At 37.6% G+C, this 72,089-nt stretch overlaps 1 protein-coding gene and 1 long non-coding RNA gene across 2 annotated transcripts; both read right to left on the bottom strand.

The window, feature by feature from the left end:
• Positions 1–5,059: 5,059 nt before the first annotated feature.
• LOC110680826 lies at positions 5,060–8,105 on the bottom strand. Its single transcript, XR_002503002.1, has 3 exons — positions 7,933–8,105; positions 7,560–7,768; positions 5,060–5,730 (listed from the first exon to the last, which is right to left on the bottom strand). It is a non-coding gene; the product is annotated as an uncharacterized LOC110680826 (long non-coding RNA).
• A 21,774-nt stretch (positions 8,106–29,879) lies between these two features.
• On the bottom strand, positions 29,880–45,139 carry LOC5574244 (V-type proton ATPase subunit d 1). The gene is made up of 3 exons (XM_001661249.2): positions 44,842–45,139; positions 31,055–31,563; positions 29,880–30,778 (listed from the first exon to the last, which is right to left on the bottom strand). Exons 1-3 carry the CDS (start codon positions 44,960–44,962, stop codon positions 30,362–30,364), a joined length of 1,047 nt encoding a protein of 348 aa, XP_001661299.1. The 5' UTR covers positions 44,963–45,139; the 3' UTR covers positions 29,880–30,361.
• Positions 45,140–72,089: the final 26,950 nt, after the last annotated feature.

Raw genomic sequence — 72,089 nt, forward strand, 5'->3', positions numbered from 1 at the left:
CATAACTGGTACACTTTCCCTAGTTTCTTCAGTTATTTTCATGAAATCCTTGACGATTTCCTGAGGTTACTCATATAGTCCCAATCACACCTAACCCTATTTATTTTTCTTATCCCAATAGGCATGATAGCTGCTGCAAAGCAGACGTTCTTTGTTTTTTTTAGCGGATTAGGGTGCAAGTGAAAACTATTTATTCAATCTACTTTCCCACCCATTTTGCATCATACCTAGCGCAGCGTGCAAAAGTTTATCCCATTTCAATGAATGAAGCACGCTCCATGTCAAGTGTTTTGATTGGCCTTTAAAAACTACTTCCGTACAAGCACATACGCAACCGTGGAGGTCGAGAACCTGGGATGTAGTGAAAACAAAATCCCATCGAAAGCCTTCTCGAAATGAGGTTTGGACAATGTTTTCCGCGTCAAAACTACACAGTAGTGTCAAAGGACAAAGCCATGAAAACCTGCTGACAAGAGTCAATTATGCTAACAAAAAACGAAGCCTTTGTTGGATTCTTTTTTTTTACGTAGGTAATGTGAAAAAAAAATCAGAACTCCCCTCTGTTTTATACGTTTATACTTTACACGCGTGTAGTCTTCTTCCCACTGCGTGAGAGCAATAGATCCCTCCAGGCGTGGAAACGGTAGCACGTGTCTGACCCACAATTGAACGACGCGGGATTGTATTTAATGAACCTGAACCAAATCGAAAACGGAAGCACTTTTTGGCTTCGGATCTGGCATGAGAGTTTTGTACAGGTAGACTATTGGATTGATTCCAGTGGAGATGGGACACGTGACTCGACCAGTGCTGCCCGAGAGGGTGCAGAATTAATTGGAGCATTTTGTGCAACAATCAATTCATGTTTAAAAATGCAATTCAACATAATTTAACATCTCCAACTGTAAAATACAGTGGAGCTATGTCGCACCTTATTAACACAGCAAACATAGTTCTGGCTTCTCGGTCTGCCTTTTTTAATTTTAATGTTTATCGCTTGTCGTAATACAGCGACAGAGTTAGCGCATGATACAAACCGACCATCGTTTTCATCTGATTCCATTTGAAGCTTTAACAATTGTTGGCGGTAATTTTGAATTTGTCACAAAAACCCGTTTTTTCACCATTAGCGCACTGCTCGTAGCTGAGAAAAAATTAAGTAAGATAGGCTACAAATAGGAGCAGTTCTCGAGGCATCAAAAACTTATTTGTGTTAAAATAATTACGACTTTTTTTCGTTTGCAATTGAAACGCCTAAATAGGAACACAGTAATGCAAACTTCAAATTTTATAAAGTGTATAACTTATTTAGAATTTTTGATGAAAAAAAGCCTGTAAAATAGATGCCCGGTAGAGCAGGTCATTTAAAAACATGTCTGAGATCGTATCAAACTTAAAGATTTTAAAGGTGATGCTTCCGGAGGTTTTTCCAGAATCTTAGAATTGCAGAACTGCAACCATAAAACTAAGCGTAATTTTAGCCAGAAGATAATCAAAAGCAAACCAAAAACGTTAGCCCAAAGTTAAGCTTAGTCAGGCGACAAACAAAAACTTTGAAAAATCCATGAGCTATGCAAAAGACTGCAGCCAAAAGATTGACAATGACGTAATTTAGATGGACATCGACGAATATAAGTATCATGAGTTATGGAAGTAGTCAACATCATTGTCTATAATATGGAAGAGCCTGTAGATATCAACTCCACATATGAAGGACCTTTATTATGAAAAAAAATGTACGAAAAAGCTTTCTAGTCACAGTACAAAATGAATGGATAAAGTTTATTTTAGGAGCTCTTCGAATTACATTATAGTCATTTATGCAACGAGTTGCAAAAAGATGATGTTTTCAGCACGAGTCGTACATTTAGCCGAGGAGGCTTGCCAAGTTTTGCAACGAGTTGCATACAACATTTCTTGCTATTACAGTCGCCTCTCCACATCTCGATATCGAAGGGACCATCGAGATAGGAAGAGATCGAGACAAAGAACATTAATTTAATGAACACTAGATTGAAAATCACTGCGTTACTAGGAAAATAATGAACAAACAAACTTCGTTTCGAGTTTCCAAATTGTTCTAAATCACTTCAATCTGGTCTAGTAACCTTTGATAATGTTCATATTGACAAATGGAGAGAAAATTGAGAACAAAAAAATCAACAGGAACACATCGAGATATGGAAATATCGAGATAATGAGGATATTGAGATATGGAGAGAGAAATCGTATTCAAAATGAAGGAACCGAAGCAATCATCGACATAGGGAGAGATATCGAGATGTAGAACATCGAGATGTGGAGAGGCGACTGTACGAAAACTGCCGCTTAAGTTGGTTTAAAGAGAATCCACATGGACATCCATGCCAAGAAGCGACTCGATATTTTCAATCAGGTAGGCTGTGCTGCAATAGTATCTATGACCATAAACATGAATGTCACAAATGTTCACTCACACTTCACTCAAACTCAAATGGTTCTATATTAGTGAACGGACCAGTTAAGAAATTTGTGATGTAGGTACAGTTATTTCTTATATGTTAAACTTTCTACGCAAACTATGTAGAGCACGAAGTTACGGACATGTTGAGACTGACTCAAGAACCGCCTCTACGCTCACTGCACGAACCGATCCCAAATCAGAATGGCTCACCTACGGGTCCGGATCACCCAATGGACTTTTTAATCGAAAGATTGTATACAAATTTATTGAGAAACACAGAGTAGTTCCATTAATTACGTATGAAGAGACACCGATAATTAATTGACTGCTCCCAAAACAGTACTGTACTGTACTTTTCAGCACTATCTGTTTTGATGATAAAAGTAGGCTGTTATGCTATTCATACCATTCATGAACAGTAGGCTGATACACAACGGAATTGCAAAACGAGTCGTACATTTATCCAACGAGGCTTGCCGAGTAGGATAATTACGACGAGTGCTGTAAAAATCGAGTTCTGCTACGAGTTACGTACAACATTTTTTGCAATTTCGTAGAAGACCACTTGAGGGTATCAGAAATTATCTCGGAATACATTCACCGTTATTTTACAATTTCTGAAAAAATGTTGTGTAATGATTCATTACGCAACTCAAAACAGTTGCGTAATGAATCATTACAACACGGGTTTCAGTTGCGTAATGAGTATTACCATACTGCATAATTCAGTACAGGAAAGTAGACCGTTTAATGACTGATTGGCGTGAGGGAAAACAACCTATTACGATGAGAAATTGCAAAAAAACATTTTATTGTAGAAGAAAAAACGAATTTAGTACTATACCATTTAATTCCACTAGAGTTTGTATCCTTTGACAGATACGCGTATTTCAACCTCAACTGTAAGGTCGTCTTCAGTGTCGAGTCTAGTACACGACACTGAAGACGACCTTACAGTTGAGGTCGAAATACGCGTATCTGTCAAAGGATACAAACTCTAGTGGAATTAAATGGTATAGTACTAAATTCGGTTTTTCATCTACTTATAGGTATTCTACTAAACAGCTCGAAGATTTATTATTTTATTGCATTTTCGTAGAAGACTACTTAAGGGTATCAGAAATTATATCGGAATGCATTCAACGTTATTTCGAAATTTCCGAAAATTGTTGTATCATGATTTATTACGGAACTCAAAACAGTTGCGTAATTGAAAAGTATTGCGTAGAAGTCATTACGCAATTGATATTAGTTGCATAATGGCTATTACGACCCTGCTTAGTTCAGTGCAGGAAAGTAGCCCGTGTCAGGACAGATTACGATGAGAAATTGCAAAAAGTTTTTATTGCAATTCCGTTCTATATAAGCCTACTTTTCATTGAAAGAATGAACAGCATAACGGACCACTTTTCCCAACAAAACAAATAGTGCTGAAAAGTAACACTTTTCAGTTCTGTTTTGAGAGTAGTACATTAAGTATCGGAGACTCTTCATACGTAATCTATCGAATGACTGTGTTTCTCAATCCCTTAGAGCCGATTTCTTTATCTTCGCTTAAGCCGTAAACCAAGCTTACCAATATAGTTAAACTAGGATTAAGGGCTAAGCGGCGCTGAAGTAACCGTTTATTAGTCAACTGGTTTCTGAGTGTATATCCATTGGGCGATCCGTATATGACTAAAGAGAGCGGATTAACAATCGGATCGTTCGGTGAACGTAGAGGCGGTAGTTGAATCGGTGCCAAAATTACCGGAACTTCGTGTTCCTACACGGTTTGTGTAGAAAGATTGGTACATGAGAAATTACTGGAAGATACTGAAGAAGATTGCTTGCGGCGTCTTACCTGGTACGTTTACGAAATTAGAATATAGATAAGTTTAATTGCGGGTGACGGAAGAACATTTACGACAGTTATATCACAGACAAAGTTATATCTTTGGTAACATAACTGCATCACAGCCTACCTGATTGAAAATTATCGAATCGCTTCAACGCATGGACATCAACGTGGATTCTTTTGAAATATGATTGTGCTCCTAGAAATAATTTAAGGCGACACGGGAGACCGTGTTATTTTCTCTATCTTTCGTCTCACTCTAGCAATAATCATCAAATCTTTGTGAAAGCAAATCTCAAGTTTTAGTGAACCGATGAAGCTGAAAATGTACTGGGATGTGCACTACATATATAGAATCATAGTGATACATTTTCGCATCGATATATGGAGTGGTTCTTGGGATTTGCTTCTTGGAATGGATAGGGTGATTATGATGACGTCCCGTGCGACCTTAACTAAAACGACTTCAATGATGAGTGCTCTTCAAAGAATATAAGATTACGATTCTAATGACACCTTGATACAACATTTTGGTCGATCCAATGCTGTGTGAATTACAAATATTTTTACAGTGTGTTTTTTGAAAAATGTCACAACTTTGAGTTAAAATTTAGTATAAAAAATCCAAATAATGTTTTTGGAAAAATACATACGAAGTAAGAATAACTCTGCCTTTCGAATCGTAATTCTCGGCAAGCCTCGTCGGATAAATGTACGACTTGTGCTGAAAAATCATCATTTTCCAACTTGTTGCATAAATAACTATTTTTTCTACACTTCCCTTGCAATATTTTTTGTGGACTTTCCAGAGTTTGAGCTACAAACTTACAGGTATATCGAAATGTTTGTTCAAGTTTAAGATTTATTTGTTAATAATTAAATCCGTTTATGATAGGAAACAAGATTGAATAGTCTCAAAAAATAACTTAAAAAGCCACGTATTTTTTGCCGGGAAGGTACCATGCTCAAAAATGTTAGAACCCCACCAAGTTGAACCGATCATAACCGAGTGAAATCGATTTGGATATTGATGTCATTTTAAAATTCGCACATAAAATTTCAAGAAAGATCTTACAAATGATTCCTGATGTTATTTTTCAATGCTTGATGGATTTTCATAATAATATCCAAGGTAAGGTTGAACTTTATCGGAGATTTATATAACCATTTCTGAAGAAGTCCCTGCAGATTAGAGGAACGAAATTTCTAACATAGGATATCTTGCAGGATTCGCTCAAGTATCCACGGGAAAGTTGAAGTGATTCTTGGAGTTCTTATTCCTGAAAATAAAAACAAAAATTTCAGGCGAAATTTGTTGATCATTTTTATAATGAAAAAAATAAACTATTGAGTTCTAAGAGCATGTTCCAAAAAAACATTGAATTATGGGTTTGGGAACAAATTATTCAAAGCCCATTTCCTGCAGTCACACGAGCTCTACCTCTTCTACCTTAGCTTAGCTTAGCTTAGCTTAGACTGACTACACATATCAATGGTTGCTATTCCGTGATTGACCGAAGTCAGTGAAAATGCACAAAGAATCAACAAGAAGTTCGGCTGGGATAGGCCATAATCTTCTTCAGTGTGCATAATTCAGTGCCTCTATTTATACAGGGTCAATAACGGCGCCGGCCACGTCCTTGCAGTCAGGTGGGATTGGAGGAAGGAATGTTAGTGTGTAACCTTTGCTATATGGAGACCGTGTTTACCTCTGCATCTCCACAAAGGTTACTGGGAGGGATGTTTGTTAATGGGGAGGATCGTTGGGTCACAGGATTCACTTTGATAAGCGATTAGACCATGATAAATTATTTGACGCGAGCTAAGGATCGAACACTACCAACCTGCTTCGCGAACCGCGCCACTAATAGATCATGCCACGCGAGCGACGCGCGACACGATTGATCCTGCTCACATCACCCGCCCCCGCAGGAGCAAGTGACGCGAGCAAAGGATCAAACACTACTAACCTGCTTCGCGAACCGCGCCACTAATAAATCATGCCACGCGAGCGACGCGCGACACGATTGATCCTGCTCACATCACCCGCCCCCGCAGGAGCAAGTGACGCGAGCAAAGGATCAAACACTACTAACCTGCTTCGCGATCCGCGCCACTAATAGATCATGCCACGCGAGCGACGCGCGACACGATTGATCCTGCTCACATCACCCGCTCCCGCAGGAGCAAGTGACGCGAGCAAAGGATCAAACACTACTAACCTGCTTCGCGATCCGCGCCACTAATAGATCATGCCACGCGAGCGACGCGCGACACGATTGATCCTGCTCACATCACCCGCCCCCGCAGGAGCAAGTGACGCGAGCAAAGGATCAAACACTACTAACCTGCTTCGCGATCCGCGACACTAATAAATCATGCCACGCGAGCGACGCGTGACACGATTGATCCTGCTCACATCACCCGCCCCCGCAGGAGCAAGTGACGCGAGCAAAGGATCAAACACTACTAACCTGCTTCGCGATCCGCGCCACTAATAGATCATGCCACGCGAGCGACGCGCGACACGATTGATCCTGCTCACATCACCCGCCCCCGCAGGAGCAAGTGACGCGAGCAAAGGATCAAACACTACTAACCTGCTTCGCGATCCGCGCCACTAATAGATCATGCCACGCGAGCGACGCGCGACACGATTGATCCTGCTCACATCACCCGCCCCCGCAGGAGCAAGTGACGCGAGCAAAGGATCAAACACTACTAACCTGCTTCGCGAACCGCGCCACTAATAAATCATGCCACGCGAGCGACGCGCGACACGATTGATCCTGCTCACATCACCCGCCCCCGCAGGAGCAAGTGACGCGAGCAAAGGATCAAACACTACTAACCTGCTTCGCGATCCGCGCCACTAATAGATCATGCCACGCGAGCGACGCGCGACACGATTGATCCTGCTCACATCACCCGCCCCCGCAGGAGCAAGTGACGCGAGCAAAGGATCAAACACTACTAACCTGCTTCGCGATCCGCGCCACTAATAGATCATGCCACGCGAGCGACGCGCGACACGATTGATCCTGCTCACATCACCCGCTCCCGCAGGAGCAAGTGACGCGAGCAAAGGATCAAACACTACTAACCTGCTTCGCGAACCGCGCCACTAATAAATCATGCCACGCGAGCGACGCGCGACACGATTGATCCTGCTCACATCACCCGCCCCCGCGAGAGCAAGCGACGCGAGCAAAGGATCAAACACAACTAACCTGCTTCGCGATCCGCGACACTAATCCACACGAGCTCTACCTCTTCTACCATCTATTTACAAGCGCCAAGCCAAATTTACCTATTTCTAAACCCTTAAATAAATCCCCAATTTGCATAATAATACCTCTGTGCAAACACATTTCTTCCTTCAATTTATGCACTTAATTCCATCCGCATCATACTTTGGCTTTCGCTAACGATGTTTGTCCAGTGCTCCTCCATTGCCACGGCGAAAAAAGGTAACATCCTTTCAAGTCCTAAAAGAAAAGAACGTTGTTACCCCGAGAAGAAAAAACGAATCAACAAACCATTGACATTGAATCTTCTCTTCTTTTCTTAATCGATTCAATATGTCACCCGTAAACCGTCGTTTTCCTTGCTTTCAACGTTTATCCCAAAACCGACCGAGGACCTGGCTCACCTGGCGATTTATGAAAGCAGAGCCCGTGTGTGTCACCGAACCGTTTCGGATTAGGATGCATTCCGAAAAGAGAGAGAGCGGAGTCCAATGTCCGGATTCACCCTCTTTTCGGAAAAAGAAACAACCATCGGTCGCCATTTTTATTCCGAAATCCGGTTGATACAGTAGCAGATGTTCTCTGGCACGGTGAGAGAGCGAGAGCGCTCGGTTGCGATTGGTGGAAACGATTATAACAAACGCTGAGAAGGGGCGTGGTCACAAATGGCTTTATGCGCTCTCTTTTGTACTCTTTGATGCGTGTTCGATGGGTGGCAGTTTTATAGCAAACTTGACGATTTTCATCTTTAATTTGTATGCTTTGCCAGCTGGAAGAGATAATTTTCACACATTGATCGTAAAATCAATAAATAAGGTATTGGAGCTATTTTGGCCCGCTGCTTTAATTAGCATATTTCTCACATGAAATTCGTCAAAATCACTGCAGTGCTACAGCAGCATTGATTATTCAAAAAAAATACTACTTTCAAGAATCGTAAAACGGGGTAGCTTTGAAAGTTTTCTAGAAAAACAGTTCCTGCATTCAGTTAAGAATTTTTCCAATTTTTTCAAACAAGTACTTGTATGTTAATTATCAATTGCAGTGAAATAATTTTAACATCGGTTAACTTATGGGGTTGTATGGTGATTAAACAAATACAGTTTTTTGAAGATAGAGCGAAAGAGCACATTTTTCTAAGTATAACACACTTGTATTGCTTTACATTATCTTAATTTTGATAATCATAAATCATTAGAGAAGATTTCAATCATTTCGGAGGGTTAGATCTGAAATATTTATGTACTGATTTGAATACAATTTTTAAAGCACTTCAGACATAACTTGAGTTTCAACATATAGATATGATTAAAGTTTAACATTTTGTAATTGAAATAAAAAAAATCGCAAATGCATTGCCCAATAATGTATCTATTGACGTCTATTTTAGGTTTACTCAATCGTTTTTTAAAACATGAAGAGTTGTAAAAGTGTATAAATGTTATAAATAAATAATAGCACTTAATCATTAAAATGCATTCAAATCGTTAAAATGCTGTTCGTTGAGAAATAAAATGCTGATTTTATGTTCTACTATAACTATTTCATTTTTCATTCTATTTTTTTCGAAAGTGTAGCATGATCACACAATGATAATTGTGTCCTATTTTTTTTTTTAAATATTCTTAATATGCATAATTTTCCGGTATTTAACATTGTATATTGAACAATTTAAACCCTAAACTACACAACCAGGAATATTCTGAAACGCACCTTCAGTACAACCTTTTTCGCTTTAGATGCACTGTGCTTGTTATATAAAAATTGCCTCTCGGAACACTTTACATTGTACTGAACTTTTGATGCACTGTAGAAGTGACTGGGGAGCGACAACGACACCGAAGCTCGTAAAAGAGAACGGAACGTGCACTCCCATAAGCATAATTTTATGTTTGTGTGCAGAAAGGGCATGATGCTTCTGCTCTTGCTATCATATGATAATTTTACTCGCATAGTGGAAATTCATACGTTCAAGAAACGTAAGAGTTTGCATCGCGTGCTGTATGGCAGATGCATGTGTCCCACTGCTATCTCTCTTTGGCAGCGTCCTTTTATTACGTAACGCTAAAATTTGAAATTTTTGACCCCCTCCCCCCTCCGTAACGCTTTTTTGTATAAAAAATTTAAAATTTTTGTATGAGCCGTAACGCTTGAGCCTACTCCCCCCCTCCCCCTAGAGCGTTACGTAATTTGTGGATGCCGCCTTTCCGCGTTTGGGTGAATGGTTTCTGGATGTTACAGAATGCAAAACCGAAACTCGATCACCCGGAACGTTTTGCCGTACGCTACAGTGCCAAACGGTTACAACAGTTCCTGGTACGGTCTTGCTATTTTGTTCGCTTTTGTCGTTGGTGTTTACTGCACAATGGTATCTTGCGGTTCGTTGTATGGTAAAACTTGATTTCAATGAGAAAATTAGTTCAATGAAAATATGAAAAGAAAAAAAAAATTCATGCGCTGCAGATGATCCCTATGACTAATATTCATTGAATATATTGCCTACGGTCATAAAAAAGTTCTAGTGGCGCTTGAGGTTTTATTAAAGCCATGATGGCCGTGATTTTGTTTCAATGCTGACATCTACCCGTTTTAAAACAGAGCTAGCAAATGTGGAAGAGACGCATGACCTTGCAGACATCTATGGCAAATCTAACGGAGTAGTGGAACCAGCGTTGTACAAATGTGTTTTTTTTCTAACATTTTGTCTAAACTGGGACAGTATCTGCGTCTTATCAACATTGCAATGCCATATTATTATTTTTTTTTTGCATTTGCATAGCAATTACGAAGACGTTTCAAAACACTGGAAAGAAAATTTACAACCTTAAACGAGATTCTTATCCCCTAGGGGGTCAGGTAGAATGTCTTGTGATAATTCCCGAGGAATTCTTCAACGAAGTCTGAAGAATTCTTTTGACAAAGTGTTGGATCTGTTTTTAATGGAATCTTCCTAAGGACTGTTCATTTTATAAAGTGGACATCTTGTACATGCATTATCTTTTTTAATTTATTAATGAAATCGCAATCGTACATCGTTTTCTGTACATCGTTCGAGTTATGTTGTACACTATTGTAACCTATGCCATCATAGAGTTGTTTATTTAGTCCCCACCTCACATTTAAAGTACAATAGAAGAAAAAATGTTTTATCTTCAGAAGACCTCTCAAGCACAATGACAATAATCGAAATTGGTAACACTGCTGTAATGAAATCAAATTTAATTTCCACGTATTTTTTTCATAATATGGTAATCTGAGATTTCCGATCAAAATATTTGGAGAAAACGCCTAAAATTTGCTGTAGATCGATAAATATTCGAAAATGATTTTGAAAGTATGAGATTCTTTAATAAAACGACCATTAAGAGTATAATTTATACTTAAGAATGCGGTTGAAACTCACGAACTAGCTCTCATTTATACAAATATAGTTACTTTAGTAATTATTTTAGTAATCTAAGCCAATTTTTAACACGCTTTTTATTATACTTTTTTTTTCTGGGAATAATAGGATGGTGTATCAGCAAATTTGGCCATAAAGGATAAATCCCTAGAGCGATCTAGTGTCAGAGAACGGTGTAATATTATTGATTTTGTTTCATTTATACCTATATTACAATAGTTGAAGATACCAACACACAATTTTTCCATAAAAATAAGAATTTTTGTTATGCGAAAAATAATGCTTAACTTTGATGAACAGTTTTTCTTAGAAGGTTTCGGAAAAACTTTTCAGTTCTTCAATCGAAAGCATTCTGTAAGATTTTATATTTTCATAGCATTGTAGAATAATAGTTGAACGATGCACAGAAAACCGATTATGATTTTATCAATAAATAAAAAAGATAACAAGGTGTCCACTTTATAAAATGAACAGTTCTTAAATACCTAACCTGATGGAGTTTTTGTTGGTTAAAAAAACTTTGCGGAAGAGTGGGACTTATGTAAGGATATGGCTCTATAAATTCTTAATGGACATCTCAAGAAGATCATAGCAGTATGTTTGTATTAGCTATACTACACCACTATGATTTTCAGTGGTGCTTACCATGTTTCCGTTGAAATATTTTGCCAGATCTTTGAAGTTTTTTTTATAAAGTTCATTCCAAGAACATTTTTTTTCAGGAATGCTCGGTATTGTTTAAAACTTAAAAGGAGGTCGCAACTTCAAACAGGTTGGAAACCAGTGCTCTAAGGATTCGATTTAGTATTTTCTCAAAATCCAAGTACAGGTATGTTCCGTTTTTGTCACGTTCCGATTTTGTCATGCTCCTATTTTTGTCCCCGAGTAACACACATGTTATAATTGTGTACTATCAACTGATATATGACTAGTTTTGGTCATATATCAGTTGATAATACACAATTATAACATGTGTGTTGCTGGGGTCAAGTTCCGATTTCTTCAACAAATAATACCGTTGTTATCAACACAAAAATATAAAAAAAAAATTATTTTGAATGTTTAAAATAAAGTCTATAAACTTATTTTGAAGCAAACCAAATGTTTTTCAAATGTCCCAGGATTGAATTTCCAAAATTATGTTAGAGTTGAGCACATGTATCGTAGGTGTCAAGTCCTATACTGTTCAATGAGGTTTGCCTCCTTCTCGGAAACTTTTCAACAGAGTGTTCAAGCTTGACTAGGGCTGATAGACAACATTGAAACATCCTTCAACAGACAAGAGTTGTCCCGGCCACGTCCTGGCGACAGCTGGAGATTGTAATTCGGGGTCGTCCATAAACCACGTGGTCATTTTTTTGGATTTCAACAGCCGGTTTTTGGTCCAAACAGAAAATTTAAAATTTGTATGGACTTTGGTCATTGGCCAGACACCCCTCCCCCTATCTCAATAAATGAACACGTTGTTTATGGTCGACCCCTTAGTTGAATTAGGTACGTATTCAAAATTATTTTAAGTACCTATTAAGCTGCAGATATCTTTCTTTTCTTATAAAACATGGCATCATAGAATTTTCGATGTAAATGTTATAGACATATTCGATCAGACAATGTTCAATTCTTTGTTATAAGAGATGGACCAAGGAATAAACTTAAAATATTCTTTCGTAGAAGTAGAAGCGATAACCTTAAGACCAGAGACGAAATAAAAACGTTGTAATAAAGCTCCTACTAGGTACCTGTTCTAGTACTAAATTCGTTACCCAAGTTTGACATATTACAGTACACTTTTCTAAGCACTTTGCTCAAGTGCCCTAAATGTTTGGGCAATGGCACACGATACAAGCTCCAGTTTATTTTGTATTTGAAAAGACTAGTTATCAACCCGTTAGATTTTGAACAAAGAAACTATCATTATTTCTTATCTCTTTTGACTCAAACATGATAGAATTTCCCAGATTATAGCAAGAGTCCAGATTCAAGGGGACGAGTGATGTTAAGTATGTACACTTCTATGTTTTAGATCCGTGGTGGCCAAAGTGCGGCCCGGAGGCGCACGTGACATCTGGATCTCATGAATGTGTCAAACTTCGTACAATTTTTCGTCGGGAGGCTGTACTACTCCTAAAGGTATCATTAATAGCACAATAATCTATTCGGATAACTATCTTCGATCAGAAATACAGGCGATTGAAAAATGAGCCTTAGCATCACTAGATGAACCTATTCAACATTAGTTCTAATGAATGAATAACAAGAATTTCAGTTGAGTTTTTAATTTAAAAAAATACATGTTACATTGCGGAACAAAAAAAACATTTCGTGTGCCTTGAAGATCAAATTATGTATTTCCATTAAATTTTACAATGTTGAATCATATGCCGCTCAAAGAAATTTACAAGCACATCATCAATTAAAGGTCGTTAAAGTTATAGAAAATCTTTGTTTTATTGATATTTCAATCAATTTTTTTTTAATAATGTGTCGATAAAATCCATCGAGTTTGAAAAACTGGATCTAATCTTTAATATTGAACATAATTTGATCGAAATTGCCGGATTTAATATCAATTTAATTGAATTTTCGATCATGCTTGCAGCTTCCACACAAAATAAGTTGTTTCTTTTACATGCGGTCAGTTACAAAGTTTTCTAAATAATCCATCTTTTGTAGTAACAAAAGTAGTTCAAACTTCATTGATTCGCAAACATTAGCATCTTAAACTCATATATGTCGTCAATTTATCACATTAATCTACATACAAGCCAGTAAACTTGCATGCAAGTTGGATGAAATCGATAATAAATGCATTTTCAACAGTTATTGTATCCAGGTTTTGACGAGCTCTAATGGCTGCCGCAAACAGGCTCGTTTTCTGGTAGGGATCAGTAGATATGACGTTTGTCTTGGGTCAGTTCAATATAAAACGACCCAAGCCAAACGTCAAATCATCTGATCCCTACCAGAAAGTGAGTGCATTTGCGTCAGCCATTAAAGCTTTTAAAAAGCAGGATTAAAAACTAGGCGTGCTAAGAAGTTTTTGAAAGCCCAAGAAACATTTTTTTCTTTAAGAAAAGTTGATCAGAGCTGTTTTATTACACTATTATTTGCTTAATAAATGAATTAGTTAAAATAAAACTATTATTAAAGCCTTATTTGCCCAGAAATGGAGAATCTATTCAACAACAACCATTTTAATAACGTTATATAATACATGTTTATTCAATGATTTCACCTTGGCTGTTCAACAATAGTGACATTATAAGTGGCAACTACAACGTTTATTAAACATTTTAACCACCAGGTTTCCATAGAACATACAGAAATGCTTGTTCAGCGTTTATTAAACAAGATTGAATGACATGTTATTTGTAAGCTGTTGAAGAAAAGTCATTGATGCCATTATTACTTATGATTACGAGTATAGAAAATAGTAGGCTTTGTTCAGCATTGGCTCAACGGAAAAACATGCTGAATACAGTCTGTTTTGGTGTTTTGTTCGACTAACATGGATATCATATTTATTTATAGAATTGATTGTTTAATCTCACCAAAAGAGGTTTCTTTAATGTTTCTTCAACATTTTTTTATGTTTGAAATAGCAAAAATATTCATATTTATTTGTACACTTTATTACACACTCAAACTTTATTACTAGGTACACAGCTAGATTTTGACACATTGGTATTTATTTTCAATTAATTAAACATTATTGTGATGCCGGGCCTCGAACCCAGGACCGTCCGATTTACAGGTGCATGCATCTCCACTGTTCCAACCAAGGTTAAATACATCAGCAGGTTTAAAGCAGTACTTAAAGATACAAGAAGATTATCGAACATTTCATTGAAAAAAATGTGTTGTTTAAACATCGTCTAAGTATTTTGCTTGCCTTCGGTGAATACACACAGCATTGTTGAACATTGTTTGTGGAAAGGTCTCAAACGCAACTTATCAAAGCTATTAGCTTCATTAAAGTTTCATAATAGACGAATAATCGCTCTATAAAACATGCGGTTGAATTAAAACTTTACAAAGGCTATTATTCTGGATGACGGTGATCATAGGTTATAATGACTTCTACAACTTTTCTTCAACAATTTATTAATTATTCGTTATACAACCCTGTTAGACAAACGCTGAATAAGCATTTCTGGATGTTTGATGGATAATTGGTGGTTTTAATGTTGAATACGCATTGTAGATTCTGCTGTAATGTTACTACTATGAATAGCCGAGTTAAGTTCATTGAATAAACATGTATAACATTACGTTAATAAAACTGTTATTGAATAGATTCTCCATTTCTGGGCGAATAACGCCTGAATAAAAGTTTCATATTCATTTTACCTAAGACAATTAATAAACAACTGAGAGCTAAATAAAACAGCTATGAGAAACTGTTCTTAAACACCAGTTTTTTGTAAGTTAGTTAATACTTTTATGTTGAAGAGCTTTCTGTGTGGTTGATACATTGAGTCGAATGCATTTAAAAGCAAATATATATTTATCTTCACTGCAGTTCTGAGCCATGTAAGTATTGCAGGAAAAGTGACAAAACAAATGTTGGTAAATATTGGAAAAGCTTGTCAATCAGCTGTTTATCCCATGGAACAACAGTATCTGAATAGATAGAAACAGCTCATCTTCAAGTATTATAGAGCAGCTATTAAACAACCAAACTAAACTATCAATCAACGTTATTTCAACCTTGGTTCAACTAGCTTTTGAAATAACATGAAAGTGATGAACTAAAGTGCTTCTTAGAATGTATGCAACATTTGATCATCACTTTATACAGCATATACTTTTGTTCAACAGTCACAGCTGTTATAAAGCACTAGTTAAGCAGACATGTTTATTAATCGCCCAAAATTGTTTCTTGGGTATACCGGAAGTGGCCATTCGAACGTAATGTCCGGAAGAACCGGCTGTGGATTCGTTGGATACTAAACCGTTTCAATTCTCGAAAAGTAGACATCAAACATAATTGTGCACTAAAATGCGTTCTCATAAGCTTGGCACAGATGTTCAGATACAAATTAGTCACTTTATCGTAAGTTTGAGGCGTCCCGGGACCCAAAAATGGTCATTTGTAGTATTAATCAAATGCAATACTCAAAGTTATCTAACTCAATCGTTTCTCAAAAGGTTTGCACTGATGCAATTTTCTTTAAATTCCGCCATGTAGTGACCACATAATAGCCGATTCCGGAAATAATCTGTGACTTGAAATTTGCCTACCTTCAGGGACACAAACGCGCAGTACCCTTCTCACCCGACCTGACCCAGTGATCCACCGGAATAACTCCGGCCACATGAATATTTCCGCGTTCCTCTGTTCACTTCTAGAAACTAGATATGTGTGCCAGTATAATGACAAAAAATCATTTGAATCCATTAAGAATTCGCTGAGCGGTGAGGGTTTTAGAATTTTTGCTTTCACTCAGGCCTATACGGGTTTAAAGAACACTTAGTTGTGAAACAAGCCTTCCCAGTTGGGATGTAATACTATAAAGAAGAAAAGGAAGGATCAGAAGAAAAAAGAGAAACAAAGAAATTATTGAATTTTTCTTTACAACAAATAATGATCAGCTTTCGCGTTCGTCATTTATACAAATATGACTAATCTGATAGTACATAGGTACGACTATAATTATTAAGGGTTTATCGCAAAGTCATACTTATTGATTGGAGACTGCAACCAAATTCCATTACGGACCTATACGAATGAACAATTGAAATGTTCCTCACGGTCCCTTAACACCAATACTATGCCTGCACAGCTAAAAATATGTTGTAAATTTAAGTTTATTTTCATGCACATATTTAGAGCATCGAAATAAACCTAAATTTCAACGACCAAACCATTATTTTTCAATCGAATTCAATATAAATTTACACGATCATGTAATATTCAACCATTTTTAGTTGAGAATTGAATGTATATTAATTTAAATTTACATGATGCTGTAACAACACACGAATTTGATTTATTTTTACAGTAGACTACAGTTTACATCACATTGAAAATTAAATATTTTTTTTCTGAGTGTATTTGACGAAAATTTATACAAGTGTAATTTTATATACCGATTTGTAAAATATTTTTTATAACAAAATTGTTTCTTTTTTGTCACGATTCCGTTTTTGACAACTGAAAATCGCCGATCGTGTTGATAAAAACGGATCATACCTGTACTGCTACGCCCGCCCTACTCGATGTAGTCCCCGACGGTGCATCTAGCCTACTCCGAACGCGGCCCGGAGCTCTCTGGTTTTCACGCCATCTCCTTTGCAGCGACGACATAATCTGCGTTATCCCTCTGTTCACCGCATTCCAAGTGCTTTCATGAGAAAGTCAAACCCCAGAACTACATTCCTCAGAATCGAATGACGTTCCCCAGAATTCCATTTCCCAGGATAGGACATTACCCAAGAATCATTACCCAGAATCATTTTTATTTGTTTTCATGGTGCGACAAAATTAAATAAATTTGGTTTTATTAAGTTTTTTTGTTGTTGTCGCTAAAAAAAAATGTAGCTTGTAGTTCATCAAAGCATTATTATGATTGCCAAGCGAAAAATAGAGGAAATTGAGACCAAAAATACCTTTTGAAAGGTGAGTGTTTGCTTCCCTTATCTAGTGTTTGGCCTAATTTTATGCGATTCCTTGAAAGCTGTATGGCAATCCTACTTCTGCTGTGCATTGGATCGTACGTTTCAGCTTTTATTTTGTTCAATAACACAGCGTAACAAAAATGACATTTTTGCGTGTCTCAAGAATCAAATTATGTGTCTCTAATAGATTTGGGGTTGCTGAATCTGATGCCGTTCTCAGAAATATTCCAGCACGTCACAATTTTTAGCTACAGGTCGCCAAAGTTGTATAAAACACTGGTTTCATTGATGTTTACATAAAATTTAAAGTATGATTTATCAAAAAATATCATGATCTAATCTACCAAGCATGCAAAATAGGACTACAACTTTCATTTCAGGTATAATTTGATCGAAATTGCACGATTAAATTGAAGTTAAATCGAAAGCCAAAAAATTGTTTTTAGCTCAGTTCCGACATTTTACATACATAATATGGATTGAAAGCTTGCATTAATAGGGCTTCCCATATAATTTTTAATGGCATTTTATTTTAGGCTGGCCAAAACCGGTGCTTTTATCCTATCTATGTTTTATTACCAGGGGGTTATGATCTCGCCCTAAAAGCCATTGGTAACCATGTGTGTAGCTCGTTGGTTCTGAGTATTTGAATGGATTTACACATTTTTTATCAACTCTATGGTGTAGAAAGGATCATTATCTACCTGCCAGTGGTGTTGGTTGGGATGCTAATTCATTCATTTGCTTGGAAACAACGAGCTACATACGTGGTTACCAATGCACATTGGTCCACGGAACGAAATTAAGTGGAATAAATTAATAACTTGAAAAATATAAGAGATAGGGTTTTGGTGTCTTCTGAAGATTTGTTTGTCTGGTCAAGGCGCGTTATATGCAAACGTGTCCTAAGCGCCAAATTTCATAGCTTTCGAAATTCGCTCTCAAACTTTTTTATTTCAAAAGATAGCGCAACAAAATGTTCTACAATACTGAAGATTATAGAAAATATGAAACTTTGTAGAACATCATTTTTTTCTATATCTAATAGTTTTAGAGATATAGGTCACTTTAGAACTTTATGGTCAAAAATCGGTTTTTCCTCAATACTAACGAAAATATCAATTTTTCAGGTCTACTATGTTCTGAAGAGTTTTAGATATGAGCAAAATACACGTTTTCTTTGAAGACGTCGTACCTCTAAAATTTTCATCCGAAAAGATATAAGCGTTTTTGTAGTTTTTTTACCCACTTTTCCAAGCGTAACATTTCAAAATGGCGCAAGTGAAATCAAAAACTTTTCCCGTTACTTGAATAAGCATATCTTAAAGTGCATTTTAAGACAATTTGGTGATAGTGATTTTTGATTTTCTCTAATAAATGTGTTCTGAATTATCCCTTAATTTTACTTAGAAAACAGATTTTCTTTACTTCTTGAGATTCTTATTCAATTACAGTCGAAAATTTTGTAATACATTCAAAAATACTGAATCATTCTTAGCATGAACAAGAAGTTTGTAGATGTTTATCATGCCTATTTTTATTCATATCGTTAATAATTACAGAGATTTTCGTTCTTTGCCATACAATACCGTCAATGGAAGGAAAACTCGACGAATTTAAATAAAGTCCTGCCAATATAAGCTGAAGCTTTCACTAGATTGGACAATGCCAATGCAGTTGCATTCCCTTTTTTTTAGGTTTGTTACCAATGGCTTTTAGGGCGAGATCATAACCCCCTGGTAATAAAACATAGATAGGATAAAAGCACCGGTTTTGGCCAGCCTAAAATAAAATGCCATTAAAAATTATATGGGAAGCCCTATTTATTTTGTTATTATTGATTTCAAAGTACTGAGATGGTCATTAAAAATTACTTTCTGAGCAACCCTGCTTTTTTGCAGTAGAGCATACACACTCAATCACGTTTTGCTTGTTCAGTACTTTTTTTATACTGGATATGAATTGTAAATCAAAAAAATAGTGAACATTCAGTTTTTGACTAAAAACTTCTGAAGTTTAGTAACAATTTTTACTGTTTATCGAGCTACGGTAGCTGTCAGACTCATTTCGACCCTGATATTGCAACATTACCGAACAGATCGAAAACTCAGTAAAAATAATTACGACTATTCTAGTTGAAGTATTTTACTGACTTGTCGTCGAAATCAAATGAAAACAAACTGAGGCGCATGCGGGAATGTGTTAAACGAGAATCTCCTGTTGTAGAATAATCCGGCATCAGGAGACACGTCTGTGGCGGCCAAACTTTTCCTGCACCTTAACCAGTTAACCATTTCAAACAATCGGATCAACATAATTTTAACCATTTACTGGTAAATTTTGTTGGTTTCCAAACAAGAGGTAAACTCGTTACCACCATGGAGTTTGCCTCTTGTATGGAAGCCAACAAAATAATAATGATTATGTTACACATTTTTCGAGAACTAACATGGAGATAATGAGATAAGAGCTTAGGGTAGATGTTTATTTTCAGACAATTGCTAGATAAGGGACATGTCCATGTCGATTGAATTTTTATTAGTATTATTTTTGAAATAATTAGAATCCGGAAGAGCAAAGGGTGAATCATGGGAAACTGGAAAAGCCCGGAGAACGCTCTTCAACTTAACTGACTAAGTCAGTTATTTCCTTAAATCAAAACATAATTTGGTTTACTGTTTTTTCGGTAATCGTTCAATAACCCAGTAAAATTTTACTGGGGTCGTTAAGGCAGCGTCCATTTATTACGTAACGCTAAAATTAGAAATTTTTGACCCCCTCCCCCTTCGTAACGTATTTTGTATGAAAAATTTAAAAAAAAGAGTAGATCACCATCAGCAACAATCGGCGCCCATTCTGCAGCCCCACAATCCGTTGCTGGTGAAAGAAATGAGCAACTACCTTCAGCTGCATCAATTCGATCAGGACGATAACAGCCTGCATCAGATGGTGGTGCAGACGAACAACGTACTCCATCCGAGTGGTCAAGAGTTCGAGCATCAGTACAACAGTCAGGGTAGCTTCATGATGGATTCCAATCAATCGATGTCTCAGGGAACGCCCAGCGAGTACCTGGACTCGTACTACGACCCGGCATTCTACCAGTCGTTTGACCCTCAAGCCGATGGCTCAAATGTGCTTCGACCGTTCTCTGCCAGTTCGAATAGTTGCAGCAGTTCCGATGGGGAGGCCCATCTTAATGCGACTTACATCCCCAACACGGCACTGATTCAACACCAGCAGCCGGGGTACGATGAGATAAATCAACACTTCGGTCTGAACTGTTTCAACAATAATAATACCAGCAACGGCAATAGCGCCATTCCTGCCAACGGTCATCTAAATGGTGGTCTCAACAGTCACACTCTACATCACCAGCACAGTGCCAACAGCAATAACGGAAGCAACAGTAGCAGCGCCAGTGCTGCCAACAGTAATAACAACAATCACGACAATGGCTTCATGGATGAGTTCAAAGTAAGCCAACAGCATCACCAGCATCCCCAGCAGCAGCAGCAGCATGTCGTCCCTCAGCAGCACCATCATCCGCACCACCAACAACATCACCACCACAGTCACAACGGGGCAGGGGGAGGACCTCAGTACACCAGCGTGATTGTGGAACCGCAAAACTATCATCTGCCGGTCACGCAAAACGAATTTGTGCATTAGGCGGCGCCATTTTCCCCCTCCTTTCCCTCCGGGAAGGAGTTTGTGCATCGTCAGTGGGCAAAAACTGACTGAAAGCAGCAACGAATTCAGCAGTTTGTGCTGCCGTTGGTTGTGAATAACGAGTTAGACTATTTTTAAAAACGGAAAACCTCTAAAGGGAATCGATTGATACTAGTTTCAACCATTGCGAGTTGATCTGAAGGGCTCATTTAGCCCCAAATTCCCTTGCAATTTAGTAGTTTTTCTAGAACTTATTATAGTTTTGCGTCTGGTTTCATGTGATTATTGTTTCGAAATGTTTTTATATTGTACAGAGATACAGTACTGGACATTATTATGTAATGTCGTTTTTCACACAAAATTTTCAAGCTAGGAGATCTGATGCTCGGTTTTTAGTGATCCGATTCACCGTGCCTCAAAAATAACATGAACTTTACTCACAATATTTGAAAAACAAACTGTTGGGTCATTGACCATCTCCCATTTTGCAAATATGGCATAAATTTATTTTCGAATTATTTTGAATCCATTAAACTGGGTATGATTATTCTGTAATTTTGTGAGTCACATTACGCAGCGTCCATCAATGACAGCATTTTTTGGCTAATTTTTGACACCCTTCTTGCCCATCGTTGCCTACTTTTTCATATCTAATACATGATTCGTCACAAACTCGTAGACTCCCCCGTCCCCTAGAATGCTACGTCATTTATGGACGGTGCCTTAAACTGAAAAAAAATTGCATGAGGTCATATTACTCTAAGTTTTTTATAAACGAATTATTTCTAATTCAAAGTTTGATCATTTTTGTAAAAAAATGAAGATTTTTTACAACTCAAAAGCTGAAAAACTTTGCGAATTTGAAGTTATTTCCAAGCTGCGGTGAAAATTAAAAAATCAGATCAATCGAAGCACTAGAAACCGAGATCCAAGCCTCGAAACTTGACCATTTTGTATGGAAAAACGGCCAATGCGTACTTTATTCTGTATCTCAAGTAACATTTTCAGAGCTGCTTGAATTTATTTACGTTTTATAAGAGTTTTATCAATGCCAATCGTTAAGTTTCATTTAATGTATAATAAGCGTTCTCCGTGATAGAACCATGACAAAACTAATTGCTACTACATTTGATTAATTAAAGTTATATTACGATTCTTTTGAAAATTTTCCGTACTGCGGTAGCCGCCATGTTCTACCGCAGCTGTCAAAGTTCTACCGCATGCCTGGGAATCATTGTATCATTGAACGAAAACATCTGATCGAAGTATGCTAGTTGAGTCCAAAGCTTTGAAAAACAGCCGAAAACAACAGTTATCATCGTGGTTTCCAAAGTATCATCACAGCCGATCGATGATGCTTTGTGAAATTCAGTAATGTGACTCCTGCGGTGTTCAATCGTAGAACGGAAAGTTATCTCTGAAATTGCAATATTCTGGCTTTCAGAAGGGGAGATTTATTTCTCAATTGAAAAAAAAAAGTGTTCTAGTCCGTTGTCTAGTATGGTGCTTCCTTCAAAGGGCTAATATTGCAATTTTAGAGATAACTTTCCGTTCTACGGTTGAACAGAAAGCTACCGCAGCTGTCACATTACTGATTTTCACAAGGCATCATCGATCCGCTGCGATGATACCTTGGAAACCATGCTGATGACTGTTGTTTTCGGCTGTTTGCAAAGCTTTGGACTCTACTAGCATACTTTGATTATATGATTTCGTTCAATGATACAATGATTCCCAGGCCTGCGGTAGAACTTTGACAGCTGCGGTAGAACATGCATGATTCTCAAGCCTGCGGTAGAACTATGACAGCTGCGGTAGAACTTGGCAGCTACCGCAGAACGGAAAATTTTAAAAAAAAAATCGCAATAGCCCACTGGAAGCATTAACGTGTAGAGTCTTTTTCAAAAAGTTTAGTGGCGGTTCGAATGCTTTTCATGTAAGGAACTCTTAAAAATCCTAGAAATCGATTAAGATTTGAAAGAGTTATGGCTCTTTGTTGTTTTTTTGACGTGAAACTTGTAATTTTTTTTTATCAAACTTCCACTGCATGAATCAAAACAAAAATTATTGCTCTTTAAAATGTCCAGTGAAATATGCAAGAAAAAAATCATCAAACTTCCAACTATATTAAAATTGCCCCATTTTGGGGCAAATTTCTGAATAAAATTCAGTTAGTATTTCTATGCAAACATCAGTTCATGACTAAAAGTATTTTTGTCGTGAAAATATAACACTCGATTACTTTTTCAATTCGACGTAAGTAATTTCCATACGTCCTTGAGAAAATTAATTAAGAAGAATCATAGCCTATCTTATAAAACTGTTTTAAAATTAATCCTCTTTTTAACATTTTTTCGCCATGTACATCGCTTAAATTTTGAGTGCAATCAGCTCGCATTAAAATACTAGGTAGTTTCTATTGTTTCAGTAGAAGCATTAACCTAAGAATGCTAATGTCGCTGCTGTTCGTGTTACCAACATCTAGTTTGCCACGAATTGACAGCGTGAGTACCGGGCCTCAAAGTGTCAGATTAATTTTAAAAACCAAAACAACGACTTAGTGTTGAACAAACTATGAAAAACCACAATTTAAGGTAATAATAAATAAAATCAGTTTTGTTTTGGTATCTTTGAGAAGGTAATTCTGAGATTTTCGGAATTTACATCAGAATCTCGGTACTAGAATCCTGAGACGAGACTCGCGAAGACGGTCTTCTTTTTCTGTGATTGCTGAGTTTTTTCTTATTCCACTTTGTGTTTATACCAATTATGCGCATGCTGTTCAAACTCGCACATGAACCTCTCAGCAAAACATGATTGAATTTGCATCACATCGAATCATAAATAGTCGTTTGAGTGAAATTTCATGCCAGCAAACGTAGCAGACATTAAAAATAATTAATCTTCTGCTTAGATCTATCAGCAACTTTGGAAAACACTGCTCCGCCGACTGAGGTTTTTAATAACAGTTTACTTTGAACACAATACTTTTCACTTTTTCAGCCATAAAAACGGTGGGCTGCATTTGACGTTTCATGAGAGGGGAATCTGGGCTGCATATGACGTTGATATTTTTCCTCTTCGCGAGTCTCTCTCAGCTAGAATCCACAAAAGTCTAGTAATTTCATTATTTTATGTTGCTGTTATCTCAAGATCTCTTCAAAGGATACAGATTTTTAGCTAAAATTCCAAAATTCTCAGAAAAATCTTTGTTGTCAAATCATCATAAAAGTCACATGCACATAAAGGGAATGCCAGATTTATCGCAAATTTATACTTCATATCGTGCAAAATTAAACTTTACATGTATTTGCGTCCATGCTAGATGTACAGTTGTGTTCAGAATAATAGTAGTGGAAACCGTTTTTCATACAAAATGCTCAACTTTGGCATGCTTTAACTTTGTTTCCCTATGAGCAATTGGCATGAAATGTTGGCAGAAAATTACAAATGTAATCGATTTCATTAACACAAAATATGAAATTTTTCACATTGCCAGTTAAAAAGTTGAGCACCAGGTGAAATTACTCAAAATAATAGTAGTTTTTCTTTTGTAAATTTTTGTTCGGCAACAATTTTGCAAAAAATTGGGTTGTTCATACATTTATAGCTTGAGTGGAAATTGTTGGAACGATGAGTAAAGAAAATTTCAGAAACTCAAAATACAGCAGATATTTAAATTATAAAACTACATTTATTTTGAGCAATTTCACCTGCTGCTTAAATTTTTAACCGGTAGTGTGAAAAATGTCATATTTTGTGATAATGAAATCGACTATATTTGTAGTTCTCTGCCAATATTTCATGCCGACTGCTCATAGAGAAACAAAGTTAAAGCATGCCAAAGTTGAGCATTTTGTATGAAAATCGGCTTCCACTACTATTATTCTGAACACAACTGTATAGCGGGAATGCGAGTATTGCCTATCTATCCTTAATGGTATTATTTTCATAGAAACGACTAGTTTTGTCAACGATACAAAAGATTCACGATATAATTTATTTATAATTTTGGAAAATGTTTTTTTTAAGAAACATGCGCTTAAATGCTTAAATCTTTGTTAGCAATCTTAATTGTACTCATAATGTCTATTCAACTTAATTTCCCTAATTTTCATACAAAATTAATAGTTTTCTCTCTTATTATCATGCTTCACAAGCTGAATTGACTTTTTAATATTTTGAAAATGTGAACGATTGATTGAAAAGTGAACAAATGAATCTTAAGAGAAATTAATCTATGGCAAAAAAACAGAAGGTCGAAGGACCAACGGTCGAAAGAGCAAAGGTCGATTGGCAAATGGTCAAAGAACAAACACGAAGGGACGAGAAAGGACATCTTTTTCAAAGTGGGAAAACTTCTCACCAAATAAATATCGTTTTGGGCCATTACACAGGTCTTTTCGACCTGTTGTCCATAAATATTGTAAGTGCGTTTTTGAAATAAATAAGTAATCGATGGAAGCGCGGTGGGAAAGAAAGGCTTAAGACTTGGCTTATTCACTTTACTTTCAAAATTACTGAACGAATTCCTCACTGAAATTCTAATTCAACTTAAGCGTAAATCTTGGAGGAATTTCAGACGAAAAGAAATAACGTTTGGTTGGAACTTCAAAGTCTCCAGTTTATGTTTCGTAAAAATCTTGTTCAGATTCCTTCAGAAGGTAGGTGAAGGATTCCTCAAAGCTCATCTTACAGCCTAAGATTATTGGAATCAGCAAACTCCATCAGCAGTTTATTTAGGAGTCAGTTTTTTTTTCAATTTTATTTATTTCCTCAACCAGAATATTTAGCCAAACCTCAATTCCAAAATTGTGTTCCGATTTACGTCTAAAAATTCCAAAACACCCGGCATATTTTTTTTTAATTTTCCGTCAGCAACACCTGCAAAATGTATAAACATATTTTGAATGCATTTTTGAGATTTTTCAATGATTTTTTAATTCTTCTATCAGGAATGCCTTTTTCGTGATAAATTATTTAACTGTTTCAGGATCATTCTTAAATAGATTGAATGCAACTGGGCAACCTAAGATAAATCAGTGAGAGTCATGTTACCCAAAATCGCATATTTTTTCTGATAAAATTGATAGTTTTCTTATTTGTGTCAAGTTGCTGTATCGGCGGTAGCCCTGTTGCTTTGATTGCTTTTAATTTGAACACTATTTTTAATTTGACCCCCGCTAATTTGCACATCGTTCAATTTGACCCCCGCTAATTTGCACATCGTTCAATTTAAAAATCGTTCAAACGGATTGTATTCACGACTACGAAGCTGCTGATGTTTTTTTCGGTTTTCTGTGAGAAAAACAAGGAGAGAGATATTTTTTGCTTTTTTTTCACGCACACGATGACAGTTCCTTACGAGATTTTCCGTTGGTGCGAGTGCTTTGTGGATTCTCTTTAAAAAAAAGACACGGACACCGTCTTCAGCCATTTAGCTGCACAGACTGTAACTTAACACTAGACAACGGACAAGCATGCTCCAATGGCTGCAGCGGGAATCGAACCCACACCCCATGACACGATGCGCTTAAATGCCTGACGACACTAACCGCACGGCCATGAGGCCCACCTACGTAATCGCGAATAAAATACTGCGGTAATCCACTTCGCGATGTACCATTTCGCGGTTAGTACCATTTGGCCAAAGACAAATTAAAGACCTCCATGTCCCTTGCAGTTGCCCAAAATTTTATGGCTCATAAGGTAATCTAGATGCCATTCAAAGTGTACTACGATCTGTCAAACTTGGGTACCTTTTGCACTACCGAGGGACCAAATGCAGTACTAGAAGTGGTACTCAATCTGAGCCCGAGTGGGACGGACCTGATTTGGCGGCATACCATTTCGCGGTGTACCGTTTTGCGGTGTACCATTTTGCGGCTTGTACCGAGATGTTTCATATATCTTAACAGTACAATTCAGTATATACAGTATATTCAAAAGAAGGGTAAATCACCGATGAAAATGTTATTGGCGATAATGCCAACTATTTTCAGTGCAACTCGTAGGAAAAACCACACCGCGAAATGTCGGACAACCGTCCAAACGTTATTTAGCTCATAGAACGCAATGAAATGAAAAGGAACGTTGTGAAACAGGACGCAAAATCAAAACAAAACAGCCAATGAGGTGACCAGAAACACATTTTTTCGTTGTTCATAGGGTAACTAGAAGTTCAAACTAAAAATGAATACCGATGGTTTGCATGAGGCACCGTTCAAATTAGCGGGGGTGCACGGTATCTGGATTGCACTACAAATATCATAAAAAATGTGTGCTCTTTCAGTGTGCCCAAATCTGTTTTAGTTTTTTTTTTTCATTCATCGTTATAGGTTCACTCACGGCAACTTACGCGTACTCAGATCTTTTGAAATATTTTATAATCACTCAAAATTAACCCGTGAGTCTTCGAGTAATTATTGAGGATTTTGCCCTCTAATAGACTCACACCTAAATAATTTTGTCACACCAAAATATACTCCCACCATGTTTGCCATATATTGGATGGTGTCGTAGCTAACAAAACCAACAAGTAACGCACATGTAACGCATTATGTTGGATTGTACATTGAATGCAAGGTGCGTGCTTCTATGAAAGTGCCATATAAACTAACGTGTGAGTATTTATTTTTCCACGTTGAAAATGTGCACGAGAATCTTCCTTAACTAAACGAACAATAATGGTGACAAAAATATTAACTTACATGAAAATCAGAGAATTGCGGAAAAATGGACAACACAAAAACGGCTTTTGGCGAGGGCTCACATATATATATGTCTGTACAATTATAAAACATTTCGAAACAATAATCACTCAAAACTAGACGCAAAAATATGATAAATTCTGAGAAAATTATTAAAATGTAAAACATTTTGAGCTAAAGGAGCCCCCTGAAACCACACGCAAACAAATGTTGTTGTATAATCTACCGAATCCATGGTAGAATTAAGAACTGCACCAACGATTTTCAACCGACTACAAAAATCTATTAAGTTTACTATAATCTGGTGAAAATCATTGAGCAGTGCAGTAAATTTGACTATGTCCATAGTAGCATCCACTACAAAGCATTGTATTTCAATCCGTGACACCCAAAGTGTGGTCAAAAGTATGATGCTAAACTTCTCAATTCAAGAATGTTTCTAGTCAAAAATACTACAACTCTGGTTAAATCAACAGAAGAAATTTTCTTGTGTAGTGATGTTGACTATGTTTTGGTAGTGTTAACAGATTAATGTAGTCGGTTGAAAATCGTTGGTGCAGTTCCTAATTTTACCATGGATTCAGTAGTTTCTACAATAAAATTCATTTCAGTGCAGTATCATTCGATTCCCCTGAATAGTTATTCACACTCAACAACTAAAAAACCCTTGTCGCTTTTGATCAGTTTTTTGGCGAAGTTTTCGTTTGATATTGTGGGAAATTTAAACAGGAAGAAGCATAAGACTGCAGGCAGTTGATATTGTCTCCCGCTCGGTTTTTATGTTGTCTCTATATCTAGGTATAAGATAATGTAAGTTTAGTAAAAAAAAAACTTTTGTTTGTTAGGGCGATTGCATCTTGAAAAATGATATTAGTGTAGAAGGGTTAAGATTTTATCTGTTATCGCATGATCTATTGTTAGGTAAGGCCGTAATTGCGTAAGTGTATAGTATTTATTTAGTGTAATCCCTGGTGTACATATTTGCTACGGACGTTTGAAGATTGTATAAAACTGAAAAAACAGAGTGGAATATTATTGAATGAAATATACTTGAATAAATATAAACCTAAGATGGCCTTATTAAGAAAGAATGTCCATGGTGAACTTATACTGCTCTTGTTCGCTTATTCGGCTTTTGGGATTTTGCTCAAAGTGATAGTATATTACACAGATGGCTCCCCTCGTGAAGGTAGAGCTGGGGCTGGTGTATATTCTAGTGAGCTAAGGCTGAATCAGTTTTACTAACTTGGTAGACACTGCACCGTTTTTCAGGCGGAAATATTTGCCATTATTTGTGGAGTGAAATCAGCACTTCAACAGCACGTAATGGGAAAAGTCATATACTTCTGTTCAGATAGGCAGGCTGCTATCAAAGCTCTTGCTTCGGCCAGCTCAAGGTCGAAGCTTGTTATCGCATGTCGAACTCAAATTGAGGAACTGAATTCAGTCAACTTTTGTAAACTTTGTATGGGTATACCTGGCCATTCTCCCATCGCTGGAAATTAATTGGCTAATGAGCTAGCTCGCGATGGAGCATCGCATGACTTCATTAGCCCTGAGCCAGCTATTCCAATTTCAAAGTGCTGGGTGAAGCTACAGATCAATTCTTGGGCGGCAATTCAGCACAAGCAATATTGGAATAGTTTGGAGTCGTGTCGTCAAACAAAACTGAATATTACTGAAAAAGTATGTAACAAATCTATTAAAGCAGAATTGCAGTCTCTCGGTCAAAGCGGCCAACTGCCGACTCAATTATCACATGGCAAATATTCAGCGTGTAATGGAAAATGAAAAGACGAACAAAAGATATCGATCTCTGAGTGAATCAAACTCAGAACAAGTAAATTAAATCTGCAAGGGAAAGCTGTTTTTCTTTTACGATTAAATTTCACTAAATTTCATTAAATTTCAGATTTTCGGATTGAATGAGGTATAGAATTTTGGATTTTTCCAGGGCATCTAAACGTTATAGATATATTTCACCATTTTACATTTAAGTATGTGTAGGTTTGACGATGTGGGGGTACCTAATTGATCCATCTATATAATTATATAATACATAAAGATTTTACTTTCTTATCGACGTATATTGTACAGTATCATAGCGGCGAATGAATTGTACGAATAAAAATAAATTTTGTTCAAAAGCAAGTGTATATAAAACAAAAATAACAGAAACGGCTACGCATTTTCTACAGAACTGAAAAAGGTGGAGAAAATATAATCCACCGATTCACATATTGGCGCAGTTCTCCCAATTGATAAAGTGAGAACCGAAAGAGGAAACAATACTTTTGGGGTGGTTATTTCCGTTTCCAACTACCTTCCGGCCGGAGGTCAACAAGCACACAGATGGAGGAATGTGTTTCTAACTTTTTATCCTTTGCTGGTAAATGGTTGCTTAACAGTAAATAAATTTCCGCGAATTTAGAAAATCGGAATATAGTTGTCGATCTTGGCGCGATGCTTCTGGGCCACGCACTCCGCAATCCAGACAATGTTGCGGCACTCCTGCTCCTTCAGCTTCAGATACGAGTAGAACACCCCAAAGTGGAACTGCTGCATGAAGGCGTACACGTTCAGCTTGACCTCGTGCTCGTAGAATTTGTCCTCGAGGGTCTTGTCGCCGGGATTGTTGCCCGATCCGTCGAATAGGGCGGCGTACTCGGCGTAGTATTCGGCCACGGCCTTGACCTGCTCGTAGTCATCGGCACGGGCCAGGGCAGCCAAGCCATCCGGATTCATGCGTCCGCAGCGGGGATACAACTTGGCGCGGTCGTCCTTGGACAGCTCGGTGCCAAACGAGTTGATCGTGATGATGATGGCACGGCGATCGGCCTCAAACTGGAAGTAAGGAGATGGTAGTGTTAGAGTGAAGAGTGTAGTGCAGAAAGATTCTATAACATTCCCTGGAAAACCATACTCTAGAATCTTTTTCCGCAGAGTTTGAGGGAAAAGATGGTTCGCCATACATAACGCCGTTTGGCAAAATAACCAAATGGCTTTATGCCAAGTGACCCAGACCCGTTTGGATATAATAGTTTTCTTGAAAATGGTACATTCTGTGAAATGAGATGATTTTTTGGAGACTGTTATACTATGCAGCAATGAGTTACTTACCGCCAAGATCTCGCACATCACGTCGGCAGTGGTGCCCCCGATGTTCTTGCAGAACTCGTAGAACGCCTCCAGGTACGCCTTGTACAGCGTGTTACGGATGATCTCGATGTTCATCTCGTCCAGATCCTGCTCGGAGATGCAATCGACGAAGAAGGGGGCCAGCGGCGTGTCGACCAGGACGGCGTTGTACAACTCGGCCGGAGTGGCGGCCACGTGGATGGCCTCCATCTGCTCGAAGCTGCCCAGCGGGTGGCACTTGGGGATCAGCTCCGAGATCGGGCGCTGGTGCAGAGTACCGGTGATCAGCAGAATGATGTTGTCGATCATGTAGCTGTACGTGATGAAGTCCAGGAAGGTGGACAGCGGTTCCACCGCGTGGTTGCGCATATGCTGGAATTCAATCACAAGCTTCTCGCGCAGCTTGTCGTCGATCACGGAAACCGCCAGCGGTGACGGTTCGTTGGCCAGGAACTGGCCATAATCGGTACCCTGCAGGTGCAGTTTCAAATCTGTGCGGGATGAGAGGTTTAGTCATTGTGCATTGAAGTATAGCTAGAGGTTGATAATTTGACGGTGCATTTGAGGCGGAAAAAAATCTAAGCCGTTTCTAGTTCAGGCTTTTCAATTCAAGTAAAGAAGCGAAGAATTTTTACCAATCGCGGTTAGTATTTCCGAATTTGATGGATTAAGCCCGGAGATCTTGAACTCCATTGGGGGAATCAAGGTTTCCTTCCAAATCGCGAAGAAAGGAGACTACAGCCGAGCGGAGTGACATTAGACCGAGGGGATAACTTTGACCGATCATACTGATTCGTTTTATTCCTTACACACTTTAAGCGTAGTATGCACTTCAACAGAAAAGTAATCGCCTATCTCGATGCGTGGAAAATTTCTTGCGAGAAATGGTCAAGAAAAGCATTTTTCTTTGATCGCAGTACGCAGTTGAAAAGTAGTGTCATTTCAAATGGAGCTCACTGTAGAAAATTTCTTGCGCAGAAATTTTTACTTTTCTTGAGCGGAACAGCATACTTAGCTTTATACATTATTTATTCAACTTTTTAATGAGCCATATATAAACCATGTACACAAATTGTCCCTAATAAACTTTTTCCAATAGAATGTTGGGCACATGTCCTCGGAAATTTATGAGGTGCTCTGCATGATATTCATAACTCGTTACCTTCATGGTCTCAAACCCATGTTACACACTTTTGGAATTTCCATCACAAAATTTCATATTGAAAATTGTTTATAAATGAATAAAATATTTAAAATTCGTCAAGTTCTAGCAGTTTGAGCGCTCATTCACGCTGTCTGTCTGCTCATTTCCCTTATTTGATGAATCAAGTATAACACGTAAAATCTCTGATAATTCACTTGCGATAGGCTAAGGATAGGTCGGGAAACGGCTCTCGGTTTACTGCATAAGGTACTAATATGATAGTACTCAATGTTACTTATATGCTAAATGTTTTACTGTACTTTGAGTTTCAGAGGACACAAAGTTTATAAAGTGCAGCATTAGCTTTGAAAATAACGTTTTTGCGGCCTGTCTATATTATACATTTTGGACACCCTCATGTGCATATAAATTGAGCAGGGGTGTTATCTCAATTTCCATACAATGGTTTCTTAATATGACGGTTATAGCATAAAGTTTTAAGAGTCTAAATGTGAAATATGCATCTTTTCGCTTATTGGCTGTGTAAACCACAATCTATTTTTGGCATTACCTGATTTATGTCTTACATACCAATTTAAGGTTTTATGCGGATTTAGCAGTAGATTTAGATATATTTCATCTCATTACCACCTTTAAACTTTTTATGAATGTCAATTTTGAGCGCCATTATTGCATTCTATGGTTGTCCTTGAAATGTACATCCTCTTGCATTTGTATTTGGTTTCACAGATGATTTGTTGATATTATTTACAGTTTTGATATTTTTGAAGCTAATTTGAAATTGTTATGAAAATGATCATCAGGAATTAGTAACATAATGTCTCAATGATGCAATACATGACTTTCCGCACATATATATTTCTTCCAATATCATTGGAAATGAGCATAGAACGCGACTAGCCTGTCCAAATTATATGCATGCCCAAGTCATATACGTTACCCCATCTTATCAATGGACAGATGCACGGTTTGCTGGAACACACATATTATCGAACTTGCATGAACCTCCTATCTTTTTTCACTTAGTTAGCCTTAATAGTCAAGAAAAGCTTGCGGCATATTAAAAAATCTTTCATCGGCAAAAAATTGAAAAAAGTCGATTTTTGGGATATAAGGGTTCAATAGGAGAATAATAGAGTTTCAGAAATTTTCGATGAATTTGAACCGCTTAAAAACCAATGTGACAAATCATGAACCCGAATTTATCATAAAACAGTCCAAATTAAGGATAAATATGACATACATCCACACAATATGACCAGCCCATAACAGTATGCCGTATTTTATCGACTTCACTTTTACTGACGTTTTTATCATTCTAAACTTACAATGGAAATCCTACCACAAATCAATATTATAAATGTTTTAAATTTATCTAAATTATTGGAATCATTTAAATTTGTTATTCAAAAAGGTAAGGAATTTTCTTAAGATAGTAGAAATGTTATAAATATATTCAATAGCATATAGCTTTACGAATATTATAGTGCACTGCACCGTTGTAATTTTGTATGTGATATTGACTTTTACTGGTCTTGTTGTTTACAGATTTTATGAAAGTGTGTAAAACAGAGAAAGATTTTTTATCCACTTGAAGAGTGTACTTTCTAGAACCTCACAGCATTAACACATCAACATAGTCTCATTCATCTGGCTAAAACTAAAATGTATGTTTTCAAAAAATAAAAACAACACTAGAAAAAGTGTTGCGTTCCGTTTATAACAGTTAGCATAGCTGGGCCGTAAGATCGATGTATAGAAATAATTTGTTTTGGAATTGTCCGCGTGGTCTTCCTGTACCCCTATTAGGTAAGAATCAAACATTATCATTCATGCCGAATACTCGTCATGACCCTATGCCTAACATTTGTATATGTATAGAATTAGATGATGTGACTTTCTTAATAGTTCTTTACCTCATTGATTATCCTCAAAACCTTGGCAAGTATAGAAAATTGATGATAATTTGTTTATTACTACAGTGAAGCTACTTTGTACCAACCAGGTATTAGGTTTTTTTACTCTAATTATTAACTGATTAGTCACTACTGATATTACACAGCGTAACAAAAATAACATTTTTGCGTGTCTCAAGGATCAAATTATGTGTCTCTAGTAGATTTTGGGTTGCTGAATCTGATGCCTTTCTCAGAAATGATTCAGCACGTCACAATTTTTAGTTACAGGTTGCCAAAGTTGTATCAAACACCGGTTTTATTGATGTTTACATGAAATTTAAAGTACAATTTATAAAACTTTTTTGTAATCTAATCCACCAAACATGCAAAATAGAATTTAAACTTTCATTTCAGATATGATTTGACCGAGTTTTTTAACATGCTTGCAGTCTCCATGAGCAATTCTCGCTGAAACCAGGCCGCCATCGGCACCCATCGATAGCAAGCTGAACAGTTTCCGAAAAGCCCATTTTTTGATAAATCTAGGATATTTCTTCACGTGATATGTCTCATATTTCGCTTGGAGCGCATAGCAAACTAAGCGCCATCATATAGGGAAAGGATATAGCTTTAATTTAAACTTGAAAAAAATTTGGCGGTCATTTTGAATTTGGCTGCCATTTTGAATTTTGTTATAAAAATCGTTTTTTCACCATTAGCGCACCGCCAGTTTTTAATTCTGAGATCACCATCAGAAAGCTGAGGAAAAATTGCAAAAGATAGGCTACAGAAACTGGGTGAGCAATGTTATTTATCCTATCAAATGAACAATTTTCTAAATCATGTTATACGATTTTGACGTATATGGCGAATACAATCAATACAAACATCATTTTTTGTACAACAAAGAAACAAGTTTTCAACCTTTGGTGTTTTATTCGAGTCGAGTAAAGAATAAGAATACTATTTTGAGTGAAAAAAATTGGCGGCCATCTTGGATTTTGACGCCATTTTGATTTTAAGTAGAAAAAATATTTTTTCACCTTGATAGCACTCAGCACATTGAATTTAGAGGCTACCAATAAAAAAATGTTACGTATACTCTTCTTCTTATTATTCTTCATTTTCTTGGCGTTACGTCCCTACTAGAACCGAGCCTGAAACTCAGCTTCAATAGTTATAAATCCAGGTTATTAAACAGGAATTTTCTTTTATAATGCGATTTGTGACAACAGATTAATTTTTCGACATATCTTTGAATTCAGTAATAATGAATAAATAAATTCAATAAATGAAAACCGTCCAAAAACATTTATTGTATTAAACAAACATTTTTATACCATATGCATTGTTGTTCATTGAATGAAGATTGCGCGTCGGGACATGAGTAAGTCTTGTGGTAATATCTGTAGTTTTAACGTAAAACATTGACAAAAGTGCATTAATTTAGATTGAAAATCTTAAATTTTGAAGCAAAAAAACATACTTGATTTTCTGAGCCATAAAGTATCGTTTTTAGTACCGCCCAACATGCATGTTAAAAATAGCGAAATTGAAAGATGAGAAGTAGGTTGACGTAATTTGTGGATGCCGCCTAATCTGAATTGGCTGTGAGTAGCCTGGATTACTTTGATCTATAGGGCACTGCATTTATTTTTATTTTGCATGCGTTTTTGACTTTTACCGGCCTTGTTGTTTACAAATTTTATGGAAGAGTAAAAGAGAGAGGATGATTATTGTGCAGAGCCCCATTCTTCCGGCATGAGCTGCATTGTTGCCTCGAACAGTTGGTGGAGCATGCTAAATTCAAATCGACTTTATAATTATGCATAGCAATTCATCCTAATGTCCTACCAAAATGTGAAAATTTATGTTCACTTGTGAAAACCAACCCATTTCCCATAGTGCCCATCCGCCATAATAATGGTTCGTCATAATTTTCCGGAACTCCACAGTCTAGTCGTTTGCTCGGCATTCGGTATCATAATCTAACACTCGCTCCTTTGGTCTCTCTCTCTACCCATAACAATCAGTAAACTCTATTCATCCATCCATCCCATCCAAACCGATTCAAGTTCTAATGTGGACGTAACGCCGAAACGCAGGTGTGTCATTTTGAGGTTGGAAAATCTGGCGGCCATCTTGGATTTCGATGCCATGCCATCTTGGTTTTTAGCACTTGAATGATGTTTTACCATCTCAGTGCTCATCATGTTGATTTATTAGACCTCCGTTAAAAAAAAACAATCAGATTCTATCATTCTTATCTTATCACAGCTGTTCAACTGATTGTTCATTTCTATCAATGGTTTTAGACCAAATAAATGAAAGAAATAATGCAATTTTTCAACTCGAAGATATGCAGAAGAATCATTCATTGCTGCCTGAAGCGTTAAAAAATCCTATTTGATAATTTGTTTTAAAGCTAGTTAAGCTGAGGGGCTGGCTCTGTTCCAGTAGGGACGTAACGTCAGGAAAAAGAAGAACAAGAAGAAGATAAAGTGTAACGGTAGAATTAAAGTCAACATGTTGAGTGCTAACAAGGTGAAAACTCATTCTACTACTTAAAACCAAAAATGGCGTCTAAATCCAAGATGGCCACCAGATTTTTTCACTCAAAATAATACTCCTATTCTTCATCTGTCTCAAATAATACACCAACAATTGAAAACTTGTTTCTTTGTTGTGCAAAAAATGATGTTTGCATCGATTGCACTCGCCATATACGTTAAAATCGTAAAACAAGATTTAGAAAATCATTCATATCATAGGGTAAATACCATTGCTCACCTAGTTTTTGAAGCCTATCTTACGCAATTTTTCCTCAGCTTTCTGATGGTGATGGCGAAACGAGCGGTGCGCTAATGGTGAAAAAGCGAATTTTCTAACAAAACTCAAGATGACGGCCAAATTCAAAATGGCTGCCAAATTTTTTTTAACTTTAAATGAAAGATATATCCTTTCTCTATCCGATTCCACTAAGTTTGCTATGTGTTCCAAGCGAAATATGAGACATATCACGTGAAGAAATACCCTAGATTTATCAAAAATGGGCTTTTTCGCAAACTGTTCAGCTTGCTGGCGTATGAGGGGTCCACCAATTTGAGAAAACAGAAAGGACCACCCTTAAGTTTTATCGAAAACTAGCGATCAGTGACATGAAATTGGAATTCTAACGATGGGTGCCGATGGCGGCCTGGTTTCAGCGAGAATTGCTTCTATAGAAAATTCTTCGTTTCTCTTATATAGCAAAATACAATAATTTTTTAAACCATCAACAAATAACTTTCCTCATCGGAAGTATAATAAACTTTGTTGATAAGTAGTGTTACACACATAAATTTTGAATTATGTGGCAAATTAGGCAAATAAATTGCCGTACAAGCTGGCAAACTGGCATGCAAGTTGGCTGAAATAGTCGATTTTCGCATTTTCAACAGCCAATATCTTAAAAACTAGACGTGCTAAGGAGTGTATCGAAAAGTAGTCGCAAACATTCAAAACGTTATATCTTAGAGCATAGTTCATCTTTATAAAGCTTTTTCCACGCAAATCTTTATAATGTCATCAAATTTTGAAGCAACTAAAAAAATATTGAATTATATGCAGTTTTAAAATAAATACAACAAGGTTTATAAAGCATGGAAAATAAAATCTTGCACAAAATTACATTTTTGAAGTGTCTTTTGAAGATTCGATGATTCGTATTGAACAAAATTTATATCAAACAAAACAGGATGAAAAGCTTATTCTATCGGAAAATATGTCTACTTCATGCAGTATGTAAAACGGATTTCAAAAAAAATAAATTTTTGCTTTAAGAAAGCTCAACTATTGGAATAAAGTCGGTTTTTGAAAGTCACTTTTGTATAATCAACTTTTGAAGCTCTGTCACATACAGCGGTTATGGTATAGAGAACCATATTTTGCTTACTTTACTTCATAAAAATGCAAAGAAACTTTTCCAATCAAAAAACATTTTTTTATTCGTTCCAATCATTCGATATTACCATTGACGTGTAGAAAGAAAAAATCGAAAAAACGAGGTCCTTAAAAATCGACTTTTTTTTCGATTTTTGTATTTGCTCTCAAATGCTTGTTCATGTATATTTCAATATATTGTTTGCACTATGTCATGAGAGTTGTGGCACAGAATATATTAGCATAAACAAAAATCATTTTTTTCTTAAATTTTAAACACCTTTTTCAACAAATCGATTTTTTCAGAGGTGTGCAAGATTTTCATCGACATCTGTTAGTAATTTCAAAATTGTCATACAAATTGCCACTTTATTTAAACAATATCACCACATAATAATTTTTAAATACATTGTTAAGTACTTCTGATCAAAAAAAAATTGTGGGTTCAACCCAATATTTTTGAGACTGTTTTGAATGTTTGAGACTACTTTTCGATACACTCCTTATGATGTTTCTGAAAACGGCAATGATTTCAGCAACCCTTAATTAAGTGATTAGCGGTATTTTGGTGCTGGAGACAAAAACGTGTTCCGCAGTGTTATCAAGGCCAGTATTCCCAGTGAGTGAAAAACTTTATAGAACTAGAACACCATAGGAGATCGCTAAACATTACCTATTCAAAGAACTGTTGTTGCCCTATTATTTTAAGTATATGCTATTCATCTCCAATATCCGCCACCTGGTGCACGCACCCTGTTGGGTCTCCTCCTCGTAGAAGATTGTAAACCGTCAATGACATTCACATATACTAACCCAAATTCCACATTCAAGAGTCTGACTGTGCTCATAGCCCACCCTCAGTTTGTAATCGTATCGCCAGCTTGAAATTATATATTCCCGAAGTATAAGTGATTTTTATGAATGTTAGTCGTATTATGCAGTAGATTGGCCAGAATCTTTAGGTCAGAAGATAAAATATTAATTTTATAATAAAAAGTTTACCATTGCTTTGAAATTCATCCAACTTCTAATCAAAACTACCAACAAGAGCGATCAAATATCTAAAATCATAGCTCCCTGGAAAACATAATTCCAGGCCCAGGGGATTCATTGCATTGGCCTTGATTTTGGCTGTAAATTATTATTTTGCAATGCGGTCTTCGACAATGTTCTTCAATGTAAAAATACACTGCAAAGTTTGCGTTCATATTTTTATATAATTAAATGGGTGACCACTGACGATTTTTCATTGCATAATAACATACTTCTCAGTGGTCACCCATTTAATTATATATAACCTATACAAAATGCCGAAGGTATAAACTTCGAACGACTGACACTAAATTTTCACCGATTGAGCTGAAATTTTGCACACTTGTTATGGAATCCAAAAGCGGGTATCTGAAACAAATGTTAAAATAGTGGTAGTAGATTCACTGATGGAAGTCAGAGTTGAAATAGATGTATTTAAATAAAAAAAAATATTAGGGATTATTTTTATGCAAATGTTAAACTGATGTGAAAATTAATTACTCAATTTGAATCTTTTTACACCATTTCTGAACATCTACTACTGGAGCAGTGTCCAAACTACACATGTACCAGTAATAACTCGAGCGGTTTCATATACAAAACTTAAATTTGGTACTGGTATCCTAGCTGTTCTAAGGCGATAAGTGAAATTTTTGATTATTAAAAATGCGGCATACTGTCATGGGCTGGACATATTGTGTGGGTGTATGTAATATATATATCCTTAATTTGGAACGTCTCATGATTCATTCGTGTTCAAGATACGTTAGATTGGTCTGTAGTCGTTCAAATCCATCGAAATTAGTGTAACTCTATAAATCTCCAATGAAACCCATACAAAAAAAAGGGCTAAATCACAAAAATCGACTTTTCTCAAATTCTTGCCGGTGAAAGATTTTTTAATATGCTGCAAGCTTTTCTTATCTACCAAGGCTAACTTTTAGTGAAAAAAGATCGGAGGTTCATGCAAGTTCGATAATATGTGTGTTCCAACACACCGTGAGATGCAAGAGTTCACTAATTTGACGTTTAAGCGGTGCTGAATTCACTGGTTCCATGTGTAATATCTAGCCATTTGTCCAAAGGGGGAAACAACAGAAATAAATACACTACACGTGAAATTCATTATGTGCCAGAGTAAACTTCTGACTCGTCTACCGAACCAGCCGATATTTATTTGATCTGAGTATAATACAATATGAGCCTTGCTATTCAAATTATGGGTTTCCATGGATTCATTTACCTAGGGCATCTATTATTTACTGAGCCATTTCTTGGTCACAACACCATGGTCACGCGGCACCGGCTAAAACGTCAAATAGTGAGCTCGTACATAGGTTCATTACGTTGCGTGGTAACTCTTATTCCAATGGATTAGCCGCTTTGCTCTTGTCCACAGTTGATCAGCAGAAGTTTTCTTGTTTTATTTTGTATGGGGAAAGGCATCTAACTTCAAATTTCTCGTAAATGAGAGCATTAATCGAAAAACATATTTGGTAGGCATGATAGCCATCATCATTACGTACAAAGAGCACCAAATATTTTTTTCGAAAATAGTTCCCAATTTTGAGACATATGGCGATGCATTTCGCCATACAAATATGTTTCGCGTTACCTTTTTAGCGATTTTTCGTGCATAGACACTAGCACATGTGCGTTACTGTGCGGTGAGTAGCGAATCAGGCCATGCATGCTACCCATTGCTCATGGAAAACTATTTTGAATGAAATAGTTATCCAATCGGAAATCTGACAATTAAAAGACATGATAATTTACATTGCCGGCCACGCCCATCTTCTCCGTTACGAGAAAAGGAAAGGAAAATTATATGATACCTACTTGAAGAGAGGCTAGCGACTCAACGACCTATATTGGTAGTTAAGTATACTTTCTGTAATTGGGTGTAAGTGTGAATATCATGTTTTCATTATCCTTGGAAGTGACGTTACTAAGAATTGATAAAGAGAAATTGATCCAACTCCATGATGAAGAAAAATACCAGAATGAACAATAGCGGTTGAATCGGAACAAACTCATCAAATCCGTTCATTTGTCAAAACTTCGACTAAAAACACCTTTTCCACATCCTTTGAATTGTTTTATATCTGAATAGAACTTAACGACATTAACCGTCCTTGTCAAAATCACACAATAAATGGAGTGAACTTGGTAATGAACAATTCTGCGTAGCACAATAGTCATCATCAAATGCGGCTTTCACACTTAACACAGATTTTAAATATTTATTAAATTAAAAATAAAGCATTAAAAATTATGCAAATCTTTCAACCGTATCCTTTTTTATCTTAACTTGTCAGAGTCACACTTATCTCAAACGAACAAACAAGTGACGTAGCATCAACAGAATTATGATAATAAATCTTCGAGCTGTTTAGTAGAATACCTATAAGTAGATGAAAAAACCGAATTTAGTACTATACCATTTAATTCCACTAGAGTTTGTATCCTTTGACAGATACGCGTATTTCGACCTCAACTGTAAGGCCGTCTTCAGTGTCGTGTACTAGACTCGACTTAGTCGAGGAGTACACGACACTGAAGACGGCCTTAACAGTTGAGGTCGAAATACGCGTATCTGTCAAAGGATACAAACTCTAGTGGAATTAAATGGTATAGTACTAAATTCGGTTTTTTCATCTACTTAACAGAATTATGTTAACATCAACTCGCTACAAGCCATCATTAAAATCTTCGAAAATAATAAAAAATACACTTTAACCACAGCACTATCAGCCAATTTTGTTGCAGCTATTTAGCGTTATTTATTTATTTATTTATTTTATTTTTGAGAATTTATCAGATACAGTTTGTGTTTCTAGATTTCTAATATTGTGATATTGGATTCCTTACAGCAATTCAATTGGACAAGAACTAACATTTAATGATAATGAGAGACAAACAACAATTTATCAAAGAAGGAAAAATGCAAAAAAAAAAACCTCCGAAGTAACTTAAGGGAAAATGAGATAGGGAAGAAAGCTTAATATCTAATATCACATTTCTATGCGACCAATTCTTGTATAAGATGGTTTTGGAGAGGAAGAGCAACTTAGTAGAAACTTGGGGATCAATCTCTGGAACCAGTCGTCAATAAGCTCTACGCCAACAAGCCTGTGTACATCATTTGTCGGGTGGTAAGGGCTTAGATCAAGCATCATCTTCAACAAACGATTTTGCTTGGTTTGTATTTTATTTCGGTGAGATTTTGCACAGTTGTACCAAGCGGGGAACCCATACGCCACCGTGGGCCGGAAAACGGTTTTGTATAGGAGCACCTTAATACTGCGATCCAGTCGAGAGCGCCTTTTAACGAGCGGATACAGCGTTTTAATAAGTTTGTCACACTTCCGGATGCAGTTTGTCACGTGGCAGCCAAATCTTCTTATCAAGGGTACGCCGAGGTATCCGACAGATTGAGACCAAGGAATATTAACTCCACTACAAGTAACTTGCCTCTGGGTAGGTACCTACAATTCCGACGGCGTGTGAAGAAGATAGCTTGCGACTTAGCGGGGTTCACTTCTACCTTCCATTTCCTGTGGTATTCTTGAATGGAATCTTGGGCTTGCTGCAGTTTGTCCACTACTACTGTGGGATCTCGATTGGAGACTAGAAATCCTGTGTCGTCGGCAAAGAAGTAGTATTGATTGTGATGGTCTGGGGTGTTTTTCATGGAGTGGAGTAGGAAGCATCGTGAAAATCGACGGAATAATGACGGCAGATTCCTACATCAACATCTTGCGGGAAAATCTGGAGGTTTCGCTGATCCAGACGGGCCTTGAAGAGAAATTCATATTTCTGTAGAACAACGACCCGAAGCATACTGCCAAGAGGACCAAGTCTTTCTTCCAGTCTTGTCGGATTAAACCACTGGAATGGCCTCCACAAAGCCCCAGACCTTAACCCCATGGAGAATTTGTGGGCGATTCTCGATGCCAGGGTTGACAAAACTGGTGTTACCAACAAAAATAATTATTTTGAAGCCTTGGAGCGCGCCTGGGAAGAACTAGATCCACAACACCTACAAAACCTGGTGAAAAGCATGCCGAAGCACCTCCAGCAAGTCCTTAAGGTCAAAGGAGGGCACATTAACTATTAAAATTCTTTTTATTTTTCTTAAATCATCTTTTCTGGGGCCAAGAAGGAAGTGGGCACTTTTTTTTTGTCACTTTTTTTTCCAATACAAATTGATTTTCTTTTTTTTAGTAAAACTCTTTTTTTTATCAAATTTTTGTAAGTGCAACTTTAAAAGAATATCAAAAAAGGTTTAAGTGTGTTAACTTTAATTTGAACCAAATCAATGAGAGAAATTCAAAAACTGGTGAGGTGGGCACTTTATTTTGCCTATCAGTGTATATCTTAACAGTTAATTACTTTAAACGTATACAAATAATTTAACTGAATTACAATAGTTATGAACATCATCAAGGGACAGACTATGCTTATGAAAAATCTGGTAAATCTTTTACGGGGCGCTTAAAAGCTAGTCATACGCTTTAATTTTAAATCTTAAAGGCTGGTTTGCTACTGACAAGAAAAGGAATCGCCTATCTCGATGCGTGGAAAATTTCTTCCAAGAAATGGTCAAGAAAATCTCATTTTTCTGATCGCAGTACGCAGTTGAGAAGAAATGTCACTTCAAAGGGGGCTCTCTGTAGAAAATTTCTTGACCCATTCACTCAAAGAATTTCTTATTTTTCTTGGGCGAAACAGCATACTTAGCTTAAATTGCAATCAGTAAAGAGAAGCTCCTGGAAATACAATATTCATCCACTGTGGCGATAGAAATTGTAGTAAAATTCTTTATCATTAATAGTGAGCTTGATCGCCAAATTTTATAAGAGCCATTTCATATGCCAGAGTTGTGAAACGAAATTCTGAAAAAAAAATATTTCTCGCATAACTTCTGATCTCGCCCTAAAAGCCATTGGTAACCATGTGTGTAGCTCGTTGTTTTTGTTTCTGAGCAGTTGAATGGATTTTCATGTTATTCAACAACGCTATGGGAAAGGAAGGATCATTATCTACCTGTCAGTGACGTTGGTTTTGATGCTTATTCTTTCTTTTGCTCAGAAACAACGAGCTACACACGTTGCTACCAATGGCTTTTAGGGCGTTATCTCAGAGTATGCGAGATTTTATGTATTTTTTGGGAAATTTCAGCAAGAGTTCGAGAGTAAATTTACGATGATAAAGGAAGATTGTTTAGGGAATTCCTGAACGTACTTGTGGAATTTCCGGCAGAATCGAAAATTTGAAAATAGAAGATGGAAAAATCCCAGTAAGAATTTATGTAAAACTTACCCCTCATAATGTAGCTTCGAGCTTTATCTATTTTTGATTAACTCTAGAAAAACTGAATCAGGTGGTTACTGTGCCATAGTAAATAGAGTGTGATTTTCTATGTTTTATCTTTTTATATCAGTTCTCCAACATTGAAAATATCATCAATTTAACGATTATTCAATATTAACAAGTTTTTAATAATGTATTCCAAGTTTAAATTTTCTCCATCGATTAGCCCCTCGGCCTAATTCATTGTCGCTCTCGCATACGTAAACCTTCTTCGTGTGATAAGGTCATATGATCAACCAAGATGGAATTTTTCACGCAGTACTGTTTTGGTTCAATTTTTCACCTCTTTTCCCGTGAAAATCGCACCCACTCAAATGGGGAACCATTTGAACCGACCGAATACCAGACCCTGGAACAGAATATCGATTATTATTTACCTTCGAGCGTTTCGCACTGGACCAGATTGAGGTAATCCGCCTGCTTAAGGATTCCGCACTTGAAGCCACGGCAAAGGCCCTCCAGGTAGCCACCGTCGATGTTGAACATGAATCCCGGCATCCTTACGATTTCACTTCACTTAGCTTATCCTGCTGTCCACTTTACTTCACTCTGGAGGTTTCCGTGGGACGATTTTCCTTCCGGGACGAAACTTTTCTTCCTTCCAGGCGAGACGTCGAGTGCGACTTTGCTGAGAGATGCGATTTTCTTCTCTGAAAAGTGTCATATGACTCGCACTCGGACCTGATGAAGGCTCATGGGCGTAGGCTGGATGGCTCGGAAGTGGGGGCTCTGTTTTGCTTGCGAGACAGTGTGACGTTCAGACAAGATGAGGCAACCCTGAAAGAATTTTACACGGAGAAATCAGACTACCCAAAAATAAGTTCTTTTTATTCAAATTTTAGTAAACTGCATTTAGTTTTTACCCACGGTTGGGTTGGGGTTTATTCACATATTTCATAACGCTGAAAATGGCAATTTTTGACACCCACCCACCCCCTCGTAACGCTTTTTGTATGAATATTCTACAAATTTTGTATGAGCCGTAACACCAGCAAAACACCCACCCACCCCCTTCAGCGTTATGAAATTTGTGAACAAGCCCTTGTTTTGCCTCTCTCGCAAATGAAATGTTGTCAAAAACAGTGAGAGACGCACCGACCCAGCGTCGAAGTTCAATGAAATAAGACAAATTTGGGTTCTTTCAAAAATTGCCATTTTCGGCGTTATGAAATTTGTGAACAAACCATTGCCCAACTTTAAAGCCAAGTACGGACCTGAAACGTAAATCACTCAAGTAAAATTTCTCCTTTTTACCCAAGTAATTTTGACAGCTGATTCAGTATGAGCGAAATGTCACTTTTACTTGCGGAATAATTGAGCGGCACATTTTTCCGTTCGGAAAAGTGACAGCTCCCTTTGATTTGTACGGCAGGCGTTACCGACGTTATGAAATCAGCTCTACTTCTCAGCTGCGTACAGCTCAAGTAATTTCGGTAGCGGAATCATTCCTTGATCGTTTCTTGTCCTATCCTTTTGCACAGTACTTATGATCAGCGTACCGGCCATAAGTTGTTTTAACCCTCTACGGAGACTTCGAAAGCTAACGCTTGGTAGATTTTTTTTTTGCACTGAGTTGGTTTTTAAGTAAACTTTTTCTATCTGAAATGGTTAGGGTTTATTTACAAATTTCATAACGCTAAAATAGCCATTTTTGACACCCACCCACCCCCTCATAACGCTTTTTGTATGATTGTTCTACAAATTTTGTATGAGCTGTAACATCATGAGGACACCCACCCACCCCCTTCAGCGTTATGAAATTTGTGAATGGGCCCTTAATGTACCACAAACAGTTGTTTTGATGTAATACAACATGGATCTCAAAACACTTTATTATTTGAAACTGTTTAAGCGACCCATACCCATAGTAACAGAATACCATACTGTTCAGAATCCGTTCAACAATTTGGAGATGGCATTCTAAAAGAAATAGTGGAAATATTACGCTACCATTTGGCAAATGGGTTTTGTTTTAATTTGTGCAACACACTAACACATGTACATTTTACTTTATTTTACCAATGCTCAACAATTTGGCCAATAGTTACATAATTTGGTATTTGTGAACGATGTAGATTTACAAATTATCTTCGTTTCATAATAACTCTAAATAAATGTTCTTGATTTTAGGAATTCACTCTGGTAATAAAAAAATGCTATTCTGCACATCTTAACAACCTGGGCGCAGCAATACAAATTTGCAGTAGTTACACTTTTTTAATCGATAGAGGAAATTTTTTTTCACTTATTTGTGAAATTCCAACCACTGTGTGAAGCTTCTTGAGCGTGTAATGTTTACGTGAGTTTTTTTTGACGTAGGACTACGTCTTTGTTTTCTATATTGGGGTGCACTTTAAAAGTACGGAAAATGAGACATGTAACGAAATTAGGGGAGATTTTGAACGTTAATAACTCAGTTGTTTATGAACCAATTATTACGATTTTAGTATGATTCGATCAGAAATGTATCTACGCATCGTAAGTAATATATCCGATAAGTGAATTTTGTTGTTAAACTATTGAAAATTGGATAAAAGTTGACCCCTTTCTTATCCAACCAATCACGTTCGAGCACTTTTCTTCGGTGTCGCTTCCCACTATAAAAGCAAACGGGTCCCTGCTTCATCTCTCAGTCTTCTTTTTGCGGTCGAACTGTGAACACGGTCGGGCGAGTCATTCTCGCTTTGCTTTTGCACCCGCGTCACAGTCTAATTTGTGTCGTCGGAAGAGTAAGACGCAAGATTGATTTGCGGCGGCGATGACGATGGCTTGGGCGCTTCTCCGAGCGGCAAAATACTGCTGCTCGGAGAAGCGTCCAAGCCATCGTCGTCGCCGCCGCAAATTTATCCGCGCTCCCAGATTTCGACCCGTGGTAAATTCAGCATCGGCGGTCAAGAAGCAAGCCCGTTAGGAGCCAATTGGGTCCTAAAATTTTTAATGAATTCTTGTTTTTATTTGATAACACGAAAGAGCATGTTACCAAAGACAAATTAAAGACCTTCATGTCCCTTGCAGTTGCTCAAAATTGTATGGTTAATAAGGTAATCTAGAATGCCGTGAAAAGTGTACTGCGATCTGTCAAACTTGGGTACCTGTTGTTGTTGTATTTTTCGGATGGTCGAGAGAAATGCGTGCGGTTGCTAGTAACGATTACAAAGGAATGACAGTTTATTCTTGACTTGTTGCTTACATGGAATCAATGACATATGATCTTGGAGGACTGGTGATAGAAAAGCAAGGATGATCAATACAAGGTAGCATATTATAACATTTCTTCCTCCCTAGCAATGATTGCGTACTACATAAAATGTTAGTATGTTAGTGAACACAAATTTAGAGGTCTAGACGATTCGGTGCCTTCCTCATTCTAGAAGACCTTCTCAGGTCACTGTCACTGATCGTTGGTGAACTGATTGGTTGTACATGAGGTTGTGCGGTTTTGGATGGCACCGATCTTTGACCTAGAGAAATGTCTTGATCAGCGCTACTGACAGGGTTGGACGACTCTGCGGATCGGCTAGCGTCAGTAGAGACTTTTGGTGAGTTAGATGTGCATTCTTGAGGCGCAAGTGGAGGAACAGATGGCCGAAGAGTACTCCGAGTCAAGGGAAAACACGATGTAGAATCTGGATTTACAGGCCCTGGCCTGAGTGGATCAATGTGCCGCTTCCACAACCTACCATCATCCAGCTCGATCATATAATGCAACCTCCCGACTCTCTCTGAAATTACACCGAACCTCCATCTCTCAGAATGCGAAAGAAAGTCTCTGGCGGCTACCCTGTCGTTAACTTCAAACGAGCGAACTACCCTCTCTTCTCCCCTATGATCGTAATCCTTGTCGTCTTGGTTACTTTTTGGAATCATTAGGTCAATGCGAGATTTTAATTGCCTTCCGAATACCATCATTGAAGGACTCTTTCCAGTAGCGGGATGAATTGTTCTTCTGTAGGCCATAAGTATATTGTGCAACTCCTTTTGGATTTCTGACCGTGAACACTGTAGGGCCTTTATTTTGTCCTTGAAGGTTTGTACATAGCGTTCGGCCTGGCCGTTTGTGGCCGGATGATAAGGAGCTCCCATTTTGTGGATGATACCGTTTTTCTTCAAAAACTCTTGAAATTGTACCGAGGTGAACTGAGTCCCACGATCTGTAACCAATACTGTTGGCAATCCAAACGTAGCGAAAAAGTCACGCATCCGATCTATAGTGGTATCAGTTGACATATCAGGAATCACCTTAACCTCAGGCCATTTACTATACGCATCCACAATTATGAGAAAATACATTCCCATAAACGGCCCCGCAAAGTCGACATGAATACGCTGGAATGGCTCTACCGGTCGCTCCCAACAATGTATTTGTACCTTTGGAGGATCACTTCTGGTTCTAGCACAGTTGACACAATCGCGCGATAGCTCTGTGATGTCCCTATCTATCGAATCCCACCAGCAATACGATCTTGCGAGAGATTTCATTCGGGAAACCCCGAAATGTCCGGAATGCAGCTCTTCCAAAACCCTGCGACGTAGAGGTGGAGGGATATAGACTCTAATTCCCTTCATTAAACATCCACTTTGCAAGCTGAATTCATTTTGGTCAACTCCGAAACGGTCACGCCCCTCTACTGATCTCCCGGTTTTCAAACCATGTATCAAGTTACGGACGGAAACATCTTTCCTGGTATTTTCTTCCAGCTCTTCTACGGACACGGGTAGTGTTCGAATTTGGTCCAGTTCGATAACGTCAACTTCTTCGATACGTTTCGTGTTGATTCTATCGGGAATCGGTAATCGGGACATTCCGTCTGCATTGGCGTGATCTTTGGAAGACCGGTATCGAACCTCGAATTGGAAAGACTCCAGAAAGACAGCGTAGTGTTGCATACGTAAGGCGGAAAGTGTGGGTAATCCCTTATCCGGCGAAAAGATTTGCGCTACAGGTTTATTATCCGTGACGAGGATGAATTTCCTTCCGAATATATACTGATGAAATTTCTTAACGCCGTAGACAATAGCATATGCTTCTTTGTCTACCTGGGTGTATTTTTGCTGAGTAGGATTCAACGTCTGCGATGCGTATTGTATCGGGCGTTCACTTCCATCCGGGTACATGTGGCTAAGCACAGCTCCCACGCCGTAGGGTGAGGCATCAACGGCAAGCACTAGAGGTAAGTTCGAGTCATAATGAACCAATACGCGATCAGACTGTATCTCAGATTTGACCCACTCAAAGGCTCTCTCACAGTCGGAGTCCCATACAAAAGGAGTTTTATCTTTCAAGAGGTTGTTGATTGGGTAGATTCTAGTACTGAGGTCACGTAGAAATCTCCCGTAGTAATTGACAAGGCCTAAGAACGCTCTAACCTGCTCGCGATTACTCGGTCTAGGCATTTGATGTATAGCGGAAACTTTCTCCTTCATCTTGTGGATACCTTCAGAATCAATCACATAACCGCAGTATTCAATACTGTCCGCGAAAAAATCACATTTGGAAACATTTACTCGCATGCCGTGTTCTGCAAACCTCCTCAAAACTTCTTGTAATCGCTTGAGATGAGTCTCATCATCCGGCCCTGTGACCTTGACATCATCCAAGAAGACAGATACTCCAGGTATTCCATGAAGAATTTGTGAAATTTCTCTCTGGAATATGGCGGGTGCAGAGGCAACACCATACATAAGTCTAGTAGGTTGAAATAACCCAAGGTGCGTATTCAACGTAAGTATTCCTTGATCTTCAGGTCGTACACTCATCTGCAAGTAGGCCTGCGCTAAATCCAATTTAGAGAATTTCTTCCCACCGGCCATGTTCGCAAAAAGCTCGTCTACTGTAGGTAACGGATGCTCGTCGACCAATAAATGCTTATTTACAGTCAATTTATAATCTCCACAGAGTCGGACCTTATTAGCAGATTTCATAATCGGCACAACTGGAGTGCCCCATGCACTGGTATTCACCTTTACCAAAACCCCATTATCCACCATTTCGTTGATTTCCCGTTCAACAATATCACGAATAGCGAAAGGTATTGTGCGAGACTTCAAGAACACTGGTCTAGAATCAGGCTTGAGAGTAAGACTCGCTTGAACTCTTGTCATCTTGCCAACAGAATTTTCAAACACGGAGGGAAATTGCTCAATAATACGCTTCACAGAATCAGACAACGGGGACCGCAGAGCAATTTTATCGACAGAAGTAACCGAATTCGCCATTATTTCATTCCAATTTAGTTGTAATGCACGCATCCATTCCCTTCCCAAAAGCGGATGCCGATTTGAATCAACTACGAAGAGCCGTAAAGTTTCCACATTGTCCTTGTACACCACTTGCGCATCAATAGTACCGTGTACTGTTATTGGACTACCACAATAGCTACGTAACTTAATAGTACTCTCATGAAGTGGCAGATTTGGAAGGTACTTCTCCTTGTCAGTAGCACTCACCAATGACACAGGTGAACCGCTATCCACCTCAAACCTCATTCGTGAGTCATTAACTTTGAGTTGTATGTAGATTTTCGACAATGGTTTATTATCATGACTCACATTGCAGTTACAAACATCAATAACACAAATTTCATCAATCATTTCTTCTCCAGAATCAGAACATGAATCACCCCCCTCTTCAACTAAATGAGTTTTCAATTTCTTCTTATCTCCCTTCTTCCATTTGCTCTCCGGATTTGAACTGAGACAAACACGTTGCAAATGTCCCTTCTTTTTGCAATATCCACACACCGTTTCTTTGTGCCGACAGACATTTGCAAGATGCGTCTCACTTCCACAACGATAACACGCTTTGTTAGTATTGTTAGTTACCTTATTTGTAGGCGATCGCTGATGTTGGGTAGCATTGTCAACCAAATTAAGCTCATGCAACTTCCTGTTGAGAACCTCAGCACCTTCCCCGGATGCTTCCATCGCGAGTGAGATCTCCTTCGCCTTGTCGAACGTCAATGCTCTTTCCTCGATGAGACGAGAACGGATACGCTGGTTACGGAGCCCAAACACCAGCTGGTTGCGCAAAGCGTTCTGAAGATAATCCCCGAATTTGCAGTATTTCGCTTCACGTTGCAGTGCCGTAATGTATTCAGCTATCGACTCTCCTTCCATTTGAGCACGAGATCGGAATTTCCACAATTCGACCATCTCTAGCGGTTCCGGGTCATAGTAGCTGCCGAGTACGGTGACGATTTGTTGATATGTCTGGTTTTCCGGTTCATCAGGAGACACATTGTCAGCCAGGATGTTGTACGTCTCCGAGCCCATGTAATGTAGAAGTACACTTTGTTTCACCTCCTCGTTAACGCCAAAAAGTCGCATCGCACCTTCCAGCCGTTTAACCCAACGGCACCATTTCGTTTTTGATTTATCGAACGGCTCGAAAGTGAACGTCGGTGGTACGCCCACAGCAACGGCAGCAGCAGCATTTTCTGGATTGGCCATCGCTCGCACCAAGAACTCACAGCAGCAGAGAATAACGGAACATCAGCATACAGCAGCAAACAACACGTCGAACAGCAACAGCAATCACGTAACCTCAATCCCGGATCAAACTCTCCTCTTCACTATCGGCCCCACAACGTAGCGCTAGGCGAATCGGCTGGAAACGGCCGAAATTTTCTTTGCGGATTCTTCCTCTATCGTCGCCAACTGTTGTATTTTTCGGATGGTCGAGAGAAATGCGTGCGGTTGCTAGTAACGATTACAAAGGAATGACAGTTTATTCTTGACTTGTTGCTTACATGGAATCAATGACATATGATCTTGGAGGACTGGTGATAGAAAAGCAAGGATGATCAATACAAGGTAGCATATTATAACAGTTGTACTACCGAGGGACCAAATGCAGTACTAGAAGTGGTACTCAATCTGAGCCCGAGTGTGACGGACCTGATGTTACTGCAACTCCTTTAGCAATTTTTCCCGCTGAAATAAAGACTAAATCATGTTTAAACTCAAATTTCAAAATTTGGTCCATGAATGAACCTTGACACTTTTGATCATGTTTGACGTTCGCTTAGTCGTCAAAAACACCACAGGGCTTTTAGTTTTAACACTGGGGTTGTTCCTATTTGACATTTCGGAAGGAACACGGAAAACAAAATATACCCAAAAATATGAGTTTAAGCCAAGGGGTGTGACAAAATCTAAAGAAACATAAAAAAATGGTTTTCGGGCTTAAACCAACGGAGAACATGAAAAAATTGAGTAAACATGTGTTTTTGTCCTAAACTTAAGCGTTTAGCACTAAAATTGGGACAGGGCTTTAGGACCCTATTACCAGAAGCCCCCAGAGTTGCTGATCCGAGGAGTTGCTGCTAATGGAGCATCGGAATCGCTCGAGATTCCAAGAGTGCACACTTAATCGCGGTTTCTCTGTTCGGTAATTTTTATTACGGAGTTCACACCGCAAACTAACAAAAAATACCGATATTTCAGTTAATTTATTCAAAACTACTGATGTTCAGTTATGGTTGTCTTGTTTGAACTGAAGTCGGTAATTGAAAGTACTGAATTACTACAAAATTTGAAATTTACGGTAAAAGTTCAGTAATAATTAAAAGTCAGTAAAGAGTAAGTACCGAATCTTCAGTAATAAATATTTTTTACTGAGATTTCCAGAAAACATGATAGAAGCATTGAGTCAACTGTCAAACGAAAATATTCTTCATTCGACCTTCATGACGATGGTGATTTGTCTCCTAATTGGTAGAAAATATCCATTTTTCATTTTCAATAATTGCGTTTCGGTTGCTGATAAGTAAGTATTTCCTCCAACGAACAATTCCTGGTTTAGACATTGTGGAATTTGATCGAACTGCTGTTTTGTGTTGATATGCGGTTTCTACAGCAGATGGAGGTTGGAAATGCACTTGATGTTGCGGATTTTCGGGGAGCTACAGCAAGTTCAACAACATTGGTGACCGATCCTACTGTGCAAGTTGAAAAGGCTGAGAACAGAAAATGCGTCAAAAATATTCAACTTTCTTTTAAAGACAACAACTCATCCAAAATGCAATTATCTAAAATGATGGAGATGGGAAAGAGAATGAAGGAAAATGATAGATATGCATGAATATGTAGGGGTTATGAAACAATAATAAAGGAGTAACCGAATCTTTACAATAGTACTGAAAAGATCAGTAAATCGAAAGTAAACAAAAACTTAAATTACCGAGTAAATCAGTAAAATAAAAAAAGGATTACTGACTAAATCGACACATTGAAATTGACAGGAGCTTTTGCATTTGCGGAGTTTTCGGTATTCAAAGAGATTACCGAGTTAACTCTGCTGTTCAAAAACCCAGTAAAAAAATACCGACTTCGGTAATCAAAACTGAGTGTGTGAGCATCGTTTCCAGATTTCGACTTGTGCCCGGGGATCCACTACCCGTTGCTGTTGCTGTTTGCGTTGAGGATTTCCCGTTTGACCATTGCAATCAAGTGATAACTTCCGGCAGTGCTATTTATCTGCCATCGGACCTTGCCAGGACCATCAAATTTGTGGAAAAGAGTTGAAGGAATAATATTTCCGACCTTATTAGATCTTATATATCTCAATCAATCTCGCAGCTTCATACAAAATTTAATTTGTTATGAATAATTGGCTATTCGTGGACGCTGCTGCAGTGCCGTCGGGGTGAGTGCTCAACATTTCACAACGATTGTAAACTAGAGTGGAATTTCCGACAGTGTCTTTGATTTGCCATATTTTATGAGAACACTTCGATTACGAAAATGATCACATGTAACAAAATTGCAACATGTTTAGAATGCTTTTGAAAAGCATTGTGGGCTTCGTGGCCGTGCGGTTAGTGTTACCAAGCATTTAGCCGCATCGAGTCAAGGGGTGTGGGTTCGATTCCCGCTTCAGTCAGGAAAACTTTTCGTTAGAAATGTATTTCGATTGTGCCACTGGGCGTTGCATGCTAGTCCGTTGTCTAGTGTGGTGCTTCCTTCAAAGGGCAAATCGTCCACTGGGAGCATTAACGTGTCGGTGTCCTTCTTTGAAAAAAAAATTAAAGAGTTGTTTGTGTAATATTCCCTAATGTGTTTACCACATACTTGCTATAATCTCTTATTTCATCTCATAGCATCATACAATAATTGATTTATTACGAATAATTGACAATACGGCAATTTGAGGATATTTCCGAGGACGCTGCTGCAGTGCCGTCGGGATGCAATAACAGCACAATGTTCATCTTGTACATCCCTTACCCAGACATCAGTTTCATATAGCCTATTTCCCAGATAATAAAATGAAGAATTTGAAAGGAGGAGCATCATCTGCTATTCTAAGGGTATAAAGCATCCCTCCTTCGTTGAATTCGGTCTCATTCTGTTTTCGCTTTCGAGCTGGTAAGAGCTCCTCCAAACCTGCTCAGCTCCTCGCTACCAGAGGCAAGCTGTTGATCACCAAGCGACCAAAGCCGCTTGTTGAAGCGCACATCGTCATCCGCACCGCAAGTCTCATCGGGCGAGGAGGATTGTAACCAGTGCGCCGTCAAAGTGTGTCCGTGTTACACAAATTCAACAATTCAATCGGCCCTTTTCAGAGCCAACAAATGTGTTTTAAAGAGTTGATTGTGTAATATTCCCTAATTTGTTCGAGATGGCTGAAGAAAATCGACCAAAGCCGCTTGTTGCAGCGCACATCGTCATCCGCACCGCAAATCTCATCGGGCGAGGAGGATTGCAACAAGTGCGACGCCAAAATGTGTCCGTGTTACGCTAATTCAACAATTCAATTGGACCTTTTCAGAGCCAACAAATGTGTTTTAAAGAGTTATTTGTGTAATATTCCCTAATGTGTTTACCACATACTTGCTATAATTTCTTAATTCATCTCATAGCATCATACAATAATTGATTTATTACGAATAATTGACAATACTGCAATTTGAGGATGTTTCCGAGGACGCTGCTGCAGTGCCGTCGGGATGCAATAACAGCACAGTGTTCATCTTGTACACTTCAATTGGTTGCTGTTGCTGTATTCAAAGTATTTTATTTATAAACGATTTCTTCAAACTAATCTTTCTTTGCTTTCAGGCATTAATTCAAAACATTTTCGAAGCATTCATAACATCTATTTTCGACCCCGGAATCTATTAGCCAAGCTCCAGACGGGAATTGACGAAAACCCCAGGCTGCTGGTTTGAGTCAACGGCAGCCTCTGGGGTGGGCTCTCAAGTCCTTTTTTGGATTCCGGGTCGCAGGGCGTGCTGACAAGGGAAAGCTTTCGGAGTATGGGAACCTAACCATAACGTTATACTCAACGAGCAAACGGTTTATTCGACCATGAATTGGTTTTTACTTCGTGGCGCTCTTAGTGAGTCTACGATGGGGTCAGTGGCTTACGCAGTTCTTCCGGTAACGATTGGTGATCCTAATGATGTGAGACAGCAGCGGCAGTTGTGACGAAGGGGAGAAGTTAAATCCACTATTGTTTACTGGAAGCCTACAGAACAACTACTTCCAGCCATTCCTTAACCAATTGTTCTATACAATACTTCATTATGTTTCTTTAATAGTTTTTGGAGATTCCCAAAGGTTTTTGGCACGTATTAGATGATTTTTTCCAAAGATTTCGCCTAGGATTTATCTACGAATTGTTTTACTTTATAATCACTGCATTTGTTGTAATTATTATTTCATTTTTAAACAGACAATTAACTGGAAGTATGTTTTATTTAATTTCCTGTTAATATCAATCTTGGTTTTAAAACTTCTGACATACTAAACACTAACATTTCTTATATAATAGGATGTTCGAGGCATCTTTACATCTACAATATGTTGAAACTGATAATATTCAAAATATTCTTGAAAACATAAGCTATAGACCATTTCCGTCAGACCTTACCCCCTATTTTTATATTTTTTCTTCGAAAGACGATTATTTTTAATGATTATTGACGCTTTCAGATCTAATTTATATGCACTCCTGATTTTATTGTAAATTTTTGAAAATTCGAGAATTTACCACATTTTGAGTAGTGCGGCACAGTTGTTTCAACCCTGTGGGTAAACAAAGTGGAGATTTTCCCACAACTTTCAAAACCCCTGTGCTGAGTGTTTGTAGATATGACGAAATGTCAATGTCAAATCAAGCACACAAGACGACACGACAAAATGGAGAAATCTGAGGTCCGATGGGCAAGCTTCGTTGTAAATGAAACCCATCCTTTACTATTGTACTTATAACAAAAACTTTTACCGGAAGACGACTGCTAATAGACCGTTTTAAGCTTAGCAAGTGATGGAATTCTCCTTGGAAGCATTTCTGCAACGCTGCGGAACGTTTTCTACAAGAGGGGCATATTGGCCGGTTTGTTTTGAAACGTCAAGAATTGGACCGTTTGCAGATAACGTCTTGTACTCGCTTTAGAAGCTACCTGGCAAGAGAAAGTTGCATGCAAAGCATGATTAACTAAGTAAATAACACTTTGACACCAAAAACTGTATAAGTAATGAATTTGCCACTGCGATAGAGCAGTTTTTCCTTAGGGGGGCCTATACCTGTTTACCCTACCGTTTGCTATCTGCTGCTTATGTCGTCAAGCTGTTCCGGAACCATATGACCAATGGATTATACATACTTCCCCATTTTACCACTCTCGTAGGTCTTCCCGAAAAATCTGCAAACGGTCCAATTCTTGACGTTTCAAAACAAACCGGCCAATATGCCCCTCTTGTAGAAAACGTTCCGCAGCGTTGCAGAAATGCTTCCAAGGAGAATTCCATTACTTGCTAAGCTTAAAACGGTCTATTAGCAGTCGTCTTCCGGTAAAAGTTTTTGTTATAAGTACAATAGTAAAGGATGGGCTTCATTTACAACGAAGCTTGCCCATCGGACCTCAGATTTCTCTCAGATTTCTCCATTTTGTCGTGTCGTCTCGTGTGCTTGATTTGACATTGACATTTCGTCATATCTACAAACACTCAGCGCAGGGGTTTTGAAAGTTGTGGGAAAATCTCCACTTTGTTTACCCACAGGGTTGAAACAACTGTGCCGCACTACTCAAAATGTGGTAAATTCTCGAATTTTCAAAAATTTACAATAAAATCAGGAGTGCATATAAATTAGATCTGAAAGCGTCAATAATCATTAAAAATAATCGTCTTTCGAAGAAAAATATAAAAATAGGGGGTAAGGTCTGACGGAAATGGTCTATTCTTTTGAGTCACGCTCTAATGATATATTTTGCATTGTCGCTGATGATGTTCCAATCAGATTTTCCCCCTTCTTTTGAGTTATTCTGTTGCAAAGTGCCAATATTATAAATTTTGAATTAAAAAAATTTCCTTCTTTCAAATTTGCACTTGCTTACTCGCATAACGGTCCCATTTTTATGGGATTTGCTATATACAAGGGATTGTATGGAGTATATATGGAACATATATGGTCGGTGTTTAGTTAGACTGGACCTAGAGCCTTTTAATGATTCCAGTAAAACGTACACCAAGCGTTCGGAATAACATAATAACATTGCCGAAATATTGGAGCTTATCTATTTGATGCAACATCTGTATCTAAATTGCATTGAAAAGATTAGAATTGTTCGAGTTCTTGAATAATCCTTACAAGGCCAACATAGCATGTAGTCCGGACTGTCTGAACACCGACCATACATATAACAGTTCTTGACAGTAACTATTTAATCATGAAAGCCAACGTGAATATGCCAATGACCATTTTTGCATGTGTATATCGTGTGGCAAGGTACGAAGATACTCTATGCCCTGGGAAGTCGAGGAAATTTCCAACCCGAAAAGATCCTCGACCGGTGGGATTCGAACCCACGACCCTCAGCTTGGTCTTGCGCGTTTACCGCTACGGCTATCTGGGCCCTAAACACAGGTTCTTCTTGCGCATATTGTCTAAGGGGAAGCTGCATCGAAGTCAAATCTCAAATTTTCAAGAGCACAAATCTGAAGAACCTAACATCTGTTTGAGCTGAAAAATTAATCGATTATTCACTTGCTGGTGATGACCAATCGATCAAGTTTTCAGATTAAAAGGACGTTTGGTTCTCCAGATGTGAGCTCTTGAAAAATATTGAGGTTTGGCTTTGATTCATCTTCACCTTAACCCAAATAAGTTTGATTAGAGTTGCATATTTTAGAGAAGCATACTTTAAATATTGTCCTAATATTAGTTCGTCGGATTAAAGCTCATACATTTATTATTTTTTCAAATACGATCATTTTTATCGGAATGATGAATTCGGAATGAGAAAAAAGCTTATTAAGGGGTCTATTTTGTAAATCGAGCAGATTTATGTGACTCGTCTTTGGTCACTGTCGATCAAAGTAAGCATGCATATTTCAGATGTCACCCATCGACTCCCATAGACCTATGCACGGGTTCACTAATTGACGTTTTAGCGGTGCCGTGTTATTTATGTGACTATGGAAACCAGTGAATTCGGCACCGCTCAAACGTCAAATTCGTGAACTCGTGCATCGGTCCATAGTAATCCAGTCACATAGAGTGACAACTGTCGATAAACTCGAGTGACAGAGCCAAGTCGAGCGAAATTTTTGGTCGACAGTGACTCCAGTCGAGTCGTTTTTGATCGACTCGACTTATAAAATAGGGCCCTAAACCAAACTTTGAATTTTCAAGTGCATAAGTCTGGAGAATCTGACAACCGTTTGCGTTGAAAATTGATCAAATTGCTTGCTTTCTGGTGGTGACCAATCGGATAAATTTACAACGCGGAGCGCTATCTGGTTCTGAAGACCCGTGCACTTGAAAACTCGGGGTGTGGCTTCGTCCTATAATCATCATACGCTCCACAACAACGTGTGGTTTACAAAAGCAGTTGCACCATTTTAAAAATATCGCAGCTGAATTTTGCTCATATTATCAGAATATTTAAGATGCAACATTGTAATTCAAACAAATAGAAGGCTCAAGTAGTACGCTGTATTTCGAACTGATAAGTTTTTAATCCATTATGCCAAATGGCCTTATGCCAAACGACTTTATGCCACATGGGGGTACAATCGTGATATCCTTATAATCAAAAGAGTGATAATTTATCAATCCTCGGTAGAAATGTTCAGTATAGATATAGGACCTTGATGATTAACACCTCATTTATTCATATAAAAATAACTCATTTAATTTCTTACGAATAAGTTATCAATATTCTCTTGTATTAGTTAAACTGTAAATACCTATATTATTAACAATACTTGACAAGAGCGACTAATGCAAAAATGCAAATTTTGCCAGGGGTTTAAGTTCCGATAATTGCGGAAATTCTTTCTTAAATTCTTCCAAAAATATCATTCACAATGTCATCAGGGTTTTCCATTCCAACAAACATTTTATAAACTTCTTCTAACCTAATGCATAAGGATAGACATATCTCCAAAGATTTCTTCACAAATTACTACAGAGATTCCTTTGAAAAATCCTCCAGGGATTTATTCTTAAACTCCTCAGGGATTTCTTGAATAATGTCTCAAGGGATTTTCAACCCGAATAAAAAATACAATACAAAAACAATATAACGTATTGTAACAGTACCATTCGATATATTGGAAATACAATACAGTATATGTAAAATGACAATACAATTACAGTACAATATATTGTTTTGAACAGTTCACTGTATGGTATATGAGATTTTTGCAATATAATGTATGGGTGGTTAAGTATCGTAACAATACAAATATAGATATTTTCTCATACAAACATTTTGAAGATACAATACAATATAATGTTCATGTATTGTCTTGATTAGCAATTCGTGTATTGCTGTACAATACAAAAACAATTCAACGAACTGTATCATGGTTGCATTCGTCGTTACAGCTAATGTCAAGTGACTTCTAAAAAACTACTTATTTTAACTTTTTGAATATTTTTCACCCAACATTTCTTGCTTTCTGAACTTGTTTTGTTTATTTCTTTCAGCAAAGCTACATAGAAAAAAGCAACAGTTGTTTTACGCGAAAATAGGAATTTGACCAAAATTGTAAGGTATAAAACCAATTAAAAACAATACAATGTTCTGCTACAATATATTATATTGTTTTTTGAATTGTATATCCAAACAAGAATAATATTGCTTCGACATTCAATAACAATACGCTGTATTGTATCCAATACGTTATATTGTACATTAATGGTTTATTCCATTCACTGAATGATACGTTTTTATCCGGGAAGGGATTCATTCAGAGATTCCTTCAGTATCGTAAATTCGGGTGTAATTGATCAGAAGGGCGAAATTGATCACCGTGTCAAGCGATATTCAATCTTACTAATAGTGCACCAAAATCAATTCAACCTATTGTAAATGAACGTTGTTTGTCTTAAATATGGTCAACTTGTGTATAGTGAAGGTTTTTGTGTCAAAGATTGTCTAGTTCTACGAAAATAATGTAAAATTCCAGAATTATGTTTGGTGTGATAATGATAGAAATTCACAAACTTCTAGTTCTAAACAAGGATTTGGACATGGTGTCAGCCTGAAAGTTTGTGAGGATGCTTAAAATATATCCCCAAAACAGATTTTATCATCAAAATTCGTACCAATTCGCTCGTTTTGTAAAAAAAAATTCTGCTAATTGTTAGGAAATTCCTTTGAAAATTGCCTACATTTAGGCGTTTTCTGTGGTATTCTTGAAATTCATTTAATGATTATTTCTATAAATATTGTCTTGTTAAGAATTTGTCAAAAATATTCGGATTCAGGAGGCCCAAATCAATTTTGTAGAGTTGAGTTCAGAACTAATAATAATCATACTGGCATGTGATCAATTTCACCCCGAAATGGCATCCCCCGATTTTTTATTTTAAAGATTATTTTAAGTACTAACGTTTGTTAGAAAATTTAAGTACATTAGCTTATGAGGTTCACCGTCGACTTGTTTTCCTCCATTTAGTTGTATAGTTTTGATAACATTTTAGAAAACAGACCACATAAACCGTGAAAAAATGATCAATTTAACCCGAAATTACGATTGTTTATTTTTTCATAAATTCTTCCAAGTTTCTACAGTACGGATATTCCAAGGATTCCTGAAATAATTATCCCTGTAATTTCTCCATGAATTTCTTTATGAAGAACTTGCAATTACAATCGTATTGTTAAAAGCAGTTTCGATAGAATTCCATTCAACACTCCAGGAATCTCTCTAGAGACATCCCCAGGGATTCCTTCAAAGATTTCTCCAGGAATTCGTCCAGAGGCTTCCAGAATAATTTCTACAGGTCTTCTTCCAGAGACTTTTACAGTTGTTTCTCCAGAAATTTGGTCATTTCTTCAATGTTTACCTCCAGCATGGTATCTACAGTGAAACAAAAAAATAATGGAATTGCCTCCACAGATGCCTTCGAGGATTCCTTCAACAATTTATCCCATTCAGTGATTCCTACAGATTTTTTTCCTAGTGATTCATCTGATGAAATCTCTGCAAGGATTTCTCCTTAGATTTCCTATGCATTTTTTTTAGGAATTTCTTCACGTAAAACTCTCGAGATCTTCATCGGTTCCTTCAAAAATGGTTCCAGAGTTTTTTTTTCAGAAATTCCAAAAAAGATTTCCCGGGGAATTCTTTCGTTTTTTTTTTTTTGAGGTTCCTCTAGAGAGGGATTACCCCAGGAATCCATTCACATATTTTTCTAGGAATCCATCCAGGTATTTTGTCAGAAACTTATTCATGTATTTCTGCAAGAACAAATTTTCAGAAAATGAGTGTGTGGGAAAATCTCTGAATGAATTCTTGAATTTATTTCTAATGGGGAAGGAATTTATGGGGAAATCTCTGGAGGAATTTCTAGATTAATTCATGGAGGAGTTTGGTTGTTCAGAACAATTCTCTAGAAAAAATCTGTGTAAATCCATGAAGGATCACCTCGAAAATCCATGGCGTAATTCCTGTAGTGATTTCACTGAAGGTATGGGAGAATTCTTGAGGAACTCGTGATGTAATTGCTTTTATAATCCTGCAGAAGTTCCTGGTGAAAACCCTGCAAGTATCCTTGGAGCAATTTTAGAGAAATCGTTGGTGGTAATTCTGCAAGAATCCCTGTTGAGATTTTTTTAGAAGAATCCTTCGAGTTGTCGCCAAAAGAATTTCAGGTGAAATCTGAAAAATTCCTGGAAGAAACTATGGAGAAAATGTCTATGTCAGCTGCTGGAGGAATCCTTGGAGGAATTTCATTAAAACATTGCCGTAGTATTCTATGGAGGAATCACTGTAGGAAATCCTCCTTCCTAGAGTTTCCTGGGGGAATCTCTGGAATAATCCTTGGTGAATTCCTGGAAGAACTCCCAGTAGAATTTCTAGAGAAATTGCTAAAGGTACTCCTGGAGCCGGTCTGAAAGAACCTGGTTGCGATTGAACATTCATCTTGGAGGTTTCTCTGACAAAATCCCTAGTGAAATCCTTGGAAAAATCGCTGTATGGATCACTGTAGAGATTATTTTGAAGGAATTTCTGGTAGAATCTCAGGAGAAATCTTTGAAACAAATCTCGCGTAACTTTTCAAAACGGCCTATCTAACAATTCACACATTTCGAGTAAATCGAGCTTGAAGGTTGTAAAAATATATTTTGAAACTGTATCAAAATGAAACAATTTTTCCCCACTGTGTTGCTTGTAGAGGGAAGCAGTGTAATAGAGTTCAACGTAAGAAATGAAATTTTGTCAATTTATTTGGAAATTACACTGAAATCTATAAAAACATCAGATAGGACGTTTTGACCAAAAATATGTACATAGGATAAATCACATAGGTCGTTCTGTTTCAACAATTGTTACATTGGACATGTACTTCGGTCATTTTGTTTCAGTTATAGTAACATCGGACATTTTGATTTGAGCACACAGCAAGCATGTTTTATTTCATTTTGTATCCACGTGCGTTGAACTGCTTCAACATTCAAGTTGAACTGCTCATTTTGTTGCAGTGTGATAATCGTAGGCACCAGCTGTGCTTTGTTTTGATTCATTTGAAGAAGGGACGAATGACCTTCGGGTTAAAGTCCCTTACAAACAACAACAATTTGATTCATTCAATGCCACGCCGTTACTTTTTTCGCCTCCGTCTGTGTGTCCTATGTAACAACAGAAGGAGGGGAAACGTTGAGCTGTACATGGGACTTTTTGCTTTCTCGCTGTTTCTCTCACAATCTTCCCCCCGTTTCAATGCTGCTTTCGCCCACACTTGTTCGTGTGTGAGTTACCCACTGCACGACGGGTGGTGACGACTGTGTTGCATTCGGCCACCAGCCGTCGGCGCAAACAAGAAATAGCGGTGGGAATGATGATTCATAAATTAATTCCGCATTAAAAAATTTAACGACAAATGAAATTTTGTATGTAGCTGTGAAATTTATTTAGGAATATAAGAAGTCGTAAATATTTTTCTTTTAACTCTTTCCACAAATTTGATGGCCCTGAAAAGGGCCGATGGCTTTGTTAGCTAAATTTGAGCAAGTAATTTGCTTATACGACGAACCAGCTGAATGTTTCGTTGCTGGAAACGTTGCTCACTCTTGAAATCTAGAGCGATCACATTAGTCCGACGCTCGATTAGCAGCTCCTCGGACCAGCAACTCAGGGGGCTTCTGGTATTTGTTCCTAACGGGATTGCTTCTTGACCACCAATGCTGATTTTATCACGAGTCGAAATCTTGAAGCGCGGGTCAACAGCTCCTTGGCCGATGAAATTTGCGGCGGCGATGACGATGGCTGGGTGAACGCAAACAAGCGGTGAACCACAAAGCGAGAATGGCTCGCCCGACCGTGTTCACAGTTCGACCGCAAAATTCTCCTGCGGACTGCTTCCTCTTCTTCTTCTTGGCGGTGGCAGCGGTGATGGCTTTAGCTTTCGGACGGCATCTTCTCTCGCTCGCTCAACAGTTTGATTTGAGCGAAGCAAGACAAACGGGGGGCGTCCTTCGCTATCGATGTCTGTGCCTGAGAAGCACGCCCGGTCAGCCGATCTGTCGCTTGCTGAGATGCGAGCCAATCGGAGAGTGAAAAGCAAATGACGTCAAATTTTTTCTAGCCACCCCTATTTATAGATTTGCTTGAAATCAATGTTCTCTTTTAAAACAGTTATTAAACTATTTGAACAGGTATTTGGGATTCAGTAAGTAAACGACATGAAGCTTTGATGTCTTGTCTTTCGATTGAGGTGCTAATCAAGAAATTTCGTTAAGCCAGCGAAAAGTTATAAACGTTTAAAATATTTCATGCCAACGTAACGCTCTTGGTTTTGAAATTCCAATTTCACTCCTGTATAGAGAAGAAAGACGTAGTTCTACGTCAAAACTGAGGTCGTTGTGACTTCAGCTTACTTTCCGGGTGATACTCCTGAGGTGCCTCCTCCTGAGATCGATTCTCTTGTTCATTACTGCAGAGCAAACTGTTGTTCATCAAAATCATTCATCATAGGCTGTGATGCCAATGCGCGGGTAGTACGAACATCAACAGACGAGGTGAGTGCTTATTAGAATACCTCTCATCTAACAGTATGATATATGCAATAAGGGAAACGAACCAACTTTCTCAAATGCAATTAGACAAGAGGTCTTAGATTTGACGCTGTGCAACGGTGCAATTTTTGAACGAATAGCAAATTGGCAAGTCTCTGAGGGGACATCATTGTCAGATCATAGACATATTGTATTTGAATGGAATGGGGGAAATCGTCCAACAAACTTATTCAGAGACCCAAGGAAAACTAACTGGGATCAATATCTCCTACACTTGAATTAGAATTTATTTACAGAAGGTGGAAAGATTGATTCAATTGAGAAATTGAATTTGCTTTCCCAAAAGGTAAATGATCAGATTAAAAACTCTTTCAACTTAAGTTGTCCTATCAAACAATCATCCTCAAATAGGGACGTTTCGTGGTGGAACTCTAAATTGGAAAATCTACGGAAAACTTCTCGTAAGATGTTCAATAAAGCTAAAAGATCAGCAAATTGGACTTCTTATCGGAGAGCACTAAATGAGTACAATTATGAAATAAGAAAATCTAAACGCAGATCTTGGATTCTAACATGTGAAAATATAAGCAACACGCCGGAAGTCGCAAGACTTCAAAGGGCTCTTGCCGAAGATCACACGAGCGAACTTGGAAATCTAAAAAAGAAGATGGAGCTTTTACAGAAAATCCTAATGAAACGTTAAAATTGATTATGGAAACTCATTTTCCAGGATCGATGTTGTGTGCTGATCCAAAAAACGGTTGATCAGCTGAAGGTGAAAGATGTTTTACACAAACACCTCAAGAATCTTATGAAACAGCAAACGCTGGACCAGACCTGGCTGACAAAATCTTTACGAAAGCTAGACTGCCCATAACTGCATATTTGTAACATTCGACAAACGTAGGCATTGAGTAAATGGGATACCAAGTTTGCATTTTACTGCAATATGGGAGAAAACTAAAATTTAAAAAAATCATTAAGAATTCAAAAGAGCTTATTTGAGGCTGAAATTTTGTACGATTCATATCTCATATTGGGTGAATAGTCAGAAAATAATTCTGATATAAATTTCGTTGCTACTACATTTTAAGGCTCATGTATAATCTCAATGTGACTGTTATGCGGTTACAATTGCCAATGTGACAAAACAACTTGGTATTTTTTTCGAATTTTCTAGAACAAACTCACAGATTTTAGTAAGTTGATCGAAAGTATTTATCATTTGATGACTCTCCATGGTATTAACTCCAATTTGTCAAAAATGTCGAATGTGACAGTTATGCAGTTATGGGCAGTAGAGTAGTCAACGCAGTGAGATCTTTTCAGCCTTACAAATCTGCAGGACCGGACGGGATATTTCCAGCAATGCTTCAAAACGGTGAAACTAAGCTGATTCCGCCAATAATTGAAATTTTTAAGGCAAGTCTAAGATTCAACTATATTCCACATACGTGGAGACAAGTAAAAGACATCTTTATTCCCAAAATAGGGATACGAGATAAAACGCACCCTAAATCATAATGACCTATCAGTCTTTCATCAGTTTTACTGAAGACTATGGAGAAAGTGTTGAACGATTTTATCAACTCTAATTACATGAACAAGCATCCACTTTCTGAGTTACAATTCGCTTACCAGACAGGTAAGTCAACGATTACGGCACTTCATACAGTGGTATCCAAAGTAGAAAAAGCTCTTTTGGCAAAAGAAATAGCACTCTGTTCTTTCTGAGACATTCAAGGTGCTTTCGACAATGCATCCTATTCGTCTATGGCCCGTGCCATGAAGAAAAGGAACATTGATACAAGTATTATTAAATGGATTCACACCAAGCTTGCAAAAAGGGAAATCACTTCAGAGTTGGGAAATTCGTCTATCACAGTGTGGGCAACGAAAGGCTGTCCGCAAGGGGGAGTTCTCTCGCCACTTATGTGGTCCTTAGTAGTAGACGATCTTCTAAGAAGCTTAGAGGAAAAAGGTTTCGAGGTTGTAGGCTTTGCTGATGGTATTGTCGTTATAGTGAGAGGAAAGTTTGACAATATAATTTCAGAGAGGATGCAATGGGCTCCAAATTTTACCCAGTCATGGTGTATACAGTTGGGCCTTAGCATAAACCCATCAAAAATTGTAATTGTACCATTTACTAGGAAAAGGAAATTCAATCTACAAGTGTTTATGCTTGGAGGACTGAAAATTCATTTAAGTAAACAGGTCAAATATTTAGGAGTGGTACTAGATGCCAAACTGAATTGGAATGCTCATATTGAGTATGTGATCGATAAGGCGACCAGTGCCTTCTGGATATGTTCTAAAACATTTGGAAGAAAATAGGGTTTAAGACCAAAAATGATCATGTGGACTTATACTTCCATAATTCGTCCAAAACTAACATATGCTTCTCTTGTGTGGTGGCCAAAAACGAAAGAGACTACTGCACAAGAAAAGCTAACAAAACTTCAACGACTTGTGTGCATTGCTATAACTGGAGCTATGCACAGCACACCTTCAAAATCGTTGGAAGCAATTCTGAATTTGCTGCCTTTGCACGAATATGTGCAATTAGAAGCGGAGAAGAGTATGCTAAGATTTAAACAATTTAAAAACTTCAAGTCAGGAGACCTTGTAGGTCATCCGAGTATTTTGAAAAATTTTCAATGTGAGCCAATGATGAATATGATTGGAGACTGGATGAAACCCGAGGTTAATCATGACATTCCCTTCAATGTATGTGATACATCACGTATAGACTGGGAAGTCGGTGGTCCTTCAGTCCGCTCCGGTTCCATAAAATTCTTTACAGATGGCTCAAAAATTGGAACAAAAACGGGGGCAGGAATCTTCGGCCCTGGGGTCTAAATCTCAGTGGCAATGGGCCACTACCCAACGGTGTTCCAAGCGGAGATTTTTGCAATCACGAAATGTGCAAATGTTTGTTTGAAAAGGAACTATAAACATGCAAATATCTGTATTTTTACAGACAGTCAAGTGGCACTAAAAGCATTGAGTAGTTATAAATGCTCTTCAAAACTTGTCTGGGAATGCATTCTTTCACTGCAAGAGGTGTGCCAAGAAAACTCCGTAAATTTATACTGGGTTCCGGGACACTGTGGCATTGAAGGCAATGAGAGAGCAGACGAGTTGGCAAAACAAGGTGCAAACTTACAATTGATTGGGCCTGAGCCTTTCTATGGAGTATCAGATTGTGTCATAAAAATGGAATTAAAATCTTGGGAAGAACAAAGGGTGATGGCCAACTGGTTGGCCACCAAAAAATGTGCTCAGTCTAAGAGATTTATAATTCCAAACCCTTATATCAGCAAAAAGCTACTAGAACTCAATAAGAAAGTTCTATGTACATATACTGGCCTAGTAACCGGACACTGCCCGAGCAGATATCATTTGAATAACATCGGCCAGCTTGAGAATGATATCTGGCGTTTCTGTAACATGGAACGAGAAACCTCGGAACATCTGCTCTGCAGTTGTGGTGCTTTGTACAAGCGCAGATTCAAATTCCTAAACAATTGCTCTTTGCAACCTAGAGAAATTTGGACTGCAAATCCTGGAAAGGTTGTTGGTTTCATAAACTCAATTTTTCCTGACTGGGAAAAGACGCGTCTTCGATTGTTCACTCGATAAATGGTGATCAACTCTGAGATGCGAATAATAAACAGGGGTATACCACAAAAGTTCAACTCAATGGACGCAGAGGTTCTACGCCCCAACAAAAAACAGTCAACCATTGCTATAATAGGATTGGTAAATCATAGATTTTCAATTGTGAGTACATTTTTGATTAATTTCAGGGATTAACCATAAAATATGTAACGCTTTTGGAAGCAAACGTAAATATGATGGTATGATACCTCGCACTTAATATTAACCGGGAGTTCCTCACAAAAAGCAAAAGAAAGAATTAAGCATGTTCAAAAGAAACAATTTATGAGTTATTAATTAAAATTAGCACGTAAACTTTCAATAATTGACGAACTTGTAAATATGTCTGCTATTATAGTTATGTATAGCAGAAAACAACTAAACGGGATGGAATAGTTTTTCGAAACTACCAAATTTGCTATTAATAGCAAATAAAGTTCAATGAAAATAGAAAAAAAATGGGAGACGGGCCTGGTGTAGTGGTTAGAACACACGCCTCTCACGCCGAGGACCTGGGATCGAATATCATCCCCGAGATAGTCACAAAAAAAAATTAGTGACGACTTCTTTCGGAAGGGAAGTAAAGCCGTTGGTCCCGAGATGAACTAGCCTAGGGCTAAAAATCTCGTTAATAAAGTAGAAAAAAAAAATCGTTCTCATGATGCATTTAAAAATTCATCGATGTCATTGTTCAATTCGTATTTTGAAACCAAAAAAACAACAAAAAATATGAATTTGAGATTTATCTTTTTAGTAAAAATCATTTATTTGAATACTTTATTGCCAGGGGAACATGGTCCAATTCGGACCTAGTAACAGTTTTTTTGCCATATATTTTTAGTACGATAAATGTCATGAAAAGTTTTATGTTTGCGTGAAAGTCTGATTCAGCGCGCACACTTTTCTCTCTGAGAGTTTTGTGATATCTCCTACCAGGAATGACTACACATGTTTGAAAAAAAATTCACGAGGTCCTGTTCCAATTCGGACCCACCATGTTCTAATTCGGACCACGTTATATTTTATGGGGTTTTGCTTAGGTAGTAATAAAATATAACTCTGATTTGCGTGGTATCATGCTTTTTGAACTCAAAAAAAAAAAAATAAATCAAATGCGCGTCAAATTTCAATTGAATTAGAGTTAAAACTAGCTCAAGTAAAATATGGATTTTATTGAAAAAAAAAATGTATAGTCAACTCTCACTAACTTGAATTTGAATGTATAATCATGTATGGGAGGTATCGAGATGAAGAACACATATTTTTCAATTGAGGATCTTTTTGTTATGTTGACAAAATATATTGGACGAAGTAATTTTAATGTAGAATATAGTAAAATTTTCACACATTGAAACTTTGAATGAAAATATCGGGATAAAGAGGTAAATTTGTATGGGATACTGAAGCAGACCGCATCGAATCTGGGAACATAAAGTTGGAGAAGTATCGACTTACATTTAGGAGTCAAAGTATGCTAAATTGAAGGAACTGCGTATTCCATCGAGCAAGGGAACGAAAACACAGAGAATCACGTAAGGGAGAGTTGACTGTATTGTTCTCAGCACTTGTAAACATGTTTTGTAACGTATTGTCATAATATTTTGGATACAGCTTGGCTGTGGTATTTCTTTTGGATGCTTTCTAAGTAAATGATTTATTATTTTCTCTATTTTTCGGTGGTCTACCGTATTTCTCAGTTTTTTTTTTGAATACTTTTTCTTGACCGCAAAAGAAACAAAGGCACCATCGATCAAAATTGCAAATTAAATGATTTTCTACTAAGTCGAGGAGACTTTCACGTGATGGAGCTCTTGGAATAGGCTGTGTTCTCGGTGGAAATCAAGAGGTCCGTATTCAACCATATCATAAGGTCCGGTTTGGACCAACAAACATTTTGTGATTTACAAACTAGTTGAGACCAAACAGTGCATAGGTATTTCAAAACCATATGGTCATATTAAAGCTTAGGCTGAAGGGGTTTGATTATAAGATAACACAGAAAAATTGAAGAATTATTTTCGCTTACAGAAGCTTGCAAAAAGTGCTAACGGACAATACACTAAGCACTTCAAAACAACAAACTAATATAAATAGCAAACGAAATAACTGAAAGGGGTCCAATTTATTGTGTTTTATCCAAGCCAGACGGTGGGTAGAGAAACAGTATACACGATCTTTACAGTAGCGCCTGTATTGATAAATGATTGATGGTCCGAATTAGAACAGGGTCCGAATTGGACCAGGTTCCCCTACTCTCTAAGAAAATGTTTAAAAGATGTAGGAAAAGTTTTGATTCTTGTGCTTGTTTTGCGGGACCTATGCTTACCCCGAGTATAAAGATATTTTGAGCGATTATACCCCGTTTGGCATAAAGTCGTTTGGCATAAGGTCGTTTGGCATAAAGCCGTTTGGCATAAAGTCGTTTGACATGATGGTTGATTGGCATAATGGCCGTTTGGCATAATTATTGACTTAAAATAAATATCGGCATTTTTTAGCTTTTACCGAGATCAACACCACCGAGCCCATAGCAGAAAAAACTGGTAGGTTCTGAACAAGCGTGGTGTTCGTTCAGAGATTTTCCAAGATAAGAATTTCAAAAATTGTTGTGAAATTAGAAAGCATTACTAAATAAAACTCGAGACGGGTCTCTACATCTCAGAACATAGAGTATCTTTGAGCTTGTTGCGATATATATATATTTGAAAACAGTAAATTGGCAAAGAATGTTCACAGTTATTCATCAAGGTAACGCTTAAAGGCTATTTCGCTTCAAACCAAGTACTGTCCCAGTTTGGACGTAATACTCGATGAAAATGACTTGATAAAAGAATGAATTTTTTTTCTAAATATAAAAAGCTCTAATCCAAAGATCTATCAATGTGACTCAATGCAAAAATAGCCTATATACGAGAGCAGATTATTTTTCGTTTAAAATGTTTAAGGCTCTAACGCAAAAAAATCTTTTCCCAGCATGGCTCAAATGAACAACACATCTTTAAAAAAAATTATTTGTGGCAAAACTTTCCAACGGTTCAATATAAATTCTAATTTTGGAAGTGAACATGAAAAACACCGTCAATTTTTGAGAGAAGGGAAAATTTGTGATTGAAATAATATTTTATCAAGAATATCTCGGAAGAAGATCACGCGTTTGCCCCAAAAAAGTATATGTTGAATATTGGCAGGTTCTAAAGTAATTATCATTCTAATAACACATCTGGTAAGAATTGATAAAACAGCAAAACATAAAAATGGTTAACATTTGGCATTACTTAATAATAAAATTCAGAACAGTATAAATATAAAACACAGCCTATTTTGAAAAGAAGGCAAAATTTATAATTATACCAATAGAAGAATGGACGCCATAAATTATTGTGGCGTAATAAAACGAAAAAACATAAAAAAGTGCGTTCAGAATCATCGAAGTGATTGTGCTATTTTTCCCCGAATGCCATTTCCCTGAATGACTGGTTTCCCCG

Source organism: Aedes aegypti, unplaced genomic scaffold, assembly GCF_002204515.2.
Source record: "Aedes aegypti strain LVP_AGWG unplaced genomic scaffold, AaegL5.0 Primary Assembly AGWG_AaegL5_hic_scaff_18_PBJ_arrow, whole genome shotgun sequence".
Taxonomy (NCBI): domain Eukaryota; kingdom Metazoa; phylum Arthropoda; class Insecta; order Diptera; family Culicidae; genus Aedes; species Aedes aegypti.

Coding starts and splice junctions, on each gene's coding strand:
- LOC5574244 (XM_001661249.2), bottom strand. CDS start 44,962: ATGCCGGGATTCATGTTCAACATCGACGGTGGCTACCTGGAGGGCCTT. Junction 31,564..44,841: donor CCAGTGCGAAACGCTCGAAG/GTAAATAATAAT, acceptor CATCCCGCACAG/ATTTGAAACTGCACCTGCAG. Junction 30,779..31,054: donor TGATGTGCGAGATCTTGGCG/GTAAGTAACTCA, acceptor CCTTACTTCCAG/TTTGAGGCCGATCGCCGTGC.